The 72,089-nt window shown below is 35.4% G+C and overlaps 1 pseudogene; it reads left to right on the top strand.

Moving 5' to 3' along the window:
• The first annotated feature begins 25,800 nt into the window (after positions 1 to 25,800).
• LOC132518273 (protein lin-28 homolog A-like) lies at positions 25,801 to 59,361 on the top strand (annotated as a pseudogene).
• Positions 59,362 to 72,089: the final 12,728 nt, after the last annotated feature.

The following is a 72,089-nucleotide window of genomic DNA, read 5'->3' as shown; positions in this document are numbered from 1 at the left end:
GAGAGACTGAGAGAAAGAGACAGAAACAGAGGCAGAGAATGAGTGCCTGAGAGAATGACACTCTAATGGCAACAGCACACTCAGTGCCCAGAACTTGGTTCTCAATAACCATTGTCCATTGAAAAGGAACAAAGTTCCTTGGAGATATCACTGATTCCAGGGCTGGAGCAGGAAAATTATAAGATGATTCTGAAACATGTCATGCCAAAAAGCAGGAAAATGCTTGAAAGTTCAAATTGTTGACAGTTTGAGCATTGAAATAATTAATGGCCTAAGTAGGTTATAACCTATTGAATAAAAGAGAAAAAATAGGAGTCCATACTGTTATAAATAAATAAATGTATACATTGAAAGATTAATTAGATATGAGATATATCATAGTTTCAAAGCATATCTCCAAGAAATACTTAAGAAAAATTGGTAACGAGTATCTTTTCAGTAGAGTAGCCTGACTGAACCCATCTTAATCAAGTAAGTGATCAATGTGAATATTATCAGAATAAATCAAAAGCATGCATCCCCTGAGAGCATGCTATGAGAGCATAGCAACTTTGTAATATTTCCACAAAAGATGCATACTTTGAATCTAACCATGAGAAGACAAAAACAAATTAAGGGATATTCCACAAAGTAACTGATTTGTAGTTATCAAAGTTTCAAGATCATGTAAGTAAAAGCAAAAGGGAGAGACTGTTCAACACTGAAAGAACATAAAGAGACATATAAACTTCATTTAGAACTGGATCATTTTGCTAAAAAGCACTATATCAGGACAGTGATGAAACTTAAATAGGGCCCAAGTATTAGGTAGTAGTAATGAATCAGTGTTAATTTTCTGATGTAGGTGCTTGTATTGTGATTATATAGGATAATATCCTTGTTTGTAGAAAATATAAACTAAAGTGTTTCGGGTGATGTGTCCTCATGTTGGTGAGACACTCTTAAATGTCTCAGGGGAAAATGGTCTTTGTACTGTGCTTATATATTCCCTAAGTTAATGATTGTTTCAAATTTAAATAAAGATTTAAAATATTTTAAAAAGTGAAAAGATAACAAAAATCAATGAATTTGGTAAAAATTCTATGGTATGATTTCTTTACACTGGCTTCATTTCAAAGTGATTTCTGAAGGTCATTCAGAAAAGAATGACCTCCACCTGTGAGGAGACAAAATGGTGGACAGTTTCTCTCAGATGTTTGATACAGGGCAGTTGTGAATTGGGATGAGGGAATTTCTACTAATCTATAAAGAAGGACAAATGCCAGAGTTTGTTTTTTCCATCAAGAAACATAGAATCTGGAGAAGCAAGAAGAACTACAATCCTGCAGCCTGTGGAACAAAAACCACATTCACAGAAATATAGACAAGATGAAAAAGGCAAAGGGCTATATACCAGATGAAGGAACAAGATAAAAGCCCAGAAAAACAATTAAATGAAGTGGAGATAGGCAACACTCCAGAAAAACAATTCAGAATAATGACAGTAAAGATGATCCAGGACCTCGGAAAAAGAAAGGAGGCAAAGATCGAGAAGATGCAAGAAAGGTTTAACAAAGACCTAGAAGAATTAAAGAACAAACAGAAACAGATGAACAATACAATAACTGAAATGAAAACTACACTAGAAGGAATCAATAGCAGAATAACTGAGGCAGAGGAACGGATAAGTGACCTGGAAGACAGAATGGTGGAATTCACTGCTGTGGAACAGACTAAAGAGGAAATAATGCAAAGAAATGAAGACAGCCTAAGAGACCTCTAGGACAACATTAAATGCAACAACATTCGCATAATAGGGGTCCCAGAAGGAGAAGAGAGAGAGAAAGGACCAGAGAAAATATTTGAAGAGATTATAATTGTAAACTTCCCTAACATGGGAAAGGAAATAGCCACCCAAGTCCAGGAAGTGCAGCGAGTCCCATACAGGATAAACCCAAGGAGAAACACGCTGAGACACATAGTAATCAAATTGGCAAAAATTAAAGACAAAGAAAAATTATTGAAAGGAGCAAGGGAAAAACGACAAATAACATACAAGGGAACTCCCATAAGGTTAACAGCTGATTTCTCAGCAGAAACTCTACAAGCCAGAAGGGAGTGACGTGATATACTTAAAGTGATGAAAGGGAAGAACCTACAACAAATATTACTCTACCCAGCAAGGATCTCATTCAGATTCGATGGAGAAATCAAAAGCTGTACAGACAAGCAAAAGCTAAGAGAATTCAGCACCACAAACCAGCTCTACAACAAATGCTAAAATAACTTCTCTAAGTGGGAAACACAAGAGAAGAAAAGGACCTACAAAACAAACCCAAAACAATTAAGAAAATGGGAATAGGAACCTACATATCGATAATTACCTTAAACGTCAATGGATTAAATGCTCCAACCAAAGACATAGGCTCACTGATTGGATACAAAAACAAGACCCATATATATGCTGTCTACAAGAGATCCACTTCAGACCTAGGGACACATACACAATGAAAGTGAGGGGATGGAAAAATACATTCCATGCAAATGGAAATCAAAAGAAAGCTGGAGTAGCAATACTCATATCAGATAAAATAACTTTAAAATAAAGAATTTTACAAGAGACAAGGAAGGACACTACATAATGATCAAGGGAACAATCCAAGAAGAAGAGATAACAATTATAAATATATATGCACCCAATATAGGAGCACCTCAATACATAAGGCAACTGCTAACAGCTATAAAAGAGGAAATTGACAGTAACACAATAATAGTGGGAGATTTTAACACCTCACTTACACAAATGGACAGATCATCCAAAATGAAAATAAATAAGGAAACAGAAGCTTTAAATGACACAATAGACCAGATAGATTTAATAGATATTTATAAGACATTCCATCCAAAGACAGCAGATTACACTTTCTTCTCAAGTGCGCACGGAACATTCTCCAGGATAGATCACATCTTGGGTCACAAATCAGGCCTCAGTAAATTTAAGAAAATTGAAATCATATCAAGCATCTTTTCTTACCACAGCGCTATGAGATTAGAAATGAATTGCAGGGAAAAAATGTAAAAAACACAAACACACAATACATTACTAAAGAACCAAGAGATCACTGAAGAAATCAAAGAGGAAATCAAAAAATACCTAGAGACAAATGACAATGGAAACACGACAGTCCAAAACCTATGGGATGCAGTAAAACCAGTTCTAAGAGGGAAGTTTGTAGCAATACAAGCCTACCTCAAGGAACTAGAAAAGTCTCAAATAAACAATCTAACATGACACCTAAAGGAACTAGAGAAAGAAGAGCAAACAAAACCCAAGTTAGCAGAAGGAAAGAAATCATAAAGATCAGAGCAGAAATAACTGAAATAGAAACAAAGAAAACAATAGCAAAGATCAATAAAACTAAAACGTGGTTCTTTGAGAAGGTAAACAAAATTGATAAACCATTAGCCAGACTTATCAAGAAAAAGAGGGAGAGGACTCAAGTTAATACAATTAGAAATGAAAAAGGAGAAGTTACAACACACACTGCAGAAATACACAGTATCCTAAAAGACTACTACAAACAACTCTATGCCAATAAAATGGACAACCTGGAAGAAATGGACAAATTCTTAGAAAGGTATAACCTTCCAAGACTGAACCAGGAAGAAATAGAAAATATGAAGAGACCAATTACAAGTAATGAAATTGAAACTGTGATTTAAAATCTTCCAACAAACAAAAGTCCAGGACCAGATGGTTTCACAGGTGAATTCTATCAAACATTTAGAGAACAGCTAACACCCATCCTTCTCAAACTCTTCCAAAAAATTGCAGAGGAAGGACCACGCCCAAACTTATTCTATGAGGCTACCATCACCTGATACCAAAACCAGACAAAGATACTACAAAAAAAGAAAATTAAAGACCAATATCACTGATGAATATAGATGCAAAAATCCTCAACAAAATACTAGCAAACAGAATCCAACAACACATTAAAAGGGTCATACACCATGATCAAGTGGGAGTTTCCCCAGGATGCAAGGATTCTTCAATATATGCAAATCAATGTGATACACCATATTAACGAATTGAAGAATAAAAACCAAATGATCATCTCAATAGATGCAGAAAAAGCTTTTGACAAAATTCAACACCCATTTATGATTAAAAACTCTCCAGAAAGTGAGCATAGAGGGAACCTACCTGAACATAATAATGGCCATATATGGCAAACCCACAGCAAACATCATTCTCAATGGTGAAAAACTGAAAGCATTTCCTCTAAGATCAGGAATAAGACAAGGATGTCAACTCTCACCGCTATTATTCAACATAGTTTTGGAGGTCCTAGCCTCAGCAATCAGAGAAGAAAAAGAAATAAAAGGAATACAAATTGGAAAAAAAGAAGTAAAACTGTCACTATTTGCCAATGACAAGATCCTATGCATAGAGAATCCTGAAGATGCCACCAGAAAACTACTAGAGCTAATCAATGAATCTGGTAAAATTGCAGGATACAAAATTAAGGCACAGAAATCTCTTGCATTCCTATATACTAATGATGAAAAATCTGAAAGAGAAATTAAGGAAACACTCTTATTTACCACTGCAACAAAAAGAAAAAAATACCTAGGAATAAACCTACCTAAGGAGACAAAAGACTTGTATGCAGAAAACTATAAGACACTGATGAAAGAAATTAAAGATGATACCAACAGATGGAGACATATACCATGTTCTTGGATTGGAAGAATCATTATTGTGAAAATGACTATACTACCCAAAGCAATCTACAGATTCAATGCAATCCCTGTCAAATTACCACTGGCATTTTTTACAGAACTAGAACAAAAAATCTTAAAATTTGTATGGAGACACAAAAGACCCCGGCTAGCCAAAACAGTCTTGAGGGAAAAAAACGGAGCTGGAGGAATCAGACTCCCTGACTTCAGACTATGCTACAAAGCTGCAGTATTCAAGACAATATGGTACTGGCACAGAAACAGAAACATAGATCAATGGAACAAGATAGAAAGCCCACACGTAAACCCACACACCTGTGGTCAACTAATCTTTGACAAAGGAGGCAAGGATATACAATGGAGAAAAGCCAGCCTCTTCAATAAGTGGTGCTGGGAAAACTGGATAGCTACATGTAAAAGAATGAAATTAGAACACTCCTTAACACCATACACAAGAATAAACTCAAAATGGATTAGAGACCTAAATGTAAGACCGGACACTATAAAACTCTTAGAGGAAAACATAGGAAGAACACACTTTGACATAAATCACAGCAAGATCTTTTTTGATCCACCTCCTAGAGTAATGGAAATAAAAACAAAAATAAACAAATGGGACCTAATGAAACGTCAAAGCTTTTGCACAGCAAAGGAAACCATAAACAAGATGAAAAGAAAACCCTTGGAATGGGAGAAAATATTTGCTAACGAATCAACAGACAAAGGATTAATCTCCAAAATATATAAACAGCTCATGCAGCTCGATATTAAAAAAAACAAACAACCCAATCCAGAAATGGACAGAAGAACTAGATAGACATTTCTCCAAAGAAGATATACTGATGGCCAAGAAACACATGAAAAGCTGCTCATCATCACTAATTATTAGAGAAATGCAAATCAAAACTACAATGAGGTATCACCTCACACCAGTTAGAATGGGCTTCATCAGAAAATCTACAAACAACAAATGCTGGAGAGGGTGTGGAGAAAAGGGAACCCTCTTGCACTGTTTGTGGGAATGTAAACTGATACAGCCACTCTGGAGAACAGTATGGAGGTTCCCTAAAAAACTAAAAATAGAATTATCATATGATCCAGCAATGCCACTTCTGGGCATATACCCAGAGAAAACCACAATTCAAAAAGACACATGCACCCAAATATTCATTGAAGCACTATTTACAATAGCCATGTCATGGAAGCAACCTAAATGCCCATTGACAGACAAATGGATAAAGAAGATGTGGTACATATATACAATGGAATATTACTCAGCCATAAAAAGGAATGAAACTGGGTCATTTGTTGAGACGTAGATGGATCTAGAGACTGTCATACAGAGTGAAGTAAGTCAGAAAGAGAAAAACAAATATTGTATATTAACACACATATGTGGAACCTAGAAAAATGGTATAGATGAACTGGTTTGCAGGGCAGAAATTGAGACACAGATGTAGAGAACAAATGTATGGGCACCAAGGGGGTAAAGCCACAGGGGGGTCGGGGTGGTGGTGTGATGAATTGGGCGATTGGGACAACATGTATACACTGATGTGTATAAAATTGATGACTAATAAGAACGTGCTGTATAAAAAAAAAAAATTGTGATCAAATGTATTCTATTGAAAGAAGCAAAAATAGACCATATTGGGTTTCCCTGGTGGCGCAGTGGTTGGGAGTCCGCTTGCCGATGCATGGGACACGGGTTTGTGCCCCGTTCTGGGAGGATCCCGCATGCCGCGGAGCGGCTGGGCCCGTGAGCCATGGACGCTGGGCCTGTGCGTCCGGAGCCTGTGCCCCACAACGGGAGAGGCCGCAGCAGTGAGAGGCCCGCATACCGCAAAAAAAAAAAAAAAGACCATATTTACTGTCTAAATTATATAATAATTTAATGATATTTAGCATCTATTGCAGATGTTAAAAAAAAAAGAAAAGAAACATAGAATCTGGTTTCACCACCCTATACTTTATACTACTTATAATTTCCCAAATCTTTCAGTATTCTCTGTGATTTTTTTATGCACATCTGAAATCATAAAACTGGTATAATGAATTTATACACTGTAATTTTAAGGGAATGTTCTGTGTGCTTGAAACCTTTAAAAAGTGATTGCTTTAAATGCAAGTTTATATTGCTACTGAAAGATGGTCTATAAATTAAAGCTATTATAATTAAGATTAAGTTCTTATATTCATATTTTCATATATCAGTGTGAATAATAGTACTTAACATTTTGACATCTGATTTTATTATTCTCTTGTTCAATATGTAATGATTTCAATGTATTTGAAGGCAATTTTATTATTTTTGAAGAGCAATTTTTTCACTTGAAAATGGAAGTGAAGTGAAAAATATGATCCAAAGTGAAGAAATTTGCTTAACATTTTGTGATTAAAGCAAGCATTTATTCCTTTATAGTATATGTTCTTAAAATTTTGTCATAAAAATCATTTAAAACCTAAATATAAGGAAAACCCAGTGATTAATACCTTTTATTGTATTTAAACTTGTATTTTAAAAATCTTTCTGAAAAAGAATGAGGAGCAGGAAAATAGAGCAAAATTGAATAACTGGATATGCAGCATATAAATGTAACTGGAGTAGGAAAAAACAGTTGTCAATTTTGTCTCTGAAAAAGATTTGGGTTTCAGCCCCCTCTTCCTACGCCCACTATCAGCATGGCTTACTTGGCCATGGATGACCACAATCTTAGCTAAGCCTTTCGACATTCTAATTTGGGACATACGTTGCATAAGAGGTATGATGCCCTCTCTATATCACCACACGTATACTTGCCAATATAATCATTGCTGAAGTTATTTATGGAGGTTCCCGAAAGAGTCAGACTTCTAGGAGAATTGAGTTAAAGCTATTAGTGTAGTGGTTCTCAACATTCACTGTGCCTCTAAATTACAGGGCAGTGTTTTTAAAATAACAATGTTTGGGGTCCACTTGTACAGATTCAGTTTTATGTGGTCCAAGATAGGACCTGAGCATTAGAATTTTTTTTTTTTAAAGAGGCCTCCAGATAATGCTTAAATTGACAGGCTTGACCAACAGTGATCTAGGAAAAGCAGCAATCTTTCATTAAAGGCCTTCAGAGAAAGATGAAGATCAATGTTTTTTAGAGCATCTTATAGAAATTTGGTTTCAACAGTAGGACTTGGAACATTATATTAGGTAGAAGATCAGGAAAGGAAGAAGCAAGTAAACCCTATACCAATTCAATCAAAGCAGCTATATTTAATTGTGTGCTTTTTTCTTCCTTGAAAATAATTCTACTATTAAATATATTTTTAAAACACTAACTTAATTCTACCCCAAGAGAGTCCCAGAGATGTGAAATATCTTGCCAAGATCACACAGATAATTTAAAGTACTCAGAACAGGTTCTGCTGGGAGTTAGTCATGCAGTTATTTTTTTATACTTTTATTTTTTCCTCTCAAGTAAGTTAATTATAATGATGTTGACTGTTGCTGATTTTTAAAAACTAAGTTTTAATAAAATCAGAAATAAATATTTGAGGAACAGTTGTTTTAAGATTCTCTAAAAACCAAAGAACAGGTATCTCTTGCTTTTCGAAAATTCTCTTTATACCACATCACTTTTATGAAAGACTTAAATTACTACCTGTTTTTACTAACCAAAAGAAATCTGAAGAGGATTTTTGATTTTATGAAAAAAGAAGAAAAAGTGTTCAATGTTTGTTTTTCAGTGGGCCTCTGTAATAGAGGCAGTGTGCACCCTGGGGAGAATGGCATCGCAAAGCTCCTTCCCCAGGAGCTACACTTAGCATCTCAGCATCAAGCCACCATAGCTTTGAACTCTGTCTGTGATCATGTGTGCTTTATCTCAATTTATTTTGTATATCCATTAATAAGATGTGTCCTAACGTAACTGCTTCTTCACTGTAGCCCATTTTGGCTAAAGAAAGATTTCATAGGACTGCTCTACTTTCAGACAATGGGGGGAACCTGGTATTTGAAAAATGCACCTTGCAAATCAAATGTTATTAATTAAATATAAACTCCGCCTAGTGTCAACTTGCTGAAACTGCTGTCATATGATACATTGATTTTACAAAGACTCATATCACATGCAGTTATCTTTAACATTTTTTAGTTAGACCTTGTCAAAGATATAGATGAAATCACAAAAGTTAGATGCTTTATTTCTCCAATCACATAGGTATGCAGAGCTAGAGCCACACACAGATATGTAAAAACTATATTTATACTTGCTAATGGAAAAACAGTATGGTCCATATTATTAATCTCAGAACCTCCATGAATCATCAACCCACAAAATAATTTACTGTAACATAGGCACTAAGTTTATCTGTAGGTAGCCTGTTCAAAATATTGAGTTATTGGGAAAGAGAGATTCATCCAACTTTTCACTATATAATGCATTGAATTTTTAAACTTAGTATTCTCAGGGCCATACTCCATATGTTGATTTTTAAATACAAAAATAATAATTATTCAAATATGATTAGTGACTCTGTATGAGTCATTTAAATTTATGTATTAAAAGTAATATATTTGAGATATCATTGTAAAAAAGCAATAAGCATATGTAAACACAAAGTGTTACATATATGTGGGTGGTATAGATTGAGAAAATCACGACCTGAAACCTTTCCCCTGTAGTGAGTTATTTGAGGCTTGGTAGCCATGAGAGATAAAACACTGCTGAATTTGAAGACTGGAAACTTTCCACCTATGCAAAGCTTGAATTTGAAATAGAGCAAAGAATTCTAGTTAATAATACAGATTTTGCAGCCAGATATCTAGATGTACATCCTGGATCAGCAACTTCCTCATTAATTTAAATTAACTTAAATTAATTTAATTAATTAAATTAATAATTAAATAATTAAATAATAAATTAAATTAATTAATTAACTTAAATACTCTGTCTTATTTCATAGTCTTTAATTATGTTTTAATCTTTAAATCAAGCACAATAATATCTAACTAAGAGACTGGGGAGGATTAAATGACTTACTATGTATAAAGGGATGCAAAACAGTGTCGGGAAAATAGCAGTTTTTTGATATTTTATTAATTTAGTTTTTATTGAAGTAAAACACATGAAAAGTATAAAAGACATTAGGTGTAGAATTCAGTAAATAGTAAAAGTATTAATATTTAACCATGACCCAGGTCAAGAAATAGATCAATGCCAACAACACTGAAGACTCGCTTTTCTCCCTCCCATTATCTACCTTGTCCTCCCATCCCCAAGGAAACTGTCATCTGACTTGTAATACTGTAGATGTTTTGCCTGTTCTTTTTTAATATATATATGAAAATATTCAGTATGCATCCCATAGTATCTGATTTCTTTGCCTTAATGTATTTTTGAGAACCATCTGATTGTATGCAACTTACTTTCCCATTTTTACTTTTGTATGGTATTTCTTTATATGAATATAACACATTAACTGTGTAAAACTACAGGTGAAATATACTGTTTTACTCTCTTAATGATGTTTGTTCATGAGCAGAATAAATTAATTTTATGTAATATTATTTACCATCATTTTCTTTATAGTTTCTGCCTTTTTGTCTCACTTAAGTCATATTTCCCTAAGTCAGGATTATGAAATTATTTCCCTGAATTATTTTCTTGAAGCTTTTTGTTTACTTTCACATTCAGATCTACAATTCACTTAAAAATAATTTTATTTGTTAAGCAGGAGATAAGTTTTCTGTATTTCTTTATAGATATATAAATATCCAGTTGACAGAACATCATTCTTTGAAAAGATTGTCTTTTCCATACTGTTCTACAATGCCACGTGTGGTATAAACAAAATGTTCATACGTGCATCAATCTATTTCTGGACTTTTATCTCTGTTGCATAGGTGGGTCTATTTGTCTCTTCTTGCACCAATACCTCATAATCTTATTTGCTGTAATTTTATAGGATATCTTGCAATTTTGTAAAGGAAGTCCTCTGACTTTGTTGGACTTCTATATTGTCTTGGATGATCATATTCTTTTACATTGCCATGCATATTGTGAAATCACCAAGTCCATTTCTGGAAAAAAAAAAAAACTTCTGGGATTTATTTGGGATTTTTTAAATTTCTAGCCTAATCTGGGTAACATTCTTATCATTATAATACTGAGTTCTGATTCATATACTTTGTAAACCCTTTAACATTTTATTTCTTTTTAATGTCTCATAACATTTCAAAATGTTCTTTGTAAAGATCCTGCACATCTTCTGTTAGATTGTTTCCATGTCTTTCTTCAAGTTTTATAGAGAAATAATTGATATACTTCACTGTGTAAGTTTAAGGTATACAGCAAAATGGTTTGATTTGCATATATCGTGAATTGATTACCACATTAGGTTCAGCTAACATCCATCTTCTCATACAAATACAATAAAAAAAAGAAGAAAAGGAAAAAAAAATTCTTCTTGTGATAGAACGCTTAGGATTCACTCTCTTAATTTTCCTACATATCTTATAGCAGTATTAGCTATAGTCACCAAGCTGTATATTACATTCCTAGTACTTACTTATAAGTGGAGACTGTACCTTTTGACTATCTTTCTCCAATTCCCCCTCCCTTCACCTTCTGCCTCTGGTAACCACAAGTCTGACCTCTTTTTCTATGAGTTTTTATTTTATTTTTTTAAATTCTACATATAAATGAGCTCATACTGTATTTGCCTTTCTCCATCTAACATATTTAACTTAACATGATGCCTTCAAGATGTCCCCCACTTTTATGGCTGAATCATATTCCAGTGTGTGTGTGTGTGTGTGTGTGTGTGTGTGTGTGTGTGTGTGTGTGTGTGTGTATACAACTTCTTTATCCATTCATCTATTGATGGACACTCAGACTCAGGTTATTTTCAAATCTTGGACATTGTAAGTATTGCTGATATGAACATGGGGTTACAGATATCTTTTCAAATCAGTGTTTGCTTCTTTTGGATATATTCCCAGAAGTGGAATTGTTGGGTCATACTGTAGTTCTATTTTTAATTTTTTGAGGATACTCCATATGTTTTACATAGTGGCTGTACAAATTCACAATCCCTCAAACAGTCCACAAGGTTTCCCTTTTCTCCTCATCCATGCCAGCATTTATTTCTTTGATGATGGTCATTCTAATGCGTTTGAGGTAGCATCTCACTGTGGGTTTAATTTGCATTTCCCTAATGACTAGTGATTTTGAGCATCTTTTCATTAACCTATTGACCTTTTATATGTCTTCTTTAGAGAAATGTCTATTCAGATTCTTAGGTCATTTTTTAATTGAGTTATTTGGGGTTTGGAGGTGGGGGTTGTTTGTATGTTTATTATTGAATTACATGAGTTCTTTATATACTTTGGATATTAACCCCTTATCAGATATATGGTTTGCAAATATTTTCCCCATTTCATAGGGTGTCTCTTCCCTTTGTTGATGGTTTCTTTTGCTGTACAATAGCTTTTTAGTTTGATGTAGTCCTGCTTGTTTACTTTTTATTTTGTTGCTTGTGCTTTAGATGTAATATCCAAAAAATAATTATGAAGACCCATGGCAAGGAGTCTATTCCTATGTTTTCTTCTAGGAGTTTCAAGTCTTACACTTAAGTCTTTGATCTATTTTGAGTTAATTTTTGTGAGTGGTGTAAGAAATGGGTCCAGTTTCTTTATATTACATGTGAATATCCAATTATCACAGCACTATTTATCAAACAGACCGTCTTTTCTCTACTGAGTATTCTTGGCTCCCTTGACAAATATTAGTTGACTCTTTATGCTTGTTTACTTCCGGGCTGTCAGTTCTGTTCCACTGGTGTATTTGTCTGTTTTTATGCCAGTGCCATACTCTTTTGATTATTGTAGCTTTATAATATAGCTTGAAATCAGGAATTGTGATGCCCCGTACTTTGTCCTTCTTTCTCAGGATTTCTTTGGCTTTTCGGTGGTCTTTGGTAGTTCCATGTACTTTAGAAGTGTTTTTTCTATTTCTGTAAAAAAAAATGCCATTGGAATCTTGATAGGGACTGCATTAAATCTATAGATGGCTTTTGACAGTATTGACATTTTAACAATATTAATTCTTCCTATCCATGAATACAACATAACTTATTTTTATTTGTATCTTCTTTGATTTCTTTTTTCAATGTTTTGTAGTTTTTAAAGTGATCTTTCACCTCCTTAGTCAAATTTATTCCTAAGTATTTTTCACACTACTGTAAATGGGATCAATTTCTTTTTCAGGAAATCCATTGTTAGTGTATGGAAAGACTGATTTTTATATGTTAGTGTTGAATCCTGGATCTTTACTAAATTCGTTTATTAGATCTAACAGTTCTTTGGTTGAATATTTAGGACTTTCTATATATAAAATCATGTCATCTGCAAATAGAGAAAATTTTACTTCTCCCTTTCCAATTCTGATAGTTTTAATTTCTTTTTCTTGCCTGGTTGCTCTAGCTAGGACTTCCAGTACTATGTTGAATAAGAGTAGTGAGAGTGGGCATTCTTGTCTTATTCCTGATCTTAGAGTAAAAGCTTGCAATTTTTCACCATTTAGTATGATGTTAGCTGTGAACTTGCCATATGTAGCCTATTACATTAAGATATACTTCTTCAGTGGCTAATTTGTTAAGAGTTTTTAAAATCTATGAATGTTGAATTTTGTCAAATGATTTTTCTGCATCTGTTGAGATGATCATGTGATTATTTTTTTTCATTTTAGTAATGGGATGTACCAATTTATCAATTTGTGTATTTTAAACCATCTTTGCATCCCAGGAATAAACCTCACTTGATTGTGGTGAATGAGCCTTTCAATGTTCTGCTGAATTTTGTTTGCTAGTATTTTATTGAGAATCTTTGCATCTATATTCATCTGGGATATTGGCCTATAGTTTTTTTTTCTAATAGTGTCCTTTTTTGGTTTTGGTGTCAGGATGATGCTGGCCTCATAAAATGAATTTGGAATTGTTCTTTCCTATTCAATTTTTTGGAAGAGTTTGAAAAGGATTGGTGTTAATTTTTGAAATGTTTGGTAGAATTCAGCAGTGAAGTCATCTAGTCTTGAACTTTTCTTTGTTGGGAGATTTTTGGTTACTGATTCAATCTCCTTAGTAGATATTAGTCTATTTAGATTTTTTATTTCTTCTGGATTCAGTCATGGTATGTTCAATGTTTCTGGGAATTTTTTTCATTTCTTTTAGGATGCTCACTTTGTTGACATACAGTTGTACATAGTAGCCTCTTAATATTCCTTGAATTTCTGTGGTATCCATTATAATGTTTCCTTTTTTATTTATAATTTTGTTGGTTTGGGTTCTTTCTCTTTTTTCCTTGGTTGATATAAATAGGGTTTGTCAATTTTGTTTATCTTTTCAAAGAACCAATTCTTAGTTTGGCTAGTGTTTTCTATTATTTTTATGTTCTCTATTTTATTTATTTCTGCTCTTTTTTTTTCCTTCTACTAACTTTGGGCTTAGTTTGTTTATCTGGGATCTTTCTTGCTTCTTAATGTGGATGTTTATTGCTATGAACTTCCCTTTTAGAACTGCTTTTGCTATATTCTGTAAGTTCTGGTATGTTTTATTTCTATTTTCATTTGTCTCAAGAAACTTTTTAATTTACCCTTTAGTATCTTCTTTGATCCATTTTTGTTCACTAGAATGTTGTTTAATTTCTATGTGTTCATGAATTTTTCAGTTTTCCTCTTGTTGTTGATTTCTAGTTTCATGTCATTGTCGGCAGAGAAGATAGTTGGGATGATTTCAATCTTCTTGAGTTGGCTAAGTTTGTGGTCTAACTATGGTCTATACTAGAATATGCTCTATGCGTGTTCTGCTGTTATTGGATTCTGTATATGTCTGTTAGACTACTGTACATAGGGCTATTGAATGGCCTACGCAGTTTCCTGAGTTCTCTATCTAGGTCTCCTGTTCAGACAGGCTTAAGGCTACCCAGAAATGAGTGGAGCTACAAATGAGTGCAGCAGAAGCAGCTCCAAAGCCATTAAAGCTCTTTGTCGTCTTAACTCAAGATGACCCACTCCCCAAGTTCTCTGGCTGAATAAGCCGCTGGCTTTGCTTTGCAAACTATCAGCTCTGCCTGCCTTTCCACTTGAGTGCCACTGGGCCACACATGTACCAGGAGTTGTCACCAGTTCTTCTGGTCCGATAGGGCCAGAAGACACTTTTCACAGTGAGTGGAGCTGTGTCTCAGCTCCCTTGCCTAGGCAGGAGGGTGAAGATCCACTCCATGTTACTATCAATTTCCCAAAAAATTCTTTCTAGTTGGGAGAGGCCCAGAGCTATCCTTAGCCTTGACTATGAATTAACTCCCTTGCCTAGGCATAGCACAGGAATACTCCAGTCCTGATACTGAATTTGCTCTGGGGATGATCAACTCTGCCTGCCCTTCTCATGGCTTGAGCACCATTGGGCTGCACAGCTTCCAGGAGTAGTCACCAGCCCCCCTAGTTAGATGGGGTGGGAAGATACTCTCTACAGTGTGTGTGGCTGTGACTCAGCTTCTTGCCTGGGTATAGACATCCCAGGCTCTAGGGCCAGCAAAGCTCCTTGTTTGAAGATGTGAACAGGCAGATCTGCATCCTGTCAAGTTTCCTGGTCAAAGTGTACCCCTGACTTGGTTCTGCAGATGAGCAAAACCACTGGTTGGGATTACTTACTACTTGGGCACTGCAGGTATGAATTTGTCAACCAAGATCTGTGTGCTGGTTGTTGCAAGCCCCTCCCCCCTTTCTCCATCACAGTCAGATTCCCAGTAATTGCAACCCACAGGTTCCCCTGCCATCCTTGTGGTATTAGACCAGAGCAGGGGCTCCCACAAAGCAACCCCAAAGCTAGGAAGTGTTGGTTGTTCCTCCTGGGTTCTCTTTTCCCACTGGAGGTACTGGAGGCTCAGGGGAGGTCAGGCCATGTGATGCTGCTGCACTGGCTTCAGGGAGGGACAGTGTGGTCAGTGTGTAGTCACTTCACTTATCCTTCCACTGCAATCTGTCTTGATCTCTGTAGGGAAGGGGTGGTGCTCCATCCTCACCCCTGTGTTCTAGGATTCTCTCAGTGGTGTCTTGTTTCTTTAACAGTTGTTAGTTGTTCTTCTGAGGGAGAATGAAGTCAAGCACAACCCATTTCATCATTTTGGTGATGTCACTCCCCCCAATATTATTGACGATAAATAGTGTTATTTTTGACAGTTTTATTTTCTAATATTTTGTTTCCACTATATGGAAAAACAATGCTGATTTTTGTATATTGACTTGGAATTCAGGAACTTTATTGAAATCATGTATTTACTGTTGATTTTTATAATTTAATTGTAGATTATTTTGATTCTATGGTCACAATTTTTGAAAATAATGATACTTCTATGTAGTTATATGTCTTTGTCAATCCTTTGATTTCTTTTTTTTCCTTATTGCAAAGACTAAGACTGTGTGTACAGTGTTTAATGCTGATAAAATTTGTAGATTGTTGAACCTTATTTGTGCCTGATCTTAAAGGAAAATTTTCAAACTGCTGTTAAAATTATGTAATATAGGTCAGTAAGTGATACCTTATTACCAGATTAAAAAATATTTCTTTGGGTCTGAATATCCTAAGATTTTTTCTTGAAACACAAATAGATGTTAAAAATTATCAATTTTGTCTGCATATATTGATATAATAACATTTATTTTTAATAATATTAATAGAGTGAATACATTGTTTCTTTGTGGTAAGTGCAACTTGTATTTTGAAATTAAAGTAAAATTGGCCATGACTTAGTCACCATTCTGTGTATCATCTGATTAGGTTTGATAATATTTTCTCAGGGATATTTCATCTATTTATCTTTAAGAATTAAAATGCCCTTCACAGGTTGTTGAATCAAGTTTACATTGGCCTTATAAAATGAGATTAATAATATGATTCAGCTAAAAATATTTTCTATTTATATTTGAGTACTTTCATCTATGGTTTATCTAGTAGTGCTTTGTTTAATTTCAAACATTTGTAGATTTATTCTTAGTTAACTTTTTGCTATTTATTTCTAGCTTAGTTCCACTATGTATAGAGATCACAACTGTATGTTTTAAAACATTTATAATTAGATAATATCTACTATATGGCTGAAGAAAAGTCAGTTAGAGTAACTATTCTGAGTACATTTGTGTACTTTTTAGTTGTGGAGTGCGTTATTCAATATATGTCAATCTAGGTTGTTTGAGTCATCCATCTTTTTATAATTTGTTAATATACTTGCTTTGTGAGTTTTTAAGAGAGGCATGGTAAAAAATCTAACTTTTTTATATACTTAAATATTTATCTTTTAGTTATTTCAAACATATATATATATAAATATTTACTATATATATATTAGGACCATGAGCATGCAAAGCTGTTGTATTTCCTAGTGGAATAAACTTTTTTTTTTTTTGGAATAAACTTTTGATCATTAAGACACAACCCATTTTTCCCTCTAGTTAAATTTCTCCTTAACATCTTTTGATCAGGTATTTCAAGAGTTAAACCATCTTTGATTAATGTCCATGAGTTATATTTCTCCATTCTATTAATTTCTCATTTTTGTTATCTTTTAGTAAAGTTGGTTTCTTATAAATTACATATGGTTGGATCATGTTTTATATTCCCTTAGGAAAGCTTTGTCAATTTAATTGGAGAATTTATTTCATTGAATAGGATGTAATGACTTATGTATCTGAGTAATACTATCTTTTATTTGCCCCACTTGTACCATATTTCTTTTTAATCTTCTTTCTTTTGGATTTTTAAAAATTGAATTTCAGTTCTATATGATTTTGTAGTTATACATTCTTTTACTTTTCTTAATGAGGTTAATTATAGATTATAACATGCATCTATGAGTTTTTTTAACTTCCTGAAAAATTGAAAGATATTAGAACATTTTAACTGTTTTCCATTACCTCATTGAATATGCTATTACTGTTTTCTGTTACACCTATCTATATATATGCATATGTTTATATGTGTATGTATCTCTGTATATTTGTGTAATGTTATGTAAGTATAATTAAACTCCATAAAGTTTTGACAGTAGTATTCATTTAGAAGTGCCACATCTTAGAGTTTCTATTCCTCTTTATTCCTTCCTGTGTCTCAATATTTCAATGTTAAATTATTTTTCTTCTGCCTAAAAGTCAACCTTTAAAAATAGTAGTATGAGGGCTTTCCTGGTGGCGCAGTGGTTGGGGGTCTGCCTGCCGATGCAGGGGACGCAGGTTTGTGCTCCGGTCCGGGAGGATCCCACGTGCCCTGGAGCAGATGGGCCCATGAGCCATGGCTGCTGGACCTGTGCATCCGGAGCCTGTGCTTCGCGGCGGGGGAGGCCACAGCAGTGAGAGGCCCGCATACTGAAAAAAAAAAAATATATATATATATATACATATATATATATAGTAGTATGAGACTAAAGATGACAAATGTTCTTTTTTTTTGTCTATTTCTTTATTTAAAAAAATCTTTTTTAATATCTTTATTGGAGTATAATTGCTTTACAGTGTTGTGTTAGTTTCTGCTGTATAACAGAGTGAATCAGCTATATGTATGCATATATCACCATATCCCCTTCCTCTTACATCTCCCTCCCACCCTCCCTAACCCACCCCTCAGGTGGTCACAAAGCACCGAGCTGATCTCCCTGTGCTATGAAGCTGCTTCACACTAGCTATATATTTTACATTTGGCAGCGTATATATGTCCACACTGCTCTCTCACTTCATCTCAGCTTACCCTTCCCCCTCCCCATGTCCTCAAAACCATTCTCTATGTCTGCATCTTTATTCCTGTCCTTCCTCTAGGTTCTTCAGAACTTTTTTTTTTAGATTCCATATATATGTTTTAGCATACGGTATCTATTTTTCTCTTTCTGATTTACTTCACTCTGTATGACAGAATTTAGGTGCATCCACCTCACTACAAATAACTCAATTTCGTTTCTTTTTATGGCTGAGTAATATTCCATTGTTATATATGTACCATACCTTCTTTATCCATTCATGTGTCAATGGACACTTAGGTTGCTTCCATGTACTGGCTATTGTAAATAGTGCTGCAACAGGGAGATCAGCTCGGTGCTTTGTGACCACCTGGAGGGGTGGGATAGGGAGGGTGGGAGGGAGGGAGATGCAAGGGGGAAGAGATATGGGAACATATGTATATGTATAACTGATTCACTTTGTTATAAAGCAGAAACTAACACATCATTGTAAAACAATTATACTCTAATAAAGATGTAAAAAAAATAAAAATAAAAAAATAAATAGTGCTGCAATGAATACTGTGGTACATGTCTGTTTTTGATTTATGGTGTTCTCAGGGTATATGCCCAGTAGAGGGATTGCTGGGTCATATGATAGTTCTATTTTTAGTTTTTTAAGGAACCTCCATGCTATTCTCCATAGTTGCTGTATCAATTTACATTCTCCCCAACAGTGCAAGAGGGTTCCCTTTTCTCCACACCCTCTCCAGCATTTATTGTTTGTAGATTTCTTGATGATGGCCATTCTGACTGGTGTGAGGTGATACCTCATTGTGGTTTTGATGTGCATTTCTCTAATGATTAGTGTTGTTGAGCATCCTTTCATGTGTTTGCTGGCAATCTGTATATCTTCTCTGGAGAAATGTCTGTTTAGATCCTTTGCCCATTTTTGGATTGGGTTGTTTGCTTTTTTGATATTGAGCTGCATGAGCTGCTTGTATATTATGGAGATTAATCCTTTGTCATCTGCTTCGTTTGCAAATATTTTCTCCCATTCTGAGGGTTGTCTTTTCGTCTTGTTTATGGTTTCCTTTGCTGTGCAAAAGCTTTTAAGTTTCATTAGGTCCCATTTGTTTATATTTCTTTTTATTTCCAGTTCTCTAGGAAGTGGGTCAAAAAGGATCTTGCTGTGATTTCTGTCATAGAGTGTTCTGCCTATGTTTTCCTCTAAGAGTTTGATAGTGTCTGGCCTTCCATTTAGGTCTTTAATACATTTTGAGTTTATTTTTGTGTATGGTGTTAGGGAGTGTTATAACTTCATTCTTTTACATGTAGTTGTCCAGTTTTTCCAGCACCACTTATTGAAGAGGCTGTCTTTTCTCCATTCTATACTCTTGCCTCCTTTATCAAAGATAAGGTGTCCATATGTGCGTGTCTTTATCTCTGGGCTTTCTATCCTGTTACATTAATCTCTATTTCTGCTTTTGTGTCACTACCATACTGCCTTGATTACTGTAGTTTTGTAGTATAGTCTGATTTCAGGGAGCCTGATTCCTCCAGCTCTGTTCAGCCAGTCTATGTCTTTTTGTTGGAACATTTAATCCATTTATATTTAAGGTAATTATAGATATGTATGTTCCTATTGCCATTTTCTTAATTGTTTTTGGTTTGTTTTTGTAGGTCTTTCCCTTCTCTTGTGTTTCCTGCCTAGAGAAGTTACCTTAGCGTTTGTTGTAAAGCTGGTTTGGTGGTGCTGAATTCTCTTACCTCTTGCTTGTCTGTAAAAGTTTTAATTTCTCCATTGAAAATGAATGAGATCCTTGTTGGGTAGAGTAATCTTGGTTGTAGGTTTTTCCCTTTCAGCATTTTACATATGTTCTGCCACTCCCTTCTGGCCTGCAGAGTTTCTGCTGAAAGATCAGCTGTTAACCTTATGTGGATTCCCTTGTATGTTATTTATTGTTTTTCCCTTGCTGCTTTTAATATTTTTTCTTTGTATTTAATTTTTGATAGTTTGTGTCTTGCCATGTTTCTCCTTGGATTTATCCTGTATGTGACTCTCTGAGCTTCCTGTACTTGACTATATCCTTACCCATGTTAAGGGAAGTTTTCAACTATAATCCTTCAAACATTTTCTCAGACCCTTTCTTTTTCTTTTCTTCTCCTGGGACACCTATAATTCGAATGTTGGTGTGTTTAATGTTGTCCCAGAGGACTCTGAGACTGTCCTCAGTTCTTTTCATTCTTTTTTCTTTATTCTGCTCTGGGATAGTTATTTCCACTATTTTATCTTCCAGATCACTTATCCGTTCTTCTGCCTCAGTTATTCTGCTATTGATTACTTCTAGAGAATTTTTAATTTCATTTATTGTGTTTTTCATCATTGTTTATTTGCTCTTTAGTTCTTCCAGTCCTTGTTACATGTTTCTTGTATTTTATCCATTCTATTTCCAATATTTTGGATCATCTTTACTATCATTACTGTGAATTCTTTTTCAGGTAGGTTGCCTATTTCGTCTTCATTTGTTTGGTCTTGTGGGTTTTTACCTTGCTCCTACATCTGCTGCATATTTCTCTGTCTTCTCATTTTGTTTAACTTACTGTGCTTGGGGTCTCCTTTTCACAGCCTGCAAGTTCGTAGTCCCCATTGTTTTTGGCATCTGTAACCAGTGGGTGAGTTTGGTTTAGTGGCTTGTGTAGGCTTCCTGGTGGAGGCGACTGGTGCCTGTGTTCTGGTGGGTGTGGCTGGATCTTGTCTTTCTGGTGGGGAGGGCCACGTCCTGTGGTGTGTTTTGGGGTGTCTGTGAAGTTAGTATGATTTTAGGCAGCCTCTCTGTTAATGGGTGGTGTTGTGTTCCTGTCTTACTAGTTGTTTGACATGTGGCATCCAGCAGTGGAGCTTACTGGCTGTTGGGTAGACCTAGGTCTTAGAGTTGAGGTGAGGATCTCTGGGCGAGCTCTCGCTGATTGATATTAAGTGGAGCCAGAATGTCTCTGGTGGTGGTCCAATGTCCTGAACTTTGCTCTCCCACCTCAGAGGCTTAGGGCTAACACCAGGCCAGAGCACCAAGACCCTGTCAGCCACATGGCTCAGGGTCGTGAAATAAAAGATTCAGTTTTTAAAAATTTAATGCTATATGAGTCTGGAATTTTGGAGAAGTTTGTTTTGAAATATGTTTTCTTTGTTTGGGAGGATGAAATTATATGGTTATATACAGTTTTTAATTTATGTTATTCATTCATAAGTCAAGTTAATATTTTTTAAAACAAAAGCAAAATCAATCCTGCATTATTATTCACTATTTGATATTTTAAAGATGAAAAGTTTCATTTATGAAAGAGTTTTGCAAACTGTTATGAAAGTTGGAATGATTGGGCATTTGAAACCAAGAATATTTAAGAATTAAGTTAAAATAAGCCCAAGAGAATGCCATCGAAAGTCCAATATTATTACAATAGTTGTAAAGGTCATACAGGTCTGCTATTAATTTTACTGGTATTCGTTATGTAGCATCTGAAAAAGTAATTTTTCTGTAAAATTTTACTCTTTTTACATTAAATTAACTTGAAGCTAAAAATATATTTCTACATTTAAATATGGGATTTTACACTTCATTTTTTAAGTAATTATATAAAAGTCTTGAAAAAAACACTTATTCTAATTTTAAAAGGTGTACACCTACATATATTCCTGAACGTTCTTTTTTTTTTTTTTTTGCGGTACGTGGGCCTCTCACTGTCGTGGCCTCTCCCTTTGCGGAGCACAGGCTCCGGATGTGCAGGCTCAGTGACCATGGCTCACAGGCCCAGGTGCTCCACGGCATGTGGGATCTTCCCAGACTGGGGCACGAACCCGTGTCCCCTGCATTGGTAGGAGAACTCTCAGCCACTGCACCACCAGGGAAGCCCCCTGTACATTCTTATAATGATAAAATCTTGATTGTCATAGGAAAGTCTAAGCATATTTTAATAGTTCATGGAAGTTATCATATGTGTAAGTACATGTTATCAAGTAATATTTGATACGTAGGATACAAATAAATGTTGCTGGAAACTTTTTCACTCTGAGTTTTAAAAAATCTTATTTTAGTCTAGCTAGTACAACAGTGACATTTCACTTTACACCTTTCCCCTTAATACAAGGTATGTCTTGCCTTCTCTGTTTATAATATTTATAAATATTTTCTTTCTAACACTATTTTAGAAAATAAATTTAACTGCCAGCTTGGTAATACATTATTTATTAATACTTTTTTCTTTTAGAATAGTTTTAGGTTCACAGCAAAATTTAAGGGAAGGTAGAGAGATTTCTCACATACCCCCTAACCCAACACATGCATATTCTTCCCCATTATCAGCATCACTCATCAGAGTGGTAGATATGTTACAATTGGTAAAGCTACATTGATACATCATAATCTGGCAAAACCATAGTCAACCTTAGGGCTCACTCTAGTTGCTGTACAATTCTTTGGGTTTGGACAAACATATAATGACATAGATCCATCATTATGGTATCACACAGAGTATTTTCACTGCCCTAAAACTCCTCTGTGTTTTGCCTATTCATCTCTCCCTCTACCCAGTCCCTAGCAAACACTGATCTTTTTTACCTTCTCCATAGTTTTGCCTTTTCCAGAATGTCATATTGTTGTAATCATACAATATGTAGCTTTTCAGACTGGCTTCCTACACTTATGAATATTATGTATATTATATGGTATTATAATATATAATAGTATATATTATGTAATATATAATCATATTATAGATAATTATGTTGTATATACAATATTATATATCAGTAATATACATAGGCATAAGTAATATGCATTTAAGATTCTTCCTGTCTTTTTATGGTTTGATAGCTCACTTCTTTTTAGCATTGAATAATATTCTATTGTCTGAGTGTACCACTGTTTTTTTATCCATTCATCTACTGAAGGACATCTTGATTGCATCCAAGTTTTTGGCAATTATGAATAAAGTTGGGTTAAACATCCTTGTGTAGGTTACTGTGTGAAAATACATTTTCAACTCTTTGGGTAAATACCAACGAGTACAATTGCTGGATCATATGGTAAGAGTATGTTAGTTTTGTAAGAATCTAGCACACTGTCTTCCAAAATGGCTGTATTATTTTGCATTTCCACCAGCAATGAATGAGAGTTCCTGTTGCTCCACATCTTCACCATCATTTGGTGTTGTCAGTGTTTTGGATTTTGGCCATTCTAATAGGTGTGTAATGATATCTCATTGCTGTTTTAATTTTCATTTTTCTTGATGACATATGATGTGGAGCATATTTGCTTATGCTTATTTTCAGTGAGGTGTCTGTTAAAGTCTTTGACTCATTTTTGGTCCTATGGTTTATTTTCTTATTATTGAGTTTTAAGAGTTCTTTGTATATTCTAGATAACAGTTCTTTACCAGATGTATCTTTTGCAAATATTGTCTCCCAGTCTGTAGCTAGTGTCTCATTCTCTTGACATTGTCTTTTGCAGAGCAGAAGTTTTTAATTTAGTGGAATCCAGCTTATCAATTATTTCTTTTATGGATTATTCCCTTTGGTGTTGTATCTAAAATGTCATTGTCAAATCCAAGGTCATCTAGGCTTTTTTCTATGTTACCTTCTCCAGCTTTTATAGTTTTGCCATTACAGGGCAGTCTGTGATCATTTTGAGTTAATTTTTGTGAAGGGCACTAATATAAATTGTATTGTGTTTTCAATTTTAGATTCCACTTGTTTATTGCTGCTTTTTAGGAAAGCAATGAACTTTGTATATTAACTTTGTATCCTACAAACGTGCTACACTTGCCTACTTCCAGGAGATGTTTTTGTCTCTTTTCTCAGATTTTTCTACATAGACAAGCATGTCAGTGATTTGTTCAGTGGAGTGAGTGATTCAGTGATATCTGATGAAATCTCACAGCTGCACCTTTCTCTAGAAATTGTACTAACTCTTACTAATTTGCAACTACATAAAGGGGAGCTGTTTTGTCCAAAAGATTATGCTGATGTGTGTGTGTGTGTGTGTGTGTGTCTCTTACCAAGGCATCCAGAGTACTTGCCACTTCCTCTGATCAGGTTTAATTAATATTATATCATAAATATAGAGGATCAATGTGATGTTCTGCAGAATATCTAAGTGTTGTAAGTATGGTGTAAGATAAACCATAAATATACTAAAGGGCCTACCACAGATGTGATATTTCGGGAGTTTTAGTATTTTTGTGGCATGCTGGGATATCCCTTGCAAAGTTAAAGACAAGATAGGACAATCAGTACTTCCTACCACTTTAAAAGAAACACAACACATGGTAGACTTCCTTGACGTTTGCAGGCAGTATATTTAATGCTTGCAAGAAAACTCTGAAACTAAGATCTATTTATCAGGTTACATGAAGGGTTGCTTATTTTGAATATGGTTCTGAGAATGAAAGGTCTCTGCTGCAAGTCGACACTACAGTACAAGCAGCCTTGCCACTCAGGCCATGTGAATAAACTGACCCCAAGGTGTGAGAGGTATATGTGGTAAGAAGTGAGGCTGGTGAAACCAATGACAAGGCCTAATAAGAGATTCACACACTGATCCTTAGAGTTCTGGCACAAAGACCTGCCATCTCCAGAAGATAATTATGCACCATTTGAAAAGTATCTCCTTGCAAGAAACTTTACATCAATATACCAAGCAGTCAGGATTGACCACTAAGTTTAAGTTCAGGTGAGCCCAGAAGGCTATAGACTAGAAGTGGTCAATCTAGAACTGGGTTCAAGGGGTCCAGAGGGCACATGTAAACTGCACAAAAGATGATCAAACTCCCATGTTATTTTCCACTATTGTACTGATAATTTTTTGTCAAATGATATCTATGACCTTACTGGGATTTCCTATACCTAGCTGATGGAGAATAGAAAAGCCCAAGGCTAATGCAAGGATAAATTAGCTTAGTATGGGTGTGCATGTCATGGTCTGCTTATGTTCTATAGTACTAAGCAAGCTTGGCCCTGAAAGACAGTGGTGAAGGGTGTATTCTCAGTAGGCAGAGTTTGGCCAGTGTTACTGATCATCCACTTTGTATAGAAAGAGAATTGTCCTGAGGAAAGTATATACAAGAGGCATGTGGATGGACCTATAAGACACAAAATATACTGTGTGAATATTTGCATCAAGAGACAATTCCCTTCAGAGAGCATCAACTTCAGAAGAGGCATTAAACCACCAAGTGCACAAGACACCTTATTAAATTAAGTGTCATTAAATTTCAGCCAGTCTTCCTCACTGGGCATCCCAGTGCTTATGCCATAGATCATGAATGGAACAGCCATGGTAGTATAGATGGAGGTCCAGCAGCTCGCAATCTTAAACCAGCTTGATGTCGTTCTTGCTGGTGCTGAGTATCTGACCTGTCAGTACCAGAGAACAATGCTGAGTCCACAGTACAGCACAATCCCTCAAGTAGGAGGACCAGTTATTTGGTGGCAATTTGGTTACAATGAACTCCTTAGAATTTGGAAAGGGCAATGACTTATCCTGAATTGTCACTCACTCTAGAAATAGTTTTGCTTTCCATTTGTGCTGTGGTTCAGCCAGCTCCACTACTTAAATACATACTAATGTGGGATCTCCTATAACATATCCTCAAACTAAGGATTCTTAACAGCAAAAGTACTGCAGCAGCGTGCACATGACCATGGTTCAGCCACAAACTTTACTGTCCTGAAGCTGTTTGTCTGATAAAGCAGGTTCACAGCCTCTTGAAGAAACAGCTGAAATGCCAACTTGAAGATGAATCTCTGAAAGGATGAGATGCTGTCATTCAGAATGTGGAATAATCATTAAAGCAATGGCTGTGATACAGTGTGTTGTTTCCAATAGATGGAGTACATGGGTCTGGAAATGAAAGAATGGAAGTAGCAGTGGTTCCACTCACCAGCATTCCAGTGACTAATTTGTGCTTCCTGTCTCCTCTAGACTCTATGAGTGTAGAGTAGGTCACTTCCTCAAGGAAATACACTAAGATTTTAACTAGGCTTAAAGCTATAACTGCTGTCTGGTGTCTTTGGGCTCTTTATAGCAGTTGATCAACTGGTTCAGAAGGAAGCTACTATACTACCAAAGGTAATTAACTGTGACTACCAAAGGTAATTAACTGTGACCATCATGAGGGCTGCTGTTTCCATAACAAGGGCAGGGCAAAAGGTACACGGCAGTCAGGAGATCCTGTGGGTATTTCTTGGTACTTCTCTGCTTAACTTTAATTGTAAATGGGTCAGTAAATAGACACACCTGATAAATACACAGTAACCAAGGCTCAGAATCCTTAGGGATCAGAATTTCCACTATGCAACCACAAAGACCAGTAGAAGTACTAGTTAAATGTAAAAGGGGTCTTGATTGGGTAGCAGAAAAATTAGATGATACGTATCAATTACAGCCTTAGACCAACTGCAGCAGCATGTGCTGCAGTTCATTGCAATAACTTTTCTATTGTAAAACTTCTCTTAAGTTGTGACCAACCTTTAGCCTGGATGAAATGAACTAAATGTGAGAAGGGAGCAGATTTGAGCAGTACAATGCATTGACCATGGTGGAGACTAATGATGTCGCATTTAGATCCCTTTTATTAGGACAGTGTATCCTAGCTGTCTTAAGAGTTGTCTCTTACTGGTTCATAGCTTCCTTCCTTTCAAAGGTTTACTGTTGTCCAAATAAAATAGGTTATGCTCGCTGCAGGGGGCAACTACAGTCAATGATTGGCTGACAGGGATACTTAACGCCTTCCTCTTGCCTCAAGCTGAGGCCAATTTGTTGGACTCTTCATGCTCTGGGACATCTCATGAAATCAAACTGAAGCTACTCCCCTGCTATGATCTCATCCAACTTTTGCCCTCTTCTGCTTATTTCACTCACTTTCTCCTGAGATGAAGAGAGAATTCCTTCAAAAAACCATGTGCAACTAAAACCCTGTATCAGCCTCTGTTTCCAGGAAAGCCAAATTAAGACACTTTGTGACCGTGAGATTTTAAATTAAAAGTACGAATTTTCAGCTTTCTCAGTTGTAATCTATTAAAGGTACAGTTGACCCTTGAACAATGTGGGGGTTAAGGGTCCTAACCCAGGCGAAGTTGAAAATCTAAGTATAACTTTACAGTAGGCCCTCTGTATCTGTCGTTCTGCATCTGCAGGTTCAACCAGCCCTGGGTCATGTAGTACTGTAGTACATATATACTGAAAACAATCCACATATAAGTGACTCCACACAGCTCAAACCTGTGCTGTTCAAGGGTCAACTGTATATGTTCCTGCCATTGCTCTGTAGGTAGCAGTTTCTACAAAATCAGCCACTCTATAATTCCTAATACCCTGCCTTTGGTCAGCTGAGTAGTTGAATGTTGCAATAATGGTGTCTTCTGTATGTTATTGTATCACACAGTACAATTTTCAAATGCTCAGAAGAGAGTTAATTTGCTTGGCTCTGATATGGAATATATATTCTGGCCTTTTTCTAACTGTATCTTGCACCACTGGTTCAGGCGTTTATAGAATAGGGTTCTTGTACACCTGATCTCATGTCACTTCTGTAGACCACAGTCCAGGCTCCCAGGACTTTGGACTTCTTACCACAAAACTGAGCTCATCTCTAGGCCTGGCATTGGCTTTGTCCCAAAATGTGTTGCCCTGAGGGCAGACCATGGTACTGGTGAGTTAATTCCTAGGCCTGAGGGAAAGTTATGCAGCTGCTCCTTTGGAAAGTGCTAAAATGTGAGGTGCGGATGTCCACAAAGGCAAGTGCAAAGCCCCTTGTTATATATGGTACAGACCCAGAGGCACTGAGGCTCAGAGTGCTGGCTTTCCTCATATCATGATGTTCCAGGACAGAATTCTTGAAAGTGAGGATTGGAAACTCACACCTGACCTTTCAATGACTGTAAAGATATGTTTTCAAGGTAGGAGAATTGAACATTATTTATTAATGGCTTTAGCTTGTTTAGATATTTTAATTATTTAATCAAATATATATGGATCTTATACTCTTGCAAATGTTAGGTTGGACTTAGTATTGCAATCATTAGTTTAGACCATAATTTCTATATTTGAACCCAGGTAACATATTTGTATAATGAACATTACAATATGTTCAAGCATTCCACATGCACGAATTTTCCCTTTGTTCATCTTCTTTATCTACACATTTTTTATACCTACATGCCTGAATTGTGAAATGCACATTAACTCATCTCTTTTACAAATATATTTCATTTTATTCAATACTATCCCCACTACTAACCTCATTATGTCTATTTGTATTATTTCTCTGTTTTTGACATAGTTTGTAACACCTCTCCATTTTGTATCATATGAGAACCTTATTAATATTCCATTTACTTGCTCTTCTAAAATTCTTAATTAAAATGCTAAACAGGATATTAAATCAGATGGAGGCAAAGAATGACCTCTGTGACAGACCAGAAGACAACTTCCTCAATGTAATATTGCTATTTATCATGTTTCTTGATATATTACTTCAGATAGTTTTCTGTGACTGTGAAATCAATTTAATATTTTCTTAAAATACAGTTTTGCTTTAAAACTTTACTTATGGATCTCAATGTCATCATTATAACCTGCAAGAAATAGACTTCTTCCATTTTATGAAAATCGTTAAATAAATGTTGTATGATGAATACTTGTCTTAATCAGGATTCAATTTAAGAAGTGTTTTGTTTTTCAAAACACTATCATGAGCTATAATTAATGTAGAAAACATAGACTTCTGGTTTAGTATACTTAAAAAATGGGATTTTTGTAGGAAAATATGAAAACCTTGTAGGAATTTGTTCAGCACATGTCTATTATGTTCATTCTTTCCTTCTAAGCTCACTGTATTAGGGCACTGAGGCTTTTACTTAACAACCAGAGACTTACTTAACATTTTTAAAAATGGCTGAATAAAACTCACTCACTAACTCAGAAGAAACTTGGAAGATTCTGACACTCATTCAATATAATGTGGAAATCATCATTTCAAAACAGTGGAAAAATTTGAATTGTCTCATGTGTTCATATACGAATTTACTTGAACCACTCACTCCACTGAACAAAACATACGTTGAAGGTATATTGTCCTCCTTATTTAAAAAATATCTCAACTAAGTATTCTATTTTTTTTTAACACCACAAGAGGAGTGGGTTAGGGATGCCACATTTTCTGGTTGTTAATTTTTCTTTAAATATAATTTGGGGTCGTAGGGTACCTAACAACCATTTTTTTACACATTCCAGTGTATATTACTACTTTAATATCCCTAAAATATATCAGTTAAACATCCTAATGTGTACAAAATACATTTAAAGGGACAGGGATCAGAATAAAAATGTTAAAAGGCACCCCATAATAATCAACATCTTGAAACATTTACTTAAAATTATTTAATTAAACATTGGCAAAGTATAATTATATAATTAAAATGAATGCAATTAAAGTAAGTTTTAAGTAAACCATAAAACCTATAAAATTTGAATAATTATAAAACATAGAACACGTATTTTGGAGATTATTGGAGATTATGAATAACTGGAGATTATGAACACACATCTTTCAAAAGCTTATGCCTAGTATTATGGAACACCATTACCATTCCCCATTTAAACCTATGATACATGAAGCTTTTAAAAGTGAATAATGGACACAATAGTGAATAATAAAGGACAATGTTCCTGCCCTCATAGGCCAAAATGGGCAAAATTTTACAAACTAATTAATATTATGAGAATTCCAGAGAGTGAGAGTATTGGAAATATAAGCAGTATAATTGGAGAGGATGTGATTGAGGGACTGAGGGAGTTTGTTTATTTAAGAGGATTAGGAAAACAGATTTGATTTGATTTTCACCAAACTTCTGGAATTTAATGAGTTGTATGTGTATATCTTACAATGAATGAATCCACTATCTTATGAGAAACTTCAAATTGGGCCCCCAGAACAGAGGAAGAGCCTCCAGAACTCTACAGTGATTTATGCTGAAATGTTTCAGCACTTGTCAGAGAACAGAACTAATTTGAGTTATTTTAGTAATTTAAGTTGTGAAAGCTTATTTTACACAATGAAAAGTAGGTAGTATGATAATGACTATGATGATAATTAAGTCTACGTTGAAGTATAGGTTAAGATACTATCTTCTCTATGTCTATCATTATATGCAAGGTAATATTGTATACATATTTATAACATTTCCTTCTCTGTGTTTATTATAAACATAAATAACTTTTTCAGTTTCATCTTAACTCTATTAAATGTCTTCATTCAGTGAATAGTATATATAAAAATATATGTGTGAAAAGAAATAAATTGAAAATAGGTATCATAGTAAAAACAAGCAGAATTGCAATAACAATATAAGATATAGTATAAAAGTATCCCTCAGCATCCTCTCTTTATTTTTGATATATCTATCTTTCGTCACAAAAATAAGAAATTATGTAATAATGATTTGCATTTTGTATATCAAAAGTGGAGCCTTAAAAAAAGGTAAGTATCTACATTTCAAACTTATTGGGTCCAAAATATTTTGTCAACCCCATTAAACTCCTTAAATCAGGTGCCTAATTAAAGTCACAGACATTCTGTCCAGGGCTTCAGAGTGTGCCAGTTATTCTTCCAAATAGATGCCAGTCGTTGAATTATAGATTTGTGCTGTGGAAAATTATGTTAGTGGTAGTCATATATTCATTGACTTTATGTCTAAATAGAAAAACTGAAGGCTATTATACATATTAAAGTAGGGTGGAAGAAGCTATAGAACTTGACCATTCTCTTTTAAAACCAATATTTACTTCATCTTTTTATTGTGTGAATATAGCACCCATAGACTGTATCTGGCATCTAAATGTCAATTTAACCTTCAGGCTTTGCAAATTTCATCCACATTAAACTATATATTGTAAGTGCAGAATGTCACAGAGTCTAAGTGCATGCTCTAGATCTTTACTTATAATCACTCTGCTGTTAGAAAAAAATAGTTAATATTACAATGTTTATATTCTGGACACCTAGGACATAAATAAATTTTATTTCTTAGATGAGTCACTTAAGAAATGAGCTTGTTCAGGAAATACTGGTTTCGAGTCTATGAAAAAGGAAAAAGAAATGTTTGGAAGGGAATCAGGGTATGGAAAGATCAAAATGAAAGTTCACACTAAATGATGCATCTTTTCATTCAAGTAAATGTCAGCTATCAGTTTCAGAGCACTGTCCTGATTTTTAAGAATAAAGCCACGAATACAGTGGAGACTATGATGAAAATAAAGATCATAAAACTTTGGGGATTAATAAAATTCTACATTGCAGAAAAGAGGGTGATTTCTTTTAGCACACAGGATGTAGGGGTCATTTTCAGAGGCTGTCTTTGGAAAGGTAGCCCTTTAAGTGGCATTTCATTCTGTAATATTAAAAAGCAATTTTTAGAGACCAGTTTTTCTTTTATCTGAAGTCAAGTGGAATGTAGAAATAGTTCTACAAAATATTCAGAGAAGAAATATTCTTTTACCTCTTTACCTTTGGGGTAGGAACCCAAAGAGTTTTATTGATCTAAAACCCAGGAGCAATTTGATGGTCCCTAATCAGAGGAGTAAAACTGAAACAACTGAACAATAAAAAAAGGTTACTAAGCTACATGTTACTCCCAAATCATATGGCAGGTTTCCTGCAGGTAATCCGTATTATAAACCATCAGCATCAGATAGTAAGTTGTACAGGCACTGGGTGTGTAGAAATCTTGCCTGACATGTTTGGATTTTATTTCTGATGCTTCCAGAAATGATATTTTACATCATTTGCAATCCTCATGGAACCATTGATGTTTTAGATAATTTTGATCTAATAAAAATGTTTGTAATTCATTTGGTTCATTTTAATTATTGGATAATCTTTTTTTTACTTTATTATTTTAATCAAATTAATGGCAAAACAAAGCAAACTTGAAGACTGAAATGCACTTCATAATCAAGGGTTATCACAGAAAACACATAAGCTTTATATAAGAAAAATTCCCAGAGTAATTCCTTTTATTAGAACACATTTGCTTTGGGAGTAAACACAGTTTAAAAATCTAAAAATAACATTACATTATGTTTCAACTTAATTTAACATAAAATTTAATATAATTTTAAAAGAGGATGGACTAGTTTATAATTATTACATTTTAACAACATGATCTTACTTGGATCCAAATGTATACAATTCCTGATTAATGCTATCAATTTAGGATATTGATGGGTGTTCATATTAATATCCCAACTCCAAATGGTTTGAACAGTAAGACATTCATTAGTCTACTTCAAAATCTGAAGGTATGACTATTTAAAGGTAGGTTAATTAAGAGACATAAAAAAAGACATCCATCCACTACACAGGATTTTTTTCATCCTCTACTCTGCCTTCCTCAGCAGTTTGACTTTTGTGCGAAGGTAGAAATTTTCCCCAGAGATCCCCCTGCAGATTCCACCTTGTGTCCTTTGGCCAGAATGGCATTATTATATGTCCACTTTTAAATGAACTACTAGCACCCAGAAAGGAATGACCATGATTATTTTTACCTAATGAAAATTAATCACTACCCTTGGGGAGGATGGGGGGAAAGGGTGTGGACAAAGGAAGGGGGCCTCCATAGAAGAAAGGAAACAAGTACTAAGTGATAACGAAGTGTATTTTTCACACCAGTGATACTGGGAACAGTTGGTTTATTAGAAGAAACTTTGTGAATCAATAAACTGATTTGACCCCTCCTGCAAATCAAAAGGAAGGAAGAGAGAGAGAATTATTCAAAATGGGGAGATTACATGTATTTTCTCCAGAAAAGATAGCCTAGCATTGATTTTTAAAAGCAGTTGGTCCCAGAAAGTAGGGCAGGATTTGAAGATATTTTTAATAATATTCTGTCTGTCATGAATTTGAAAAAAACAGTACTAAAATATATTTGAGTGATTTGAGCAGTGCTGACATGCCTCCTACTTTTTACTTTAACTGATGACTATCTTTTTTAACCTTTGATTTTAAGTCTTTAAGAGAAACATTTTATATTTATGTGGCATATTCAATTTAGAGTTCAAGAAACAGTCCATAAATTGATTTACTAACTATAGACCATGTTCTGCACTTAATTATTCACCATTATATTCCTCTTTGGAGTCTTAGGACAAAAAAATCTAGTTTCTCCCAATACTGAAATAAATTGTCATGTCTGCTGGGCTATTTGGAAGCTATTCAATTGTATAAATTAACACTCAGTAACAGCTTAGAATTGCTCGCAAACATTTTAACTATAGAAACACATAAAAACTCCCTTGCTGGTATCTAACTAGGGAGAAGTAAGAGAAGAGAGGAAAGGAGAAGACAGGAGGGGAAGAGAAGTGAGGGGAGGAAAGGGAAAGGGAGGGCAGAAGAAGAAAAGAAATCAAGAAGTGTCTTAAGAAAAGTGAATAAGAAGTATTTTAATCTATTTTTAAAAGTCCAATGCACTTAAATTAACTGCTTTACTTAGAAAAAAATCAAGTATGCCACTTTTCTTGTGAATTAAGCTAATTACAGAGCCCCAAAATGTATTTAAAAGGAACTGTCAATTTTTGGATTAGAAACACATAATATTCATTATTATAATACTACATCCCTCATCTTTATTCAAGTAATTTCCTGTACTTTTTAATGTGAGCAATAAATTCTAATACAATGGAGTCTCTGAGATTAAAATAAGATCCTATAGTGTTTGAATCAATCAGAAACAAAATCAAATATTACCTCAGATTTAACACAGTTGTGATTTTAAGAAGAGGCAGTGAAAGACTCAGTTCTTAGTAGGCAGAACTTAGTTTGAATGTGCTGCTTGTTCTGCTAAAAAAAAATTTGTTTTTGATGTTGTTTAACAAATCTAAATTTCATTCATTTAGCTGAAGAATAACAATAGTAAAGCATATCTTTGTTAAATCATCTAGATGTACATATATACGTATTGTACACGAGAGAATGTGAGACTGAATATGTGTGTGTTTCTTGTACAGAGGTTTGTATATATACAAATAAACATAAAAATTTAATTCAAAATACGTTATTTTAAAACTGAAATCAGTGTGATTTATAGTCATCGGTACCTTGATATTTCAGTCTATTTTCAGTAGTACCTAATAATTTTATAAAGCCTTTTACAGAATATGAAAAATGAATTCAAAATTTATTTTAAGCTTAACTAATATTATCTGAAATTTGCTATATACATACCAAAAAAACCCAAAAAACAAAAAACTAGTACTCAAGAAGAACAAACTGGAAACAAGCAGTTTAAAATGATAAACTGTTTTACATAGTTCCAGTTTGCATGGAAAAAAAAATCAATTATTTTTAACTTTAATTTCTAACATGGTTAAGATACATTTAGGAAAATCTAAGAAGCTAGACATATAGTGACTTAATATTCATTTACATTCAATTATAGTATAAATTTGAAAATAACAAAATCAAAACCATGCTAGTATGTTTGCCATATGTGTGAGAATTTGTAAGTAATATTTCTGGATTTAGATAGCACTAGAATCGATTAAATACTAAATATAAATACCTGTGTTTGAAAAGTTTTTCTTTTAAATATTAGTTAAAATCTAGAGAACTTGCTTCATAATCACTGTAATTTATCCAGGCAACATGTACAAACAATATGGGCATACATTCTTTATTGATGATTTTAAATAACTCGATTTGAAATTCAGATAATTTAAGTGGAAAACAGCCATTGACTCAACATTCTTTCCTTAAAATCGTGGACATAATGACCAACCCCTGAACTATCAGCTTCTTGTTGCCTGGTTGTTACACTACTATATGCAAAGGCGCCCCTCTGAATTGCATGTGTAGGTATCTGGTTTAAGCTTATTATTTATAAGTTTGGTAAGCATATGCATAAGCTCTGAATTTATTTTTATACTATAGGCCAATTTGAAGCGTCCGAGTCCTATAAGTATGTCCTATAAGTATAATTTGTGTATATTAATAAGCCCATGTACCTGAATAATACAATCTGAAACTTTGAATTAAAATCTTGTTTACCAGTAGAGAGGCAAATTCTAGCCTCATTTAGCCATTGGTTTACTAGACATGTGACTCCAAATCTTAAAACCAGAGAAAGCTGAGAAAACTGTATCGGCCTAGTGCCACATTTCAATGAGTAATAAACTCACTTTGTTTACACTGATATGATGCACTTGAAAAACATGAACACATTTCATATAATCAATAAGTATACCATATGTTTTAGTGAAAAGTATCAATAGTTTTCCTGAGATTCAGTTATTCATTCATACAATACATACATAATCAATGCCATATTTGTCAGATATTGTGATATAACAGTGAGATACATAGTAATTATTACAGTATTTATTTGCTGATTTTACAGAGTGAGGTAGCGTCTTGACCAGCTTCACAAAAATAGCATGTACCCAGAAGTGGAACACAGATTTTTTCCCATCACAGCCAGCAGGATACTTATGTTCCATTTCAGAAACACTGTCTTTAATGAAGATTGAGGAAACATCACTATCATATCAGCACATTTTTAAATGCCCACAATGTAAATAGGGAAATACCTTATTGTCTCTGTAATATGACCCTTTTTCAAATGCTTACAGTATTATTATCATGCTTATAGGAAACTGTAATCATATGTTGCTTTTCATTGTAACTATTCTCTCATAAGTATATGTTTTATTTCACCAAAACTACAGATTATAATACTGATAAAATAATATGTTAATACAAAGTTAGAATTGAGAACTATTCTTTCAAAGACTCTGGTGGGCACTGATTTTTTTTAAAAGGAAATAATAATAAATCAAGAGGGCAGGAAGAAACTTTTAGAGGTGATAGATATGTTTACGGTATAGATTGTGTTGATGGTTTTATGGGTATATATACTTATCTCCAAACTCATCAAGCTGTGTAAACATTAAAAATGTACAACTTTTTGTAATTAATCATATCTCAATAAAGTGGTTAAAAAATTGTTTTTATTCTATTTATCACTTATGGGCCTTTCTTCCATCTCTTGCATAGTACAGGGATTAACAGTACCCAAAGAATTTAACAAAACTAATTTAGGAATAAGTAAAGTGCTACAGAACAGTTATAAAAAAAACTGAAGAACTACTTAGGAAGATTTCCACAAAGAAAAAAACTAAGACAAGGTGAATATCTTCCCAGATTTCATCAAACTCTTAAGGAAAAATGATGCCCATTTTATATCATCTTATCTTTCACATAAATCATCCTTTTAAAAGATGTTAACATTGTTACTTGAAAAAAATAGTACAATGAAAATAAATTATATAGAACCATCTAATTTATAAAGATGAATTCAAAAGCACTAACCAGAATATTGGCAAAGCAAATCTAGCATTAATATAATTTATGAAGTAATAACCTCCATGGTACTAGTGATTTCCTAATTCTCATGATGAACTCAGAGAAGTTATTGTATTATTTCCTTCATAACCTATATTAATGATACATACATTATTTTATGTTTCAAATTTATATTTGATAAGTTAATAAAGAAAAAATTTGAACATCCTGCTATGAGTAGCTATCATTTATAGTGCTTGATATGTACCCATTTTTTAGTAAAATAACGTTCAAAAAGATGATCCAAGAGATCAGTGTGTCTTCTAAGCTATTAGACAATCTAAAAATCTTATATGATATCATCAAATCAAAACATAAAAAAAAATTCAAATAACAGCCATAAACAACAACAAAGTGAAGAAAATACAGCAAATATGTTTTATCAAGGACAATCATACCTGCTTTAGAGAGCTATTTTTCACACATAAAAAATTAATAAAATAAATACCTAATGCACTTATGTATTCACTAAAACACAAGTTCCAAAATCACTTATTCCTAGCGGCTGGAGGTAATTGGATTCTATTTCTTTTAAATATTAAGTGTAAACAGTGCTTACCAAGAATTTAGGTATATACAAGAATTTTGGAGAAATTTAATATCCACTAGTTCGCTAGAGTCACTGTTTAGACATGAATAACTGAAAGACCCACCCAGCAATGACTCATTATATGAAAAACGCCCAAACAAAGCACAAGCTTGGTTCAAGGAAGAGTGTCAAAGGGGCAGGTGTCAAAGGAATGATTCTAAGATGCTCAGAACTTAGTATTCAGATTGTCTTTTCCCTCAGTACACAGTCATTATCAGACCTATGCCCGTGTCTCTTGCTGGTAGAAAGATCTATGATAAAAAGTGAACAAAAGGTAAATTTAGCTCTTTGAATAAAATATTTTGGGGGCAGTGCTATCGAAGATAAAAAATATCTGTATTATCAGCCAAAGCTGCAGCAGTGTCTGAAAACTGGATCCTCTACAATGAGCTGGAATTTTGGAGGGAATATAGAGGAATGGTGCCATTCTATAGCAAACATGACTTACACACACTATTGCACTGAGAGCAGCAGTGGATAGTGTGACGAGTCTGAAAGGTAGCAATATATTGAAGGTCAAACCATACCCAAATGGTGATTGATCTTTCTTCAAACTTGATACCTTGTTTGTGGCTCTAATAGCTACTCAGTGTTTGGTAAAAGCTTACTATTTCTACATTCAAAATAATCTAAATGCATAATATTTTTATACACATATTATTATACTATAGGTATATTTTAACCATCTATAATGGAAACTACAAGAAAATTACTTTTGACTTTACATTTTTACCTTTATTCTTTTTTAAAAAAAAAAGGCTATGCCAGTCAAATGTCAAATAAAAGTGATCTTAAAGTAATTTTGTAGTTTATGAATTTTAGAGTATATATGTATATGAGGTATAACTGAATAGTACTTTCACAAATTATATCATTTGCAAGAGCATTTCAGGTGTGTATGTGTTTACTCTTATAGCTTCATTTTATAATTATTCTATATTTATTATGAATCATTTAGTAATGATATAACAGCTTTTTGACCAAGACATTATATATATAATTAATAGAGATATGGAAAAATGTCTATGCATACTTGGCTTATGTCATTTTTATTGTTGTTTTAATCTTTTATGTATAAAATTCTCTCAGTTAATATTCCTTTAAATTAGAGTTTTGAAAGTTTTTTTTATCTCAGAACCTTTTTATATTCTTAAAGAGAAAAAAATGATCCCAAAGATATGATTTTTAATGTGAGATATATATGTATATATATATATGATTTGTATTGTATTAGTAAATAAACGTGAGAAACTTTTTAAATTTATGATTTAAAAACTGATCTATGAATCAGTTTTAGAATACCAAAAATAAACCCATTACATACTAATGAAACTGCACTCCTTCTCGTGTGGGACTCAAACCCAGCCAAAACTCAGACTGTGACTCGGACAATTGTTCCTCCACAGGCTGGAACTTAACCCATTCGCACCTCAGATTCGGACTTGAACCCATGATCCCTGACTAGAAGGGGACTTGAACCCACTGTCTTTTGATTAAAACTGCTCACCTCATGTCAGGATTTACTGAAGCTCAGGTTCTTTTGTCTGGTTACCGAAAGAATTCAGTGGGAGGGAAAGCAGCAGGCAAAGGGCGAGTTTATTAGCATAGGATACTTGTGAGAGATACAAGCGGGCTGGCAAGGGAGTGCAGCAGCCTGGAGAACAAAGAGGGCTACATTTTTATAATTAAAGAAAAAACGGGGAGGGGAGAAGATCACTTTCTTCCTCATTCTTGGGCAGACATCAAGGCTTACATCATTAGTCTCTCCTTTGGCTCTATATGGTATAATGGGGACTGTCATGGTGCTATTTAAATCATACGTATATTAGCAAAAAGGTGGTAACATACACCAAAATATGGTAATTTATCTCAGATTTTGGTATAATTTCCCCTTTCACCTAGTTTCTTTCCCCTTTCACCTATATTTTTATCTTGTCTACATCAGAAGTGCTACTTTTCCAGGACTATTAACTCTTTGAATTCATGTAACAAGATTCAGACCCCATATGTATTGTCTTGTGTTTTAATTATCAGGACTTGTGACTTGAAGTGTATATGGAGCTTGGATGCACCTGGTCTTCTTCAAGGTAGTGTAGATTGTTGTTACATTACTAGATTCTTTTCTCAAGTGGGCATTAGCTTACAACAGTCTCCCAAACTCTCTTAAAATTCCCTTCTGTCCTTAATCCCCTAGTGGGATTTGTAAACTGACTATTTAATTTATCCTACTCTATCCCTATCACTAACACAATCAACACATTAAAAAAATGATGTTCTCTAAAACAACAGTAAATTACTCAGAGGAATGATATTGTTTTATGTTTTTGCATCTATCTTTAAGTCTGTTTAATAGAAGATAACTTGACTCCTGTATCTGTTTCTGCATTCAATTTGTTACAAAATGTTTTAGTCAAAGGATATAAAGGAAATCCAAAAAAGGATGAAATCCAGGAAAGAATTAGCAATTAATTAGCTTCTGAGATCCTTGTCCATATTCATCCTGATCCAAGCTAAAACAGTATAAGTGAAATATGAAACCATACCAATGAACTTGTCATACTCTACTGAAATCAATGTCTGTGTTGCACTGTAAGTGGACCTTAATACACAAGTATAATTTTGTCCTTTGTTACTTTGGAAAATATTGCTTCAATAGTTATACAAGTCTTCTGAAAGTTGATGTACATTTACTTAATATTACCATTTATTTCATGGAAAATTCTTTCAGAGTTGAGTAGCCATAGCTGACAATTTCTAAAATTCTAATTTTTGCCCCAGAGCATTCATTTTGCTAATAGCAATGATCAGAAAAAGTTGTTTTCCTTAAAGTGAGTGGCTCACTTTGTCTTCTCTGTAAAGTGTTTGCAAAACACCCAGGTCTGAATTACCATGATTTCTGTTCAAGATTTTTTTTTCAGTAAAAATGGTTTCCCTTGAGGAAAAAGAGTATTTAGTTTAGCTCACAGCTCAAATAATTACACATGTAGTTTTTGCTAGAGACAAGAAGCAGATGCCCTTAAAGAGGACTTTCAGAGTTTCTTTGGTGAGGATAATGGCAGACTCCAGGAGAGCTCACACCAAGGAGTACTTCCCAGACATCTGCTGTCAGTGTCCTTGTGCCTGCAGTGAGCCACAGCCACTCCTTGCCTCTGCAGGAGACCCTCCAACACTAGTACCCATGTGGTTGACAGGGTCTTGGTGCTCCAGCCGGGGTCGGGCCTCAGCCTCTTAGGTGGGAGAGCTGAATTCAGGACATTGGTCCACCAGAGACCTCCCGGCCCCACGTAATATCAAATGGTGAAAGCTCTCCTAGATATCTCCATCTCACTGCTAGGACCCAGCTCCACTCAAAGACCAGCAAGCTACAACTAGCAAGAGAGGAACACAACCCCAGCCATTATCAGAGAGGCTGCCTAGAAGCATAATAAGTTCACAGACACTGCAAAACACACCACCAGACATGGTCCTGCCCACCAGAAAGACAAGATGCAGCCTCATCCACAAGAACACAGACACCAGTCCCCTCCACCAGGAAGCCTACACAAGCCACTGAACCAGCCTTACCCACTGGGGACACACACCAAAAACAACAGGAAATACAAACCTGCAGCCTGAGGAAAAAAAAATGCAGTAAATTAAGCAAAATGAGAAGACAAAGAAATACACAGCACATGAAGGAGCAAGAGAAAATCCACCAGACCATATGAAGAGGAAACAGGCAGTCTACCTAAAAAAGAATTCACAGTAATGATAGTAAAGATGATCCAAAATATTGGAAATAGAATGGAGAAAATACAAGAAACACTTAACAAGGACCTAGAACTAAAGAGCAAACAAACAATGATGAACAACACAATAAATGAAATTAAAAATTCTCTAGAAGGAATCAATAGCAGAATAACTGAGGCAGAAGAACAGATAAGTGACCTGGAAGATAAAATATTGGAAATAACTACCCCATAGCAGAATAAAGAAAAAAGAATGAAAAGAACTGAGGACAGTCTCAGAGTCCTTTGGGACAACATTAAATGCACCAACATTCAAATTATAGGGGTCCCAGAAGAAGAAGAGAAAAAGAAAGCGTCTGAGAAAATATTTGAAGAGATTAGAGTTGAAAACTTCCCTAATATGAAAAAGGAAATAGTCAATCAAGTCCAGGAAACACAAAGAGTCCCATACAGGAAAAACCCAAGGAGAAACACACCAACACCTATTGACCAAACTATCAAAAATTAAATACAAAGAAAAAATATTGAAAGCAGCAAGGGAAAAGCAGCAAATAACCTACAAGGGACTCCCCATAAGGTTAAGAGCTGATCTTTCAGGAGAAACTCTGCAAGCCAGAAGGGTGTGGCAGGACATATTTAAAATGATGAAAGGGAAAAAACTACAACAAAGATTACTCTACCTAGCAAGGATCTCATTCAGATTTGACAAAGAAATAAAAACCTTAACAGACAAGCAAAAGTTAAGAGAATTCAGTACCACCAAACCAGCTTTACAACAAATGCTAAAGGAACTTCTGTAGGCAGGAAGAACAAAAGAAGGAAAAGACCTACAAAAACAAACCAAAAACAATTAAGAAAATGGTAATAATATACATATCGATAACTACCTTAAATGTAAATGTATTAAATGCTCCAACCAAAAGACATAGACTGGCTGAATGGATACAAAAATAAGACCTGTATATATGCTGTCTACAAGAGACCCACCTCAGACCTAGGGACACCTACAGACTGATAGAAAAAGATATTCCATGGAAATAGAAATCAAAGAAAGCTGGAGTAGTAATTCTCATGTCATACAAAATAGACTTTAAAATAAAGACTATTACAAGAGACAAAGAAGGACCCTACGTAATGATCCAGGCATCAATCCAAGAAGAAGATATATCAATTGTAAATGTTTATGTGCCCAACATAGGAGCACCTCAATACATAAGGCAAATGCTAACAGCCATAAAAGGGGAAATCGACAGTGACACAATAATAGTAGGGAACTTGAACACCCCACTTTCACCAATGGACAGATCATCCAAAATGAAAATAATTAAGGAAACACAAACTTTAAATGACACATTAAAATGGTGGACTTAATTGATATTTATAGGACATGCCATCCAAAATCAACAGAATGCACTTTCTTCTCAAGGGCTCATGGAACATTCTCCATGATGGATCATACCTTGGGTCACAAATCAAGCCTCGGGAAATTTAAGAAAATTGAAATCATGTCACGTATCATTTCCAACTACAATACTATGAGACTAGGTATCAACTACAGGAAAAAATCTGTAAAAAATACAAACACAGGGGGGCTGAACAATATCCTACTAAATAACCAAGAGATCACTGAAGAGATCAAAGATGAAATTAAAAAAATACCTAGAAACAAATGACAATGAAAACACAATGACCCAAAACCTGTAGGATGCAGCGAAAGCAGTTCAAGAGGGAAGTTTATAGCAATGCAACCCTACCTCAAGAAACAAGAAACAGCTCAAATAAACAACCTAACCTTACACCTAAAGCAATTAGAGAAAGAAAAACAAAAAATCCAAAGTTAGCAGAAGGAAAGAAATCATAAATATCAGATCAGAAATAAATTAAGAAATTAAGGAAATGATAGCAAAGATCAATAAAACTAAAATCTAGTTTTTGAGAAGATAAACAAAATGCATAAACCGTTAGCCAGACTCATCAAGAAAAAAAGGGAGAAGACTCAAATAAATGGAAATTATAATGAAAAAGGAGAAGTAAAGAGTGACACTGCAGAAATACAAAGGATCATAAGAGATTACTACAAGCAACTATATGCCAATAAAATGGACAACTTGAAAGAAATGGACAAATTCTTAGAGAAGCACAACCTTGTAAGACTGAACCAGGAAGAAATCAAAACTAAAAAGAGACCAATTACAAGCACTGAAACGGAAACTGTGATTAAAAATCTTCCTTGTTTGTTACAAAAGCCGAGGACCAGAAGGCTTCAGAGCCAAGTACTATTAAACATTTAGAGGAGAGCTAACACCTATCCTTCTCAAACTCTTCCAAAATATAGCAGAGGGAAGAACACTTCCAAACTCATTCTACATGGCTAACATCACTCTGATAACAAACCAGCCAAAGACGTCAAAAAAAAGAAAACTACAGGCCAATATCACTGATGAACATAGATGCAAAAATCCTCAACAAAATACTTGCAAACAGAATCCAACAGCATTTTAAAGGGATCGTACACCATGATCAAATGGGGTTTATTCCAGGAATGCAAGGATTCTTCAATATACGCAAATCAATCAACATGATACACCTTATTAACAAAGTGAAGGAGAAAAACCATATGATCATCTCAATAGATGCAGAGAAAGCTTTTGACAAAAGTCAACACCCATTTATGATAAAAACCCTGCAGAAAGTAGGCATAGAGGGAACTTACCTCAACATAACAAAGGCCGTATATGACAAATCCACAGCCAGCATTGTTCTCAATGGTGAAGATGTGAAACAATTTCCACTAAGATCAGGAATAAGACAAGCTTGCCCACTCTCACCACTATTATACAAAGTACTTTTGGAAATTTTAGCCACAGCAATCAGAGAAGAAAAATAAATAAAAGGAATACAAATCAGAAGAAGTAAAACTGTCACTGTTTGCAGATGACATGATACTATACATAGAGAATCCTAAAGATGCTACCAGAATACTACTAGCGCTAATCAATGAATTTGGTAAAGTAGCAGGATACAAAATTAAGGCACAGAAATCTCCTGCATTCCTATACACTAATGATGAAAGATCTGAAAGAGAAATTAAGGAAACACTTCCATTTACCACTGCAACAAAAAGAATAAAATACCTAGGAATAAACCCACCAAGGGAGACAAAGACCTGTATGCATAAAACTATAAGACACTGATGAAAGAAATTAAAGATGATACAAACAGATCGAGAGATATACCATGTTCTTGGATTGGAAGAATCAATATTGTGAAAATGACTATACTACCCAAGGCAATCTACAGATTCAGTCCAATCTCTATCAAACTACCAATGGCATTTTTCACAGAACTAGAACAAAAAATTTCACAATTTGTATGGAAACACAAAAGACCCTGACTAGCCAAAGCGATCTTGAGAAAGAAAAATAGAACTGGAGGAATCAGTCTCCCTGACTTCAGACTATACTATACAGTAATCAAGACAGCATGGTACTGGCACAAAAACTGAAAAATAGATCAATGGAACAGGATAGAAACTCAGAGATAGAGCCATGCACATATGGTCACCTTATCTTTGACAAAGGAGGGAAGAATTTACAATGGAGAAAAGATAGACTCTTCAGTAAGTGGTGCTGGGAAAACTGGACAGCTACATGTAAAAGAATGAAATTAGAACACTTCCTAGCACCATACACAAAAATAAACTCAAAATGGATTAAAGACCTAAATGGAAGGCCAGACACTATCAAACTCTTAGAGGAAAACATAGGCATAGACATAAATCACAGCAAGATCCTTTTTGACCCACCTCCTAGAGAAATGGAAATAAAAACAAAAATAAACAAATGGGACCTAATGAAACTTAAAAGCTTTTGCACAGCAAAGGAAACCATAAACAAGGCAAAAAGACAACCCTCAGAATGGGAGAAAATATTTACAAATGAAGCAACTGACAAAGGATTAATCTCCAAAATATACAAGCAGGTCATGCAGCTCTATATCATAAAAACAAACAACCCAATCCAAAAATGGACAGAAGACCTAAATAGACATATCTCCAAAGAAGTTATACAGATGGCCAACAAACACATGAAAGGATGCTCAACATCACTAATCATTAGAGAAATGTAAATCAAAACTACAGTGAGGGGACTTCCCTGGTGGCACAGTGGTAGAGAGTCTGCCTGCTGATGCAGGGGACACAGGTTCGTGCCCCGCTCCAGTAGGATCCCACATGCCGCAGAGCAGCTGGGCCCATGAGCCATGGCCGCTGAGCCTGTATGTCTGGAGACTGTGCTCCACAATGGGAGAGGCCACAACAGTGAGTGGCCCACGTACCACACACACACACACACACAAAAAAAAAAATCTACAATGAGGTATCACCACACACCAGTCAGGATGGCCATCATCAAAAAATCTACAAACAATAAATGCTGGCGAGTGTGTGGAGAAAAGGGAACCCTCTTGCACTGTTGATGGGAATGTAAATTGATACAGCCACTATGGAGAGTAGTATGGAGGTTCCTCAATAAACTAAAAATAGAACTACCATAAGACCCAGCAATCCCACTCCTGGGCATATACCCTGAGAAAACCATAATTCGAAAACAGTCATATACCACATTGTTCATTGCAGCTCTATTTACAATAGCCAGGGCATGGAAGCAACCTAAGTGTCCATCGACAGATGAATGGATAAAGAAGATGTGACACATATACACAATGGAATATTACCTAGCCATAAAAAGAAACAAAATTGAGTTATTTGTAGTGAGATGGATGGAACTAGAGACTGTCATACAGAGTGAAGTAAGTCAGAAAGAGAAAAACAAATACTGTATGCTAACATGTATATATGGAATCTCAAGAAAAAAGAAAAGTTCTGAAGAACCTAGGAGCAGGATAGGAATAAAGGTGCAGACGTAGAGAATGGACTTGAGGACACGGGGAGGGGGAAGTGTAAGCTGGGACGAACTGAGAGAGTGGCATGGACATATATCCACTACCAAATGTAAAATAGCTAGCTAGTGGGAAGCAGCGACATAGCACAGGAAGATAAGTTCTGGGTGCTTTTTGTCCACCTACAGGGGTGGGGTAGTATTGTGGGAGGGAGACACAAGATGGAGGAGATATAGGGATATATGTATACATATAGCTGATTCACTTTGTTATACAGCAGAAAGTAACACACCACTGTAAAGCAATTATACTCCAATAAAGACATTAAAAAAATAAGAGGACTTTCATTCATTGTAGCATTATTCATGATAGACAAGATATGAAAAGCCAGATATTCATCAATAGACAAATGGATAAAGAAAATGTGGTATGCACATACAATAGAATATCATTCTGCCTTAAAAACAAAAAAAAATCCTGGCTCTACCTGTAAAGCATTATGCTAAATGAATTGTCAGTCACAGAAGGACAAATACTGCGTTATTCCACTTACATGAGTTATCTAAAATAGTCAAACTTGTAGAAGCAGAAAATAAATGATGGTTGCCAAGGCATGGGGAAGGGAAAATAAGAGTTACTGTCCAGTGGGTATAAAGTTACAGTTATACAAGATGGATAAGTTCTAGACATCTGGGGTACAACATAGTGCCTGCAATTAACAAATGGTGGAGTAGCTTGATCAAACACTTAAAAATTTGTTAAGAGGGTAGATTTCATGTTAAGTATTCTTAACATACACACGGAACATGAGGAAACTTTTGGAGGTGATGTGCATGTTTATTTCCTTAATCTTTGTGATACACACATACACGGTGTATGAATGTAATCAAATTCATCAAATTGTAGACATTAAATTTGTGCTGTTTTTTGTACATCATTTATACCTCAATATAGCTATATTAGCAATTTGGAAAGATGTGTACTCAGGGTCAAGATATAAGTTCAAAATTGTAAGATGCTTCAGGGACATTTCCATGTATCTTTTGTAAAGGTATAACAATATTTGACTTTTAAAGCACAAATCATGTCTATGTTTAATAGAGAGGACTCTGATTTTATCTTTCTTCAGCAACTTTATACATAGATGCTACAAATGTGAGTTGAGAAACCAAGTCGTCTAATCTCCCTTTCTAAGCCAAACATCTATTCTTAACTGCAAGAAAATATACATCCTAACTAAAATTCTAAAAAATAAGCTTCAGATACCTAAAAGCTTCCTCAATTTTAAAAAAATATTGCAAGGCAAGAAAACTATGTATTGTTTGTATTTCCACATAAATGCAGAAAAATTGGGGGTTTCCAAATAATGATGAATTATTGGAAAATAATATTACAGAGATCATGCTAATTATAATTGCACATAGCTAGTAAGAGTATGGTATGAACTCTGAAAAAAAATTGAATTAATCTCTGAAAAAAATATATATATATATTTCTACCTACATATCATCTATCTATGCACTGTCTGTTTCAGAATATTCTAGGAAACATAAGAATATACTGTACACAATTCCATTCACATCCATTAGTCATGAGAGCAATTACCCCATCAAAGTCATGTAGCATTTAGATAGCTCCACTCTACAATTATGAGAGAATATTGGTGAAAACAAAAAATAATGTTTTAGTGTTATTTTAGAAATACATTTGACCTGAGGTCTCTCTGAAAGAATTCTGCATCAGACTTGTGAACCACTAATTTATGGAAAGATTTCCATTCCCAGAACGTTTATATTTATTTTAATTTCTAGGAAATGGTTCACTTTGCCAGCTTCCTTTTCCCTTCTCTGATATGTATATGTGTGAATTGAATATAAGTAAAGAAAAAGATAAACATGTTGAACTCTTTCATACCAAGGAAGTATGCAAGCATAACATATTTTCTAACTCAGGCACAAAATCACTGAGACTCTGGTTTTATATTTTTACTGATAATAAAATTACACTTTGAGTATTTCAAATATGATTATTTTCTTCTAAGTTTTCAATTCACTTTTCAAATTACTTTTAAGTATTTATTGTTTCTTTTCTGAAATTAGAGTATAAATTGTGTGTTCCATTCATTGTAAAAAAATTGAAAAATAGAGTGTAAAGAATATTAAAATTATCTGAAGACTTGGTATACTCAATGAATCACACAGTTTTATGAATTCCCTTACCATTACAATAATATTATTTATTATTTATAGAACATACAAGAATAACCTCCATTTTAAAGTACTGTTATACTCTAGGGGTGTGTGTGTGTGTGTTTGTGTTTGTGTAGGTTTGTGTGTGTATGAATGTCTGAGTATGTGGATATTCTCTTACATTTGTATTCAACAAAATGCTCTACAACTAGGTTTTCTATTATTTTCATTGATCTAATAGGTTTATTTTTTTGTTCTAGTACATCATTGCTTTACCTTTTATAAAGAAATAACGTATTTAAACATAAGATAGTAAAACTAGCCTGCATTTTTTCAAATATGTTTGACATCTACTATTTCTTTTGGATTTGTATTATTGAAATTTTGGAGTAACTTTATGTAATTGAAAAACAGGCTTATGGTGATAGAGTACATTTAAATAGAAATCTTACTCAGAATCATTTATAGTATTAATTTAGACAAGTATTCAATCATATTGTGTATTATATTTTGATCAGTATTGAATATTTATAATGGAATGAACTTCTAGGAAACTTTTAGGAAATAACGTGTCATTTGGGTTATTTGGTGAAATGGAATATTCATTCTATTTTAGTTTCTATCTTGTTTTAAACACATATAATTTCTATCCTATTATCGTTGATATATATGAGAGTTACTGACTTCTATAATTTTATGTTGTAGCAGAGTAGTGTGTCCAACTCTTATTGTATATGTTCTAATGATACGTTAGCTTCCTATAATCTTTCCAAGTAGAAAGTCACATCCTCTCTTAATTAGAGCAACTAGCCAAAATCTATCAGTCTTTTCCATTGTTCTTCCTCTTCTTGCAGGACATCATTAAATAACTGTGGTGGGCATTCCCGTCTTATTTTCAATTTTTTAGTAAACTGCTGCTAGTGATTTACCATTAAGTATGTTACTGCTTAATAGGTTGATTTAATCATCATGTTCAAGATTCTCTTTTATCTCAAATGATGGTATTTTCTTTTCTAAAATAACCCATTCCTTTATGTTTGAATATCTTTTCAGAAGTTCCCTGGTGATATGTATCATACAATTAATTTTCAGATAGAGTGAGATTAGCCATAGTGTTGTATTTCCCAAAGGACAGCGTGTGAAGCCTGAACTTGGCTTAGATTTAACTTCTAGTATTACAGTGGGATCCTTTATTAAACTATAATTGTTGGGCAGGTTTAGATGCAGCCAATTAAGTTTGTACTTTTTAGCATTGTCCAGACATGCACTATTAAGGTACTACTAAAATCACTATACTACTGCTTCATTTTCTAATTCTCTGAGTTGATAAAATACATGAGAAAATGCAATCCTTTGATACCCTGCTCCTAGGAATCTTCCTCTTTGTGCTGCTACCTCTTAATTTAATTAATATTTCTATAAATCTCACCATTCCCTACCTCTGCTTTGCATTATTTTCCTTGGAAATTGCCATTTCTGAATAGGTTAATTTAAAATGATTTCAGTCACTATTCATTGTTTACTATTATTCAATAACTTTCAGGGGAGAAATAGCATCTGAGTGATTGAAAATCAACTTACATTGCAAAAAGATGGCCACTTAAATGTCTGGTTAGTATAATTTTATTCTTTTTGGTTAGAAGACTGAATGGTGAGGTGTAAATCATGACTCTTTCCCTTGTTTCAGTTAAATTCAATGTGTTCAAATTTGCGTGCCATGAAATAAAATACGGATAGTTTAATGTTTTCCTCTAGCCATTTCTATAGTAGATTGTTTACAAAAATGACTTTAATTATCCTACTCTCTGTAATCATGTCCTTGCAAATTGATTTTGCAATGCTTTTCATCGAGAAAAGGAGTCTCCTCCACTTTTTGAATCTAAGTTGACCTTATGATTTATTTTAGTTAGTATATTACAAAGTTTCAGGTTTCTAGTTCTAAGCCGTAGCCTTCAATATCTGAGTGCTTCAAGTCTCCCTTTTGGGTCTCTTCCTCTACTGTGGAACAAATGCTGGAGGAGAGCTCAGATTTCCAGACATCCGTTCTAGATCAGCAGTCAACAGAGCTGCCTACAGGTAGCCACAGACACATGAGGGATCAGAGCTGAAATCAGAAAAATCTACTCAATCTATCATTGTAATAATGAGTCTGACTCTGTTTGATATTTGGCTGCTGACAACTTTGGGGCCTTATCTCTTCCTCTTTCCCTTCTGTCTCAAATCTCAGAAAGCTGATAAGAATATCTGTGTACTCCCTCTTGTGGTGCTCACAGAATTTAAAACCATATAAGCCCTTTGCTGCACACAAGAAACACACCCTGGTGCCACTCCCTAACCACTGTGAAAACCCAAGCCAGTCTCCTTTCCATGCACTCTCCAGCCATTTTTAGGCCAGCTTGGAAACCTTTCCTGCCCTGCTCTTACCAAAATATCTCATTATATAAGTAATAAACTTTTTTATGTCCTCTTTTTCTGTGTGTGCGATCATCTGTCTTGACATTTGGGGGTGGGAGGAGCTGGCATATCCTGTTTCTGGAGAATGTCTAAAACAGCCATAGACTTATGAGTCATATAATTAGTATTGTTTTAAGCCATTGAAGTTTACAGGTGTCATTATGATTATATTTAAGAAAGATTATATTTAGAAGCATATAGCATATTTTTGGTTTTGTTTTCAGAGTTGTGGTATATTTCTGTACATGAGCATGGATTATCTTTAAGAGTGTCTTATAAGCATTTTAAAATAACAATGAAGGACACTTCATGAATGACAATCAACCCAATGTCACTTTTAGTGAGAAATCTAAAATGAAAAACTAAAGCGCTCTATTATTTATCTCTTGTTACAATAGATATTTATTACTTCACAATTTTCTATGAATCAGAAGTCAGGCATTGGTTTATCTGGGTCTTTTGCTTAGGACCTCACAAGACTTCAATAAACATGTAGGATAAGGTTGAAGTCTCATTTGAATTCTGACTAGGGATGGATCCACTTTCAAACTCACTCAAATTTTTAGCAGAATTCAGTTCTTTGCATCTTTAGAATTGAGGACTCAATCATCTTTCTGTCTGTCAGGCAGTGACTTCCCTCAGTGACTAGAGGCCTCTCACAGTTACTTGCCAAGAGGGTTTCCAAAAATGGCTTCTTGCTTGTTCAAACTCAGCAAGGAAGAGAGAAAGAAACTCCATCAAGATGGGTTCTCCAATTTTATGAAATGCAATCATTTAGTAGCAAAAACATAATCATATATATCCTGACATGATTCTCATTTTCTGTTGATTAGAAGCAAGTCACATGTTCTGCCGACATTCGAAAGAGATCACGTAAAGGCATGAATATCAGAAAATAGGGATCATGAGGGTCATCCTGAGAGTCTGGTTGCAAAAGGACAAATTTTCTGCAAATCCATTTGTTCACTTAAGCTAATATATTATTTCTAGCACAAAGGGAATTATTGAAACTTGATTAGATAATAGTTTTTTCAAATTATGTAATGGCTAGAATTATTTATTTTATTTTTTGTTTGTTTGTTTGATTATAGTACCATGGAAACTTCGATTATGATTAAAGTTTTGGATAATGCTTACCTGATTTCAATTTCAGCTTTGAAACATGACCTCTTTTAACCATAAAAATTTATTTACTAATTCTAAATGTCTGTTTCTTTGGCTGAAAAATAGTGCTAACAATGATGCCTGCTTCATAGCATACCATGAAGCTATCTTAGCTTTATTTTCAAAACAAAGCAAATTTGCAAAATATGTTTATTACTATTTTTATATTACTCTTTTGGCATTTAACTCTGTTTTGGCCATAATATTATGAAATCATATATGAAAGTGAATTTGGAAGCAGCAATTGTTAGGAATAGTGACTCTGGAAACATACCTAGAAGCATGCAGATAAGATCACAGCCTGTGCTTTGTTATATATATATATATATATATGTATATATATATATATAAAACCAATGTTAATGTGATACTGAATAAGTAAGCTTTATAATACAGTATGCAAATTTATTAATAGATAATACAATAAAATGATATTTAGGAAATCCACATTTTTACATTTGTACTAGTTCTAAGTGGAATAACTAATTAGGCTCTTTTCTTGTTCCTTTGAAGAAAATACCTTTAATCTAAACTCATTTGGTAAATAAAAATATCTGGTCTGAAGACCTGTAATTAATATTATATAACTTGCGTGTATTAAAGATCCAGTTTTTATTTATTACTCTTGATACAAGCTGTTTCTAAGTTTATTTAATGTGTTTATGCTTTCTTATGACTTTTAATTTGAATAAAATAGAACCATATGTTTTATTTTTATATTACTTTATATAACTAATAATGTTCTGGAAAATGTGCCTCTAATATATTAAATCAATATTTAGAGTGATTCAAATTAGATGACTGAAACATTTAACTATAATATTGAAAAATACAGTACATAGAATTTCTAAGTATTGTGAAAAATTTGATAATTTTATGGTGAAAAGGAGAAATAAAGTCAGTCAGATATTAAGAAATAATAAGACAGAATTAGAAAGTTCTCTAAGACTAAAGAAAATAAAACCTTATGACTGCAGTAAAGGCATTTTCAGGAAATAACTGAAGGGAATATAAACATACATTACAGAACTAGAACTAGATACTTGAGATGGAAAAATGTGAAAAATAAAAAATCTATTTGTTTTGAATTTGATAAGCACCACTTACCACACCTTCCTCTTCTTACCGTTTATGCTATATGATGGTTAATTTTATGTGCCAGCTTGACTAAGCTATAGCACCCAGTGATTTAATTAAACACTAAGTGTTGCTGTGAAGGCATTTTGCAGATGGGATTAACATCTACATCTACAAGTTGACTTTAAGCAAAGTAGATTACCTTTGATAATGTGAGTGAACCTCACCCAACCACATGAAAGCCTTAAGAGCAAAAACTGAGTTTTCCCCAAGAAATTCTTACTCATGACTATAATGTCAGCTCCTGCCAAGTTTCCAGCCTGCCAAGCTACCTAATTTTAGACTCAGGACTCCAACATCAATCCCTGCCTGAGTTTTGAGATTGCTGGCCTGATTTATGAATTTTGTACTTACCAGCCCTAACAATCACATAAGCCAATCCTTAAAAAAAGAAAAAAAAAATCTCTTAATACATGCACATATAAATACATATATGTGTATATATGTGTGCATAGATCTAGACATAGATTGACAGATATAGATATAGATATAGATACATATATAGATATATCATATTGGTTCTCTGGAGCACCCTGCTTAATACTGGCATCAATTCTAAACCAACTACTCAGTTTTTCCAAAAAAATTCCAGACCTTTTTTATCTCCACTGACTTTTAGTTTTTATTACTACTTCTTGTTTGAGGTCCCACTCTGTCTTTATAATTATTTATTTTCACTTGCTAATATGGATTGCCACCCCACTGTAATTTGGTGCTTTTTAGAAAACCTAGATTTCAGAGCCCCACCTTTGGGCTAGAATCCATGGGAGAATCCTAAAGTCAAAACTTCCCAACTCTCTGATCATTCCTCAAATCAGAATATTCTAGTACTGCCCCCAAGCCAGTTTCTTTTGATCTATCCCATATTTATTTGATATCACCCTATATGCATCCTTCATAACATTTCCCAGAATTTGTAATTGTGAGTAATTGCATATTTTTAAAGTTTAATATTTTACTCCACTAACCAGGCAATAATATCCATGAGCTAAAGATTCTTTTTTTTTTTTTTATAACTGTGTGCCCTGTTCCTGTAGGGTTTGGACATTAAGTTGATGAAAGTATTTTTACTGAAAGAGCAACAAGAATGTGTTTCATTGATAGAGAAATGTTGTGAATTTTCCTTTCCCCTTCAGTAGAATCTTCATTGATTAAAAACACTGCTGTACTGAAATGTTACATTTCCTGGGTGATTGAAAAGATGTAGGAAAGGGCAAATGTATTTAAAAAAAAAAAAGTGGTTTTGTTTTGCTTGCCTTAGCCAAGTCTCAGCAGCAGGTGTAGTTTGTTTGCATGATCCTTAATTAACATGACACCAGCTCTTGGGAGAAGGTCTTCCCCACACCAAAGAGAAGAATAGCTCAAAAATATCAGCAAGGGAAACAGGAGGTGTTTACCCAGTGTTAGTTAGTGGTATGCATATGTGACTGTAACTCCATTGGGCTCTCTGAGGCTGGTTGGATCTTGGTCAGCACCCTATCTTTGTCTCTAATCTTCATTCCTTATCACCATGTGAAACCCTATTGCTTGCAGCTCCTTGGCCCAAACTAATGTCATGATTCATGTCTTTCTCTTCACAACTCCCAGTCCACAAATTCATCATCTTATCTCCAATGGGGCTGAAGGATTAGCTGATGACATTATTTTCTTTCAGAAAGAATATGTGTCAGTTTTTTAATCACATGACATTTTATTTTTGATTTTCAAGAGTCTGTTTTTCGATAATCAAGTTATTAGTATTTAAGGCTTTTACCTCTGCGTTCTCAGTAAGTCAACCATAATACACCTAGAGGCAATGTGAGTAGAACGGTATTTATATGAATGTTCAAAAAGAGTAACATAAACATGAACATTTCAGGATACAGTCCAGTTACAAATGGATGAATGAATACATGATTGGCTGGGTGGGTGGGATGACTGAGAAGATGATAATGAAACACAAGTGTCACACAAACACAGCATATGTTCAAAATACAATTTGATACTGAATAATCAATAGGCAATATGGAAATCAAAGTTTGTTTTTCTTATGTTGATAGTATTAAAACATTTTAACTCTCTGATGGATATTTGTTGAGAGTTTTAGGGAAATCATGTTTTTCATCCATTTCTCTACTGTTCTGCGATTTATTCAGATTTTGAAGTTTATCCATCTATTTCTGTTTACACTCTAAGAAAGATATTTCACTTGATTAAATAACTTGCTCAATGTTTTACAAAAAATAGGAGACAAATTTGGTCTGGGGGCACAGGGCCTTGACTCTGTTCTTTTCTTTCCATTGTTCCAGGCTGTCACATTTATATATTTCTGAAGTAAAATTAACTAATCAGAAATAGTGGAAACTGTCAGTACTTTGGTTTTGAATCAAAGGCATAAATAGAGATACGGTCTGACACAATTTAAAATATTTTATCGTTTTATTTTTGATTCATTTCATAATACCTTCCCTAATGATATTTTGAATAACCTAAAATTTATCAAAATAATTATATTCCTAACCTATTTTACTGGATTATGTGACCAAACAGATTTGCAATATCTTTATTTATTACAGTTACAATTAAACAGCTTTCATTTATGAATGCATAAAAGTATACTTTCTTTAGTTATAAAGTACATGATTTCACAATTTACTGTAACCATTTGATATTTTTATAACAGAATTGGTGAGTAATGAAACACTTTAATAATTATAGAATTTACAATGGTTAAACTGCACAATATACTTGCTACTATTTTGAAAAGACATAAGAATAATTTGCATAATTTACACTCATATGATTCACTTCTAAGTGTAGTGTGATGCACAGTACTAAGCTGATTAATCTTTCCTTGGTTTACTATCCAGAATGTGGTCAGAGTTTTAGTGAATTAATTTGACCACCATTATGTGTAATGGGCTGAAGTTACATTAATCTACTAAGTGATATACCCATCAAAGCTTATGAAGAACTAATTCATCTGAATAAGAACTAACAATATTGATTATATTTTCAACACAAGGAAAGAACACTATGCATGGTTTTGTAACTTAAAATTAAACTTTAGTCTATGTAAAAAGATACATATTTATTTTTTCAAAACACTAGTTAATTTTTCATAGGGTGATGGTAGTTGAAGATGTGGTGGGTAGCATTTGTTAGGGAGAGTACATAATTATATTAACCCAAGTGTAACAAATGTCTAAAATGTACTATTATTAATTTTAATGCATAATAAAATATAAATTACAACTCCATGAAGAGAATTAAAATGGAAGATTATAAAAGATCATTATAGATTCAATTTGGTAACTCTTTCATATTCATTAATAATCCCCCAAGTGAGAAATCATCAGCACTGGGAATGTACCCTTAGCCAGAAAATCAGTTAAATTTTCTACCTTAGTTCTTAACTTTCTTTAATGTAAGTACATACAAACACACACACGTACACATCCTATGCACATGCACACCATACATACACAAACACCCCATATAATTTACTTAACATGAATAATGTTTTAAAAGAATATATAAATTAAATATAAAATTATTTCTGATTCTCCTACTAGAATCAGTATGCATTTTTTAATTCAATGGTTATTTATTTTTAGAACTTTTAAATTTTTAGAACTTTTAAATGTATGACGTGTTATGGACTGAATGTTGTATCCCCTCAAAAATTTTCTGTTGAAATTCTAATCTCTAATGTGATGATGTTAGAAGATGGAGCCTTTGGGAAATGATTGTCTTGAGGGTAGAATCCTCATGAATGGGATTAATGACTTTATGTCCTTTCTGCCATATGAGGACACAGCAAGAAAACAGTTGTCTACGAACCAGGAAGGGGGCCCTCACCAGACATCAAGTCAGCAGGTGCCTTATTCCTGCCCTTCTCAACCTCCAGAACTATATGAAATAAATGTTCTTTAAGTCACACAGTCTATGGCGGTTTATTATAGAAACATGAATGGACTAAAATAGCATATATTTGAAAAATATGATCAGTGAGAAATGTATGGTTTAAGTTTGAATGAGTTTGATTATTATGAAAAGATATTTGTTATAATGCCACTTGAATGCAGAGTATACAGTTTTGATACAATTGTTTAGAGTCAAATATTAAGGCATCAAACATTGAGGTATGTCCCTCAATTTATGCCAAAACAAATTCAGTTTTAAAACACTAATATTGAAAAAATCTGAAGACATATTAAAACATAAAATCCTAGGAAAGAATGAAGCTTGACAGATTTACTGCAGAGAAATTGAAAGGCTCTATGTCACAAAGACCATGCATAAAGCTAAAAGCAAATAATAAAATCAGGAAGATACTTGATTGTTTATATTTTCACATAATCTTTATTAAATTATAAAAAAGTAAATATGACTTTGGAATTGAATAACAGTCTCCATACACTTCAAATATGATAATTTGCCAGCTTCCTCTTACTTTCTCACCAAGAAAATCTACTTTCAGGGCCTGAGATTTATTTTCCTTCCTCCTCTCTCTCTTTTTCTCTCTCCTTCACTCTTCACAGACATATATATATTTTTTACAAATATATAATTATATGTATAAAGTATTACCCTTCCAACTTGTTTCTTTGTCCCACTGGGAAAAAATATCTTAGACATTTATTTGTGTCCACAGATACGGATAAAAACTACTATTTATGGCTGCATAATTCTCCATATATCCTAACATATGTGGAACAAATTATTATGTATGGCTGTATAGTCATCCATTCACTGTAATTTAGTCAAATTTTGCCCTGTTGATGGACATCCACATTTTTTCTAGGTTGAATGTAATTTTATGACTTCTGAGCTCTGTGAGGCCCATCCTAGAATTGTCCGGTTTCCTGAAAGGAGAGCTCCTTTTGTAAAGGGTCTATGGCTCATTTGCATACTGAAGCTTTGGCCCGGGGTTCTGTGACACTGTTGGCTTTGTCCTGCTTCTGCCACATCTCTGCCTCAGATCCCCAGACCATGCGACAGCTCTGCCTCCCGAAGCAGAGTTATCTTCCTCAACTTCAGCCCATCATTCCCTAATTCATTTCTTGTTTTTGTGCTATACAACTTCTGCGACTTTTGCTATGTTCTTTGTATTGTAGAATACCTGTATTGTGCTGACCGTTAACATGCTCTACTTTCCCTGACTCTTTGAAATTCTGATCCCTCATTACCAGTAAAATAAACTACAGTAAGAACTGAACGCAAAGACTGCAGGATTATTTTTTCCATCATGAAACTCTCTACTACCATCACCAACTCCCCCTGCTGTATACATAAAAAGACAGAGTTATGCGATGCACACACACAAGACCTACATGCACAGAATATCTATAACAAGCTAAGGAGAAATGATCTAGTAGGAATGGGGCAGAGGGAGGATAGGAAACCTATAATAAAGCTATATATGCAGAAGAACACTGTAGTAACTCAGAATATATAGTACAAAGTAATTAGCAAGCAGCAACATTCTCCAAAGATACTTTATTCACAGATTTGAAAGACTGGAAAAATGAATTAGTTGTCTATATCAGAAGTAATTACATGGGTGAGCCCTCCCACCTCTGTTGTGCTGGGGAAGATGTAGCAGCCTCTTCTCCAAGCCACCCCTTTGCCTCCCAACTTCCCTGGGGCTCTCGGCCGCCCGACCAGGGGCCCCAGGGCCGCGGGCTCAGCCGAAGACCACGGGCTCTGTGTCAAGCCAGCAGTTTGGGGGTTTGCTGCACCAACGCACCTGAGGAGGCGCCGGAGGAGCCGCAGCTGCTGCACGGTGCCCACACCTCTAAGTGGTTCACTGTGTGCATGGGGTTCGGCTTCCTGTCCATGACCTCCCGTGCTGGGGGTTGCGCTCAACACCCCGCCCCCTGGCCCGTGGATGACTTTGTGCACCAGAGTAAGCTGCACATGGAGGGCTTCCGGAGCCTAAAGGAGAGTGAGGCCGTGGAATTCACCTTTAAGAGGTGTGACAAGGGCCTGGAATCTCTCCGAATCACTGGCCCTGGTCGGGTATTCTGTATTGGGAGCGAGAGGCGGCCCAAAGGGAAGAGCATACAGTAAAGGAGATCAAAGGGAGACAGGTGCTAAAACTGTGGAGGTCTAGACCATCATGCCAAGGGATGCAGACAGCCACCCCATCCCAAGAAGTGCCACTTCTGCTAGAGCATCAACCATATGGTGGCCTCGTGGCCACTGAAGGTCCAGCTGGCTCCCAGCTCACAGGGAAAGCCAGCCTGCTTTCGGGAGGAGGAAGAAGAGATCCATAGCCCTGCCATGCTCCCAGAGGCACAGAGTTGAGCCACAGTGGGTGGGGGCTATCCTTTTGTGATCAGGAAGTTCTGAGGAGCAGGCATCAATCAGCAGAGTGGAGACATGGGGACAGCGTGGGCAGGGGGCAGGTGGCACTGCCATATATCTCAGGCCGGGGGCCAAAACATCCTCCTCTTCCCTCCTGGTGGGGGAGGGGGGAGGCAAAGGAACTCCAATCATGCTCTATCCAAATGCACGAGGGCTCTGGGCGGGTAACCCTACCTACATGCTTTATCTGAGTCTCCACCCGCAGAATCTTCAGCTTTTGAAAGTGGCCTGGATAGGGAGGTTGTTTTACTCTTAAAGAAGGATTTGGAAGAATATTTCCCAGCCAGAGTGAAAAGATTAAGCATGAGACCAGATTGATGAGCCCAACCCACAAGCCATTACATTCTGTGGGAGGGAATATCTCAGGCGTAAGGCAGGGTTTTCCACCTGTTGTCTCCTCATAACCCCCTCTTGGGATAAAGTGCTGAGAACTGTCCCAAGCAGTGGGTTGTAATGATAGGCAAAAGGGGTGGTTATGGGAACAACTGTAGACCTGCTGCTTCTAAGCTCGTTCCCACCCCATTCTGGGCCAATACAATTTTATTTATTTGCTTCCTTGGATGACTATACCTTGGGTCCCACTTTCTCTAAGATGCCAACTGCACTAGCTGTGTGCGAATGACATATCTTGTGCACTTTAACTTTTTTTCCGTAATGTAAGTATTCTGGCTTTGTATTTTTGTGTATTTTAATCTAAGGTCCTCATTCCTGCTCTGTGTTCTCAGGTACGTGAGCAATCTCAGGGATAAGTCGGCAGCAGCTCCGGGTCTGCACAGCAGGAATACCTTTTGTTTCTATGTCACCGGAGAGAACAACTATTTGGAGCATAGAGCCTAATTGAGCTACCTCATTTTTGCCAATTAGAGCTGGCTTTTCTGCCATAGTGTTCTCTTGAAACTCTACCATCTTCAATGTTTCATGGGAGACTAGATTTAGCTGGGTTGCCCCATGACTTGGTTTCCTTCTACTGAAAGATTGGAAATTGGTCTGATCAGGAAAAGGTGGTGCAGAGAGGTTAGGAGAGGCTGGGCCAGGTAAAAGGTGCAGAAAGGGGCAGGCTAAATTAGGCAAAGGTCATCTGTACATGTGATAAAGGATTCCTTTTCCAGACCTCTAATCCCAGGGCACAGGACTTGCTTTACATACCAGATGCATCCGTCACTGGATTGGGCTAGGCCTACCATGCACAACAGGGTGTATGTGTGTGTTTTTGTAAAAAATGTGACTTGGTAAGGATAGGTTTTAAGAACGATGCCTCTGTACCTATCTTGAGCTGCCCAGGGATGTATATATGAAGCAAGGACAAGATCCTTAACTTTTAACAATTCTGGGCTTTTCCTCCTTGGTTTGCAGAGAGACCAGCAGCCATGGCTTCTTTGTGGTTCCCAGAGCCAGTGTCCTGCCCTGCTGCAGCAGTGATTAGTGTCATGGATTAGCTAAAGGAGAAAAGGGGGTTTTGTTTACATGCTGTGAGCTCACTGCAAAACTACCTCATTTTGTTGTAACGGGGCAAATGCAGTAGAACGCATTGGGTGATGTGTGTCTGATCCTGGGTTCTTGTCTCCCCCAGTTGCTGCCCCCCTCTAGTTATTATATTTGTCTGGGCTTTGTAGGACTTCACAAGTAGCTGATTTGGTGATTGCTAGGTGGCTTAGTTTGTGTAAATATAATGTGTTGGTCTTCTCCATGTTCTTTTGGGGTTTTATTGTTTACAAACTTCTTTTTATATTGAGAAAAATAGCCAAAGTATCTTTGACTAAAGGTTCTGTACCAGGCAAAAAGATCTGAAACATAGGCTCGGGGGCCCCTCACCTTGAAGTGAGGGGTCTTAAACCACACTTTTGTGTTTCCCTTCCCCTATTTCCTATTTCCAACAAGATCTTATGTCCTAAAAACTAGATTCCTACCCCTTTGTCTTTCCCCTTCATGCTCCCCCAAAATAGTCCATACACCTCTGTTTAATTTGTGGGGTGTCTGTGATTAAATGATTTGTGCAAAAATCCTGAAGAAGTTAAGAACTCTCCATCCCTTGTTCCCAGTCTCCCGAGTCATGACTATTCCTTGATGTGATTCATGTCAAACAGACTGCTGCCTTTGGATGAATTAAAACCTAGTTTAATCTCTAATCCTAGGTTGGAGAGAAGCAATGAGGGGGCCTTCCATGTAGACAGTGGGGTTGGGAGACCACAAAAGGAAAGATGAATGTATATCCAAGTCACTCAGGAACTTTTATGAAGGTGCAAGAAACGTCAAAGTGGCCATGAGATTGTTTAATAGGAGATGGATGAATGTAACTCCATGTTTACTGCTAGAAACCAAAGCTTTCTGTGAAATCTTGAATTTACGTGGAGGAAGGGAGAGTAGAAAAACATGTACCTGTCTGCTCTTTCCCTCATCGCTTCCCCTCATTCCTGAACTGCGGGTGAATGAGCCTCTTTGGGCTTTGGCGACCCCATCTAGGCAGTGTTTATTTGACGGTAAATTTTGCTGTGCCAGGTACTTCCTTTCCCATTTACTATCATTTTATAACACACATGCTGACCCTTTTCCCTTCTCCTTCTTTTCCTTGGGAAAATACAATGAATAAAGACTTACTGGTACTGAAAAAAAGAAAAGAAGCAATTACATGACATTATATGAATATGCAAGTCACCAGAGGAATGATGTTCGTCATGGCTTGATTGATGTAAAATTATAGAATAAAAACCATTTTATTCTTTTTACTCTCAGGTGAAAAGCTTAGCTTACCTTCAAAGCTTAAAGGGCATAAATCTTTTGATATGATTGGAAACAAAAGCACTAATGAATATATTAGCTCCTTTACTGTTTATAACTGTTATAGCAACATTACCTGTTCAGTTCTCACTACCACTTCTCCTCAGATACTTTGTACATATCTCAGAAGCAACCAAGATGAGGAAAGAAAGTGTGGAATTTTAATAAAAGCTATACTTCTAAGTTCCTAGGAATAGACTTTTAATTTTAGTTCTCCTAAAGAAATTTCTACTTTTTTGCAAAGATTCATATATGCTACAGTGAATCTATCCTAAAGTAAAGACTACATAGGGTATTTGACTACCACAGATACAGCTGAAGATAACTAGAATAAGGTAGTATTGTTTTATGCCTACTTTCTTACCAATTCTCTTACTATTAAGCATCATCACAGCTTTTCTTAATCATGTCTCCCAAGAAACTATTAAACAAACACAAGAGCTCACTCTTATTTCACCTGTCTTGATTCTGATTGCAAGGTCGTTTCCCAAATGAATGCCTGAGTGCTGAGGGCCCAGTGTGTGTTGCCAGCCTCAATGAATGAATTTAAGAAGAGAGAATCCAAAGGAAGAAATGCCAGGAAAAGCTCTAGCTGCTCTACTGGACAAGCAGAGTCTCCTTGAGGTTTTCAGTTTCCCATGCAGAACTCAGCTGACTGCAGATCACTGTAGGGAGGAAACCCATGAGAGACCGTTGCCTGATCAGTTCAAGGATTTGAAGACTATCAGGTAATACAGCCTAATGAAAAGAAAAAATGCACAGAGGGGGCTTCCCTGGTGGCACAGTGGTTGAGAGTCCGCCTGCCGATGCAGGGAACGTGGGTTCGTGTCCCGGTCTGGGAAGATCCCACATGCCACGGAGCGGCTGGGCCCGTGAGCCATGGGTGCTGAGCCTGCGCATCCGGAGCCTGTGCTCCGCAACGGGAGAGGCCACAGCAGTGAGAGGCCCGCGTACCGCAAAAAAACAAAAACAAAACAAAACAAAACAAAAATATGCACAGGGAAAGCAAAAAAAAAAAAAGTTGACTTGAAAGTCAATACAGAGAATTCTGTACCAATTGCTGAAGAAAGAAGGAAGCCTGTGTCTCTAAAGGGTACAGTGGCATGGCTGCAGTGATCTGTACAGGTTATTAGATAAACAAATGTTTGTGTCAAACAGGGCACTGAGTGCCGGGTTGCAACTTAAAGTATCAGAAATGGCATCACCTGTAACAACTGCATTGGAAAGGAATGCATAAATAAGAAAATGTAATTCTATAGGCACTTAAAATTGTCTGAACACATTATACATTTAATTTTACTTTTCTCTAGGAGAGCAAAAATACCATAACTCGATTCAGATATTCCAGGTTATGTTCAGAATTATGAAAGAGAATTGAGTGCACAGAGATCATCTTCAAACTCAGTCAACAGAGGACCACGTTTCCCCGAAGTTTATACGCTGGCCTGAGCTCACAGCCAGTAAACTCCATAATCCTTGTAAACTCCAACACTAATTAAAATTTTACATACATTAAATCAGCTAATCATACAAAAGACCTTTTACTTTTACTATAACTATTTTAAGATGAGATAACAGAAGCCCAAGAATGCAACACCAGTGGTTGCATGGTAAGAATTAGAGGTGAAATTCAAACTCAAGTTTCAGCATGTATACCCTTCACCATGACACAGTGCCATTGCCTTGAATGCTGAATGGCAATATAAGACAGGATAAGTAGAAAATAGTTGCAAGCATCCCTCTCCCATACACATTTTCATGATTCTTGAGAATGTAAATATGCAATCACATTTTAATAGCATTATTTTAGCATTTTAATGTGTGTTTGTAAAACATTTACAAATAAATATAAATTATACTTATGTCCATAATTCAGGGATAAATGCATTAATTTCCAATCTGTTATATTTTTTTCAGACTTTTCTCTCACTATTCCTTCTTCTCTGTGAGTTAGGAAAATCATTTTATTACTTCAGAAAAACAATGATCAGAACTGGTCCCTTTGTTATACAAATTCAAAGCAAATGTATATTCATTGTTTCAGAGTAGGAATATAAGTCATGTGTAACCTGAATATAGCTATTAGTATTATGGTTTGGTAGTAGTAACATTTGTCAGATTCTGTTCTAAAACTGAGAATGACATGTTATTTTTATTTCAAAAATTCTGTTTTGTTGGGTGGGTGTTAGGAGACCAAAAAAAAAAGCAGACAAATGTTTAGATAGAATATAAATCTCTACAGCTTTGTGCTAAATACTTTTTCTTGTTTACTAGAAAATGAAGTTTTTCTTTTCTTTTTTTTAAGGGTTTGGGTTTTTTTTAGTTTTTTGTTTGGTTGGTTTTTTCTGTTGTTTTTTTTTTTTTAGTATTTTTGTTGGTTGGTTGACACTACAGGAAAAGATTGAAAAGGAAAAGCAGAAAAATTTTTCATGAATTTGGTAAGCAATGAAAATGAACAATGTTGCTTAGAAACCTAAGTGACAATTTGTGGCAGGAAGCTGTGGAAAGATCCAGTTTACCAGCTCTACATGCAATCCAGCACCATTTTCTCACATTGGAGAGTTCGGATGCAGCATCCTTGTCATAGAACTGGGATTTCACAAGGGACACCATTAACACTGGCTTCTCAGAGGGTCCTTCTGGAAGTCTCTGAGGCGTAGTCATCAGCTATGGGAGGAGTTGGAGAAAATTATTGTGGCAGAAACCACGGAGTTACTGCAGTGGACAAGCTGTGTGGCAAGCTCAAGTGGGCCTTCTCAAATGGGCAGCCAAAACAGGGAGGAAGGCTCCTCAAGGGTGGAGATTCCAGGCAACAGAAAGCACACCCTTGGGGATACAAGTCCTCTTATTTGAACATTAAGTGTGACTCATTTTGTAGACATAGACCTGTGATGCCAGGGTGTGTGCATTGTGTGTATATGTGTGTGTGACTGTGTAACATTTTTTTTAAAAATCACATTCTTCGGTAATATACTGTTTCATTACCTGCTTCTTTTTCCTTAGAAGTATAATGTGAACATTTTCCCCAAACATTAACACTTTGAAAATTAAAATGCAAAAAATAAGTTGATTCTTCCCTTCTCCCTCCATCTAAAGTTCCATTACCATTTTCTTCCATTTCAAAAGAACGTTGGATGGAAATTTCAGTTTCCCCTTTTTATAAGATGTATGGTACTAACATGTATATTTTGAAATTCGCTGATCTTATCTAAAATAGCAGGCAATTACCTCCCTGCCTCTTCTCAGGGCATGTCTCTCCTATCTGTGGAAAGGGCAAGATAAGTGTCAGCTCATAGCAACTTAATATTACAACCTGGTATTTTTTTTCCACTTAAAAGAGATTAATTTATTGAATTGTTTCTTAAAATGTAATTGCATACATGGATGTTCCAGGGAATAATAGAAGTCATAGCTTAAAGTTGGTGTGTTTCCTTGAGTCATCCATTGTAATATTGGTTGGTAATAAGAAGGTAGAGAAAAGAAACAGGTACTTACAAATTTTCTGAGCCGTGACTATGTTTTTTGCTCACTTGGTGTTCTTGAATATTTTTTATCTGAATTCTAGGAGGGGATGCCAGAAAGGCTGTGGTGGAAACACACAGGCTGGCTCACAACATATTGGGGGGTGGGAGGATGGATGAGGCTAGGAGCTAGCCAGAGAAGTAGTTCAATAAGTGACCCTAAAGTTCCTTGAACTTGTATAGTAATTGTGGTTTATGGTCTGTTTTATCTTCTTTTGAGCCTTCAATCAATTTTCTTTAAAAATTAAATCTTATCCTTTACTGGTCTGTGGATTAATGAGAGAAAAGATGAGTTCTACACTTAGGATGTATTAATAAGAGAAATTAAGAAAGAAAATGCCTAAGATATATTACTTAAATTTTTTTTAGATATTCCCTTTTTAGTAGATCATCCCCCCAATTTTTATTTATGTCAGCTTGTTATTTTAAATAACTCACTCTCATTTGTTAGGAAACAATAAATGCAATGGCAGTTTTTTAAAAAATAATTTTAAAGAATAAAGTTATTTATGTAATATGGACTTGGCAATATTAAAAATACACTACATAATAGTCACTTCTCAAATGTGGGAAATAATGAACTAAGAATAATTTGGGTACTATCCAATAAACTAAAATTTTAAAGATATATTTTTTTCAATGCAGGTGTTTGGAAATTTATAGAGCTGGAACTTTTTCAATTACCAATAAGCACAACACATCAATGCAAGTTGCAGTTAGGCAATCCTGTGCATTTTAGAAAAGGTCAAGCTGTGCAGAGGAAATGAGTGCAGTTCATATGCGTGAGAACTGAGAAAGTACAAGCTGTGACAATGAATTCCAAATCTTAACTAATTACTGGTGGTTTCTCCATATAAAATGATACTGAATGTTCAAGCATGCTTAGGAGGAGACTTTCTACCTTAGTTGGAGTTTTAAGGAAAATGATGTTATTTTTTTAAGAAGTAATTTATACTTTGTAATATCTCTTTTTTAATAATCATGCCTTATGATTCTAATATACTGTGAGACAAATAGGTCATTATTCCTATTTGACTGAAGAGAAAAACAAAACTCAAAGAGAATTGGCAACTTGTCAAGGTCACACAGGTTGTGCGTGACATAATACATGAAAACTTGTCCTCTGTTTCTTGGAAATATTTACAAAACATGATCTGTTTTAAAATCAGCGTGGAATTTTGTTGGGGTCTCATCAGCACATTCATGTAAATTCTTATACAGAGTTTCACAAATTTAGATAAGCTACAGAATGCTTCAGAATTATATTCAGATTATTGCTTTACAGGGTTAATGTTTTTAAAAAATCAAGTCAGTATTAAATGAGTATATTCTTATTTTCAGTAATTCCTAATCATCCCAAAACTCTTTTATCAGAATTCATGTGTGATTGACTCAGAGCCATAGAATTTTTTAAAAAACATGCAGACAGCCATTTCCACTAGTTAGAAGGATAACAGAGCTTGGTGTCCATCCCAAACCTACCCCTTCGGGCACAGAAAAAAGAACATGATAGAAAAATCTCTGGGAAAAAAAAAGAGAGGGAGAGAGAGAGAGAGAGAACAAAGAAAAATAAGTTTGACTCCTCTCACTTATTTAGAATGGAAGCAAAGAATAAGGAGGGTACAGAGTTAATTTCAGAGTCATCACCTCCACTACCACCTTCAACTCTCAGAGTCAATTTCCAGATGATTATGGAGAATTAATTACCTGAAAGAAGTTGTACAAGCATGACCTAGAAACTTAGAATTTCCCCACCAGGGACCTAAAGAGAATTAAGCTTAATGTCTTAAGGTGTTCATTATGTATAACGAAAACTTCCTATGCATCTAATATATGGTACTAGTACCATCCATGGGACACCTGAGGGACAGTCACTCAAACAATGTCCACTGTCCTGTAGTTCAGATGGGGAAGGCTAGTGTCAAAAGGCTTGCCATCAGACTGAGAGCCTTGTGTCAGAGAAGGAGTATGCTTATTTGGATGATAAAATGCTGTTTTTGTCTCAGAGTCCACTCTGGGTGACCAGAGTTCCAAGGCTCTGATAAAGAGACATAGGGTGGTTGTTACAAGCTCTAGACATTAAATGCCTAAGGTCTGAAAGAGGAGCCTGCAAAACTTAGAGCACTTAAAGACTGATGGTCATGCAGGACAGGTGTTCAGTGACAGAATATGACAGAACTTGACAGTGTTTCCCTGGTGGCTATGTGGGACAAGCCAGAGTACCAGCAGATTCAATGAGGACATACGGCAGTGTGCAGATGTAGGTGGCATGGACACCTCAACCAGGAGATAGTGTGGGTTTTGAGCAACAAGATTTCGTTATTGTTGTTTCTCTCTGTTTGTTGTTGTTGCAGCTGCTGCTGCTGTTGCCATTCTTCAGTTAGAGCGAAATCTGTCCTAAAATCAAAAGTAGTTATAAACAGACATAGAAGCTCAAGTTTGCATAGAGGTTCAGTTCTCTCTCTGTAAAGGATATAAGTCATTCCATAATTATCAAGAGACTGTTCATCTTCTGGTTGAATACTGAAATCTCTTAATCCTAAATACATATTTTGCACTTTAATATTTAAACCTTTTAATTATTCTCCTTTGTACTTGCCCAAATGATCCTGATTTATCCCAAGTTGCAGGAACTATAACAAAATAGAGATATTTAGTATAATGACAAAAATTACTGACTAAAATTCTGATACCCTAATCTTGCCTACATAAATTGTTTCTACATTATTAGTATATATCTTTCGTAATTTTTGTTTAAAGTTAACAACGTAGTTAATGTTGATAACTCATATTTAGGACCTTGCTTCTAGACACTATTTGCCAGATTTTTGCTTGTTTTTCTTCTTCATTGCATCTTTTTCTGTTAATTTTAATTTAAGAAATGCTGAGTATGTCAGGAAGCTATCAAATTCATTTTGAATTTAAATACTCTTCTGTGAATGACAAGAATGTCTTCCATTCTGCGGTTATTTAAGTTCTCAAAAGAATGCTTTCTACTGTAAACTTATGAAAATTTCAAGTACTAAGTCAATGATGGTTTTCTACAGATGTCATCTGATGTATTTTTCTGAATATTTTACTCCAAAAGAGAGCTATCTTTTACCCCTCATTATTTAATGATTATAGTGCTTCTTAGATATCTGCTGTGCTTATCATAAATTATATAAGATAAAATAAAAATTCTGTAATTGTAATGTTTGACTGATTCATAACATAATATTTTAATGATAGCTCAGTGATATCCTCTTCTATCTATGTGCATTACAGAACAATACTAATGATTAACTTTTATTTCAAATCAACATCAAAGCATCTAAAGAAAAAAAAGAGACCAGGAAATGTTGTTACTGGAACATCAACATCACACTTGTACCACATTAGCCAGTTCTGAAAGCTCTGTGACGTAGACAAAGGTTATAGACTGATAGATAATATTTATGGAACAATATTTTCTCAAACTAAATTTTTCTGCTGCTTATTGCTAATGGTTTTTATCTGTGAGTGCTGCTCAGACCACAGGACAATGATCTACAAGTGGCTCCTTGGTGATGTCAGAGGAAAATGTGATAATTTAACTTTGCACATGTATATCTCACATAATTGGAATAAAATTTTATTGATTCTCTTGGACATTTTATAATATTCTTCAAAATACACCTTGAAAGTATGTGCATTTCCTAAAGGAACAACATTAGCCAATTGATCTCAGTCAACTTTGAATAAACAAAGTGTAAATTGTCACGTCATTTCTCCATTATCTTTAATTGTTATTACAGTATGCTCTATTATGGTTTGTGTTGCTTTTTATGTATTAAATCTTTATTTTTTTCAGTGCTATTACTACCTCATGGTTTGTCTTCTATTCATAGAAACTAGATAATTTATTAATAAATGTTCACTTAAATTTAATCTTTTGATTAAAATGGTAATATTAATATTGCCCTCAGAATGCCATAAATATAAATTATGAATAGATCTTAAGTTGGGAATGGATAATGTGAATATTTACAAATAATTGTGCAAGTGCAACTTCTTTGTAAAACAAGCAAAAGCAGAAAATGAGCACCTCAAAATTACAGTTTATTTTTCCTCTGATATATTTATTCTAGTGACCATGACCCTATATACTGTAAAATATTGTCAAAAATCATCAAAATTGGGCTTCCCTGGTGGCACAGTGGTTGAGAGTCCACCTGCCGATGCAGGGGACACGGGTTCATGCCCTGGTCTGGGAAGATCCCACATACTGCGGAGCGCCTAGGCCCGTGAGCTATGGCCGCTGAGCCTGCGCGTCTGGAGCCTGTGCTCCGCAACGGGAGAGGCCACAACAGTGAGAGGCCCGCATACCGCAAAAAAAAAAAAAAAAAAAAAAAAAAATCATCAAAATCATCAGGAATCCATCAAAGTTCCAAAGTAATTTTCAAAGTACAGTGACTTCTTTTTTGATATAATTAAAAATATTTTTTGGCAGTAAGAAACAAACTTTCTTTTTAATAAGAATAAAGGGTTAAAAATTAAATGAGATCGGACCTTCAAGAAGGTGGAGGATTAAGGCATGGAGATCACCTTCCTCCCCATAAATACATCAAATATACATCTACATGTGGAACAACTCCTACAGAACACCTGCTGAATGCTGGCAGAAGACCTCAGACTTCCCAAAATGTAAGAAAATCCCCACATACGTGGGTAGGGCAAAAGAAAAAAGGAAAAACAGAGATAAAAGAATAGGGAGTGGACCCATACCTCTGGGACGAAGCTGTGAAGAGGAAAAGTTTCCACAACCTAGGGAGTTCCTTCACTGATGGGGATGGGGTGTGTGTGGGGGGAAGCTTCAGAGCCACAAAAGAAAGCACAGGGGTGCAGAGGGCAAAGCGGAGAGATTCCCGCACAGAAGATCGGTGCCGATCAGCACTCACCAGCCGAGAGGCTTGTCTGCTGACCCGCTGGGGTGGGCGGGGTCTGGGAGCTGAGGCTCAGGCTTCAGAGGTCAGACCCCAGGGAGAGGACTGGGGTTGTCTCCGTGAACACAGCCTGAAGGGGGCTAATGTGCCATAGCTAGCCAGGATAAAGTCCAGGAAAAAGTCTGGACCTGCCAGAGAGGCAAGAGACCTTTGTTTTGGGGTGCTCGAGGAGAGGGGATTCCTTCCCAGTGTGCCCACAGCAGGCAGAGCACCACCTAAGCGAGCTCCAGAGATGGTTGTGAACCGTGGCTATCAGCTCAGACCCCAGAGACAGACATGAACCACTACCATTGCTGCCACTGCCACCAAGAATCCTGTGTGCAAACACAGGTCACTATCCACACCCACCCCAGGAACCTGCGCAGACCACCACTGCCAGGGTCCCGTGATCCAGGGACAAGTTCCCCAGGAGAACACACGGCACACTTCAGGCTGTTGCAATGTCATGCCAGCCTCTGCCCCTGCAGGTTCGCCTCAAATTCCACTTACAACAACCATACCCCTCCCTCCCCCTGGCCTGAGAGCAAGAGAGCCCTAATCAGCTGCTGTTTTAACACCCTCCTGTCAGGGGAGGGGAACAGACTCTGACCAGAACAGACCAGAAGGTGGCCTACACACAGAAGCGGGGCCAAAACCAAAGCTGAACCCCAGGAGATGTGTGAAAAAAGAAGAGAAAGGGGAATTTCTCCATGCAGCCTCAGGAGCAGCAGATTAAATCCCCATAATCAACCTGTTAAACCCTGCATCTGAAGAATACCTGAATAGACAATGAACGTTCCCAAAATTGAGGTGGTGGACTTTGGGAGCAACTGAAGACTTGGGGTTTGCTTTCTGTGTCTAATCTGATTCTGGTTTTATGTTTATCTTAGTTTAGTATTTAGTACTTATTATCTTTGATGAATTTGTTTATTGGTTTTGTTGCTTGCTTCCTTTTTATATATATATATATATTTTTTTCCCCTTTTCTATTTTTGGAGTGTGTATCTGTATGCTTCTTTGTGAGATTTTGTCTGTATAGGTTTGCTTTTATTGTTTGTCCTAGGGATCTGTCTGTTCATTTTTGTTTTTGTTTTTGTTTTTGTTTTTCTCTCTTCCTTTTCTTCTGAGCCATGTGTCTGGCAGGGTCTTTTTGCTACAGCTATGTGTAGGGCCTGAGACTCCAAGGTGGGAGGGCTGAGTCCAGGACATTGGACCACCAGAAATCTCCTGGCCCCATGTAATATCAATCAGTGAGAGCTCTCCCAGATATCTTCATCTCAAACCAAAGATCCAGCTCCACCCAATGGCCAGCAGGCTCCAGTACTGGGTGCCCCATGCCAAACAACTAACAAGCCAGGAACACAACTCCACCCATTAGCAGAGAGGCTGCCTAAAGTCATACTGAGTTCAAAGACCCTCCAAACACACC

Source organism: Lagenorhynchus albirostris, chromosome 3, assembly GCF_949774975.1.
Source record: "Lagenorhynchus albirostris chromosome 3, mLagAlb1.1, whole genome shotgun sequence".
In the NCBI taxonomy this organism is placed as follows: domain Eukaryota; kingdom Metazoa; phylum Chordata; class Mammalia; order Artiodactyla; family Delphinidae; genus Lagenorhynchus; species Lagenorhynchus albirostris.
Note: the sequence above shows the minus strand (reverse complement) of the source record. Positions and strands in the feature narration are given on the sequence as shown.